General features: G+C 37.3%; 4 protein-coding genes and 1 long non-coding RNA gene across 5 annotated transcripts in view; 4 read left to right on the top strand and 1 right to left on the bottom strand.

Annotated features, from left to right (window-relative positions):
* LOC115918997 overlaps nucleotides 1–12,300 on the bottom strand; it is a 15,242-nt gene extending 2,942 nt beyond the window's left edge. The window contains exons 1-11 of the mRNA XM_030996595.1: nucleotides 12,229–12,300; nucleotides 9,551–9,668; nucleotides 9,167–9,214; nucleotides 8,833–8,911; nucleotides 5,777–5,978; nucleotides 5,328–5,434; nucleotides 4,996–5,114; nucleotides 3,790–3,850; nucleotides 3,220–3,383; nucleotides 1,064–1,228; nucleotides 741–833 (exon numbers count right to left, since the gene is read on the bottom strand). Coding sequence (XP_030852455.1) covers nucleotides 741–833; nucleotides 1,064–1,228; nucleotides 3,220–3,383; nucleotides 3,790–3,850; nucleotides 4,996–5,114; nucleotides 5,328–5,434; nucleotides 5,777–5,978; nucleotides 8,833–8,911; nucleotides 9,167–9,214; nucleotides 9,551–9,634 — 1,122 coding nt within the window. The 5' untranslated portion in view covers nucleotides 9,635–9,668; nucleotides 12,229–12,300. The remainder of the gene's footprint in view (nucleotides 1–740; nucleotides 834–1,063; nucleotides 1,229–3,219; nucleotides 3,384–3,789; nucleotides 3,851–4,995; nucleotides 5,115–5,327; nucleotides 5,435–5,776; nucleotides 5,979–8,832; nucleotides 8,912–9,166; nucleotides 9,215–9,550; nucleotides 9,669–12,228) is intronic.
* A 22,562-nt stretch (nucleotides 12,301–34,862) lies between these two features.
* On the top strand, nucleotides 34,863–37,897 carry LOC115928440. Its single transcript, XR_004066056.1, has 3 exons — nucleotides 34,863–34,967; nucleotides 36,753–36,903; nucleotides 37,693–37,897. It is a non-coding gene; the product is annotated as an uncharacterized LOC115928440 (long non-coding RNA).
* Nucleotides 37,898–37,999: 102 nt separating this feature from the next.
* Nucleotides 38,000–39,938, top strand: LOC115928742 (NADPH oxidase 5-like). Its single transcript, XM_030996594.1, has 4 exons — nucleotides 38,000–38,007; nucleotides 38,439–38,650; nucleotides 39,038–39,234; nucleotides 39,750–39,938. The coding sequence occupies exons 1-4, from the start codon at nucleotides 38,000–38,002 to the stop codon at nucleotides 39,936–39,938; spliced, it is 606 nt and encodes a 201-aa protein (XP_030852454.1).
* A 1,613-nt stretch (nucleotides 39,939–41,551) lies between these two features.
* Nucleotides 41,552–45,197, top strand: LOC115928741. The gene is made up of 4 exons (XM_030996593.1): nucleotides 41,552–41,567; nucleotides 43,431–44,212; nucleotides 44,674–44,880; nucleotides 45,186–45,197. The coding sequence occupies exons 1-4, from the start codon at nucleotides 41,552–41,554 to the stop codon at nucleotides 45,195–45,197; spliced, it is 1,017 nt and encodes a 338-aa protein (XP_030852453.1).
* A 166-nt stretch (nucleotides 45,198–45,363) lies between these two features.
* Nucleotides 45,364–47,092, top strand: LOC115928439 (NADPH oxidase 5-like). Its single transcript, XM_030995597.1, has 2 exons — nucleotides 45,364–45,685; nucleotides 46,216–47,092. The coding sequence occupies exons 1-2, from the start codon at nucleotides 45,377–45,379 to the stop codon at nucleotides 46,345–46,347; spliced, it is 441 nt and encodes a 146-aa protein (XP_030851457.1). The 5' UTR covers nucleotides 45,364–45,376; the 3' UTR covers nucleotides 46,348–47,092.
* The last annotated feature ends 24,997 nt before the right edge of the window (nucleotides 47,093–72,089 follow it).

The following is a 72,089-nucleotide window of genomic DNA, read 5'->3' as shown; positions in this document are numbered from 1 at the left end:
GCATCTCAGATTTATGAAATGCTGTGAGCGTCGAAATCGGCAGCCTAGCATAGCCGCGTAATGTTGGAGCGCCTTGAGGACCTTGCAAGGTCGATACGTGCGCTATATAAGAATCCAATATTATTATTATTATTATTATTATTTAACATTGTTAAACGATGCCTTTTAGAGTGCAACTATTTCTAACGCACCCTATTTATAGACAGAGTTGTTGGAAACGTGGCATATATAGGCCTACACAATAATATATTAAATTTACATAACGGAAAATGCTTACCCCCCCCCCCCCCCCATTACAAATATAATATTAATAATGGTCACTTATTGAACAGTGCTTGAGTCAGTTAGGCCATAGCGCTCCTTACGCTCCAAAATTATTACCAAAGTCATAGTTGAGCAGCCCTCTATGCTGCGCACTAACATACCAGATACCCTAGTTACACCTGGGTGAAGAGTGGCAAATATAGATAAATGTCTTGCCAAAGGACCTCAGTTCCAGGCTGGGATATGAACCCTTTTAATCAAGTGAACACTTCCACGATATTCTTTTCCAAACAAATGGAATAGTGACCAGGATGTTTTTTGTCAATTAAAAATACAGGATTTCCACTAAGTCAACTGTGAGCAAACTGACATGCAGTACACATAAGAACCCCCATGCCCTTGTCACTAAATATTTACACATAAAATATTATGCCAGGTATAAACAAAATATATGTTATCATTGAATATGTACTTACAACAGTCATGGCATCAATAAGCTTTCTCTGTTGAGATGTCTCCTGTTCCAGTCCACGCCTTGCTTCTCTCTCCTGGTCAAGCCGAGTTTCACTCTAAACAGGATGGTTAAAACATCTTATAAACACATTGTCCTGTTTATTTACTTATGCCAAAAATTCACCTTTTTAATATCACTTTGCTTTCCATAGCATATGACTCTTAATGTTGCATTATAATGTTATGTTCAAAATAGGTACATTTTCAATGCTACAATGAAACAAACATCTTCAAACAAAAGTTTTTAGAGAGAAAATGTCAGTACCAGAGGACTTTTCAATCTTACCTGAGTGAGATGCTTAAGAATCTTGGTGAGTGTCTGAACTAAGAAAGCTGTGTAACCACTCAGCTGTGGGAAACCTGATGTGAAAGAATGACTGGCATCTACCGACTCTGCTTCCCCTCTGGTCTTATCAAAGGCACCACAGGCTGTCATCAACTCAGTCAGATACTGTGTGGAAGTCAAGTAGAAACGTGACACAATGCTACATGATGTGTAGGTGTGTACCAGGGGGGTGTTTCACAAAGATCTTAAGTTGAACTTATCTCTAAGTTGGACTTAACAATTATGGAAAGCCGTTATCGTCTATGCAAATATTTTGTAAAAGTTATTGTAAAAGGCATAAAATGTTGATTCAAATCATTCATATTTTCTTTATCAAGGAGATTTTCATGTTCTTGATGTGAAATCTATGAAAAGTCTAAAATACTTTACTCCTTGCTTTTGAATATATTTTATTATAAGGCTTCAAATGGCTCTCCATAATATTTAGGTCCAACTTAGAGTTAAGTTTGACTTCGGATCTTTGTAAAACATATCCCAGGACAGTGAAAGAGCAATAATGGCTTCTTACACTTGTATCTGTCAAGGTATGTTCAAGGTGCTGAGATATTATTACCCTGGCTATAGCTGAGCTGCTACAAAAACTAGCACACAAGCAGATCTGGTACACATTAACACCTGGGTAAAAATTGGCAAAAGTAGATGAATGCCTTGCCAAAGGAATCAATGCAGGGCTTGGATTCAAACCCCATACCATGTCATTCGCAAGTCCATTGACTTATCCATTAGCCCACAACACCTCTACAAAGTGCAGTGCAGTTATCATTCCTGTTCATTGGACGGTTCTTTTTGCTGGAGTTCTACACTAATTCAGAAGACCTCATCTTTTGAGTTGAAACAGGTTCATGCAAGGTGGACTTTGTACCCATGAAAGATATTTTATGACATGTTTAGTAGCAAAGTAAAAATAGCTCAAAGACTCATGTTTGTAAATGAAGTTCGCCAGAAAGGATGAACACAAACACAATATTTTCAAACATGTGATAAATATTTTCTTATTCCATGTCTCATCCACCAGCAGAAGAATGTAAATCTTGATTTATTGAGGGTAGAGAAGAATGGGATATTATTGAAATGAAAAATTAACAAGGGAAATGCTCTCGGCGGTCTCGCCTGCATAATGCAATTCAATATGATAAACCAGAACGTCGATGATGTAGCACTCATCCACATCTCGCAACAACAAATATCGTAAATTTGATGTGGTACACTTTTGAACTGGTCAAAAAATAAAAATTTGATGCCCTTGAAGGTACATTATTTCATTTCATTTGCATAAAGTACCATAAATAATCAATGGAGCAAAATCTCACAATTCTGTGTAGAAGTTTAGTGTTCCAAATTTAGCTCTACCAGATAAGGCAAACCAAATCAAAATCGATCAAGAAATGAGGGAAAAGAAGCAATTTTTATTATTTTTGGAATAAATTTGCATAAATTACAATAATTAATTAATGGAGAACAATTTCAGAATTCTGTGTAGAAGTTTAGTGTACCAAAGTTAGCTCTACGATATAAAGCAAACCAAATCAAAATCGGTCGAGAAATGAAGGAGAAGAAGCCTTTTTTGTGATTTCGAATAAATTTGCATATATTAGCATAGATAATGTAGAAATTTTACATCCCCCTCCTAGCCCTATCATATGAAACAATCAAAATCAGAATCGGTTGAAAAATAACGAAGAAGAAGCATTTTGAAAATCTTGATGATGATGCTACAACATAGTCGAAGTCTGTTGACCTGAAATGACCTTTGACCTTGACTTTGTGATCTGAAATTCTACTCACATGATTGGGGATACTTGATTACCCTATAGTCAAAGTTTCATTGACTAAGAACTTATACTTTAAAAATTATATCAAAAATTCAAAAACTTAACCTTAGATTAAGTTTTGGATGTTGACGCCGCCGTCACGGGAAAAGCGGCGCCTATGTCTCGCTTTTTGCTATGCAGGCGAGACAAAAATTACAGAAATGGGTCTTTTGAACAAATAGGAAAACATTGTGCGCTGCTCAAAAATATTTCATTGTAATTTTTACATGACAAGCTCATGAATAAATAAGTAAATCAATATATATCTACAAGTAAAATAATTACCATTTTTAGGTCATCAGGTTTTGTTTTTTGAGTGATGTCTAGTATCGAACTTTGACCTTCAGCTTTGGACCTTGACCTCATTTTTTTTTTAGCCTTGGCTGTATCGTTGATAGTGTTTCGTTGTGAGGGGGTAAGGGGAGACCTCTCCGGTGTAGCTATTGGGTCTGAAACACAAAAGGATCCCAAGTTATTCTTTATAGAAATGTACAAATCATTTGAATGGAGATGCATGCTATTAATGATAGGCCTGTGCCTCCTCATCACAGGTAGTAAATAAATCTAAATCATTATCAACCAATATATCATGCTACCGGGGTACCCTTGTGACTGATTGCAAGTAAAAACCATGTGATATATATATATATTCAAGAGAGGCACATATAAATATCATCCTGTTTGGTCACTGACAGATGTCTATAATACTGTAATGCACGATAAGCTTTGCAAAGTGCAATTCAATTCAGGTAAAATAATGTTTATTGTCCGTATACAAAAAAATATCAATGTTCAAGTTAACTAGCTACAAAATATTGTTAAAAGCCATAAAATGTTTGGGCTTTTTCTACTCACCCATATTTTCTTTGTTGGATTGATACTTGGACTGAATTCTATCATCCTTTTCATGCTGCTGCTAAGAGTACAAAGAAAGAAAAGAAATCAAAAATTCAAAAGAATTATTCAATTTATTGGAGGAATATAATGTTCGATTTGACTTCTGCCTCAGGAAGTATTTAAACGGAGGTAATGTGTAAATTGTAAATTCTATAAAGAGTAGGTAAGAACCGGAAGCAGTGACACATTTGCACATTCTGTAATGGTAGGAGAGCCCTGAAGGTCATAAATGATTTAAATCCCCCCCCCCCCCACGCAAATGCCAATTACATAAAATATGCACATGTTACACACCAACTAATTTGAAAGCAACACATAAATGTCATAAGGGCATGAAGTCAGCAAGGTCTCAAGGGTTATGCATTGCATGAGTCTATCATTAAGCAAATGCCTACCTATATTGATTCACTCAAACTCAGAACCTAGACAAGGCACCACCCCACTTCACATTATACAAAACAGGTATCATAGTCAAAACTACTAAATATAATAATAGCCCTACTACTTATCAAGGTAGCTGAAAATAGTACAGCACTTACAAAGATAAATTTAAGCACTAAATATATGTTACTATTATTGTCTTAATAGGACATTAACATTACATACATGTACATCAAAATATATAACTGACAATATATAAAAAATGTATGCACATGCAAAACCAAATCTCACATAGAATTCAACTCCACATGAGTCAAAAAGTGAGTTTGGGTGAAAATGCGCAACTCCTCTTCTACTGCCCACTACACCAACCTCTGCCATCGACCCCAGCATAGAGAGAGGATGGCAAGGGAAGGTACAAAGAACAGTAAATAAGGTAGTTAATCTCTGATGACATAAAATCACAATCAACCATTGCTTAGGTGATGCGAGGAACGGTCATCAATTGCTTAGTGATAATGTACTGTATAGTAGCTCCATTTCTTACATTAATATCATGCATCAGTTAGAATTGATTACTGGGACTAAAGCTACCAGATCAATTCCCATGATTTCAGGTTCTTCTTTAAATATCCATTATTCACAGCAAACTCATAGACACAAATCACTGGCAGATAACAGATAATCCTATCTTTCTACAATAAACATCTAGATTTGAAGATCAATGGCCATCACCATTAATACTGTAATCATGTGCCCAAGTTAGACCAAACATCCGTTTACCTGAGCGGCTGCTCTATGAATGTAACTCTGGAATCGATCAACATCTAGCTTACTGTCAAACACAGGTGTCTCTCCATCCTCCTCCTCCTCCTCATCCGTTTCTTCCTCCTCCTCAGAGTCTGTATAAAATAAGGGGTTTAGCACGTAATAATTTTTAATTTTAAAAATGAAGCTAAACACAGTAATCTCTTTGGCATGAAAAACTATTCATACTCAAAATGGTACGTTAATCTTGTAACAAATTAAATAAAAACAAGCTTCCTACTTTTCTAAATCATCCAAAGAACCTGGTAGGAGGGGTTACATATATAACAAGTATTTGAAACACCCACCATTTTCTCTTTGATATTCATTGAGTGCTGATGGATCCATGACAGATTCACTCAAGACATCCAAGTAGCTAGTGTGAGGGCCTTTCTCAGCGATAGGTCCAGCTCGTCTGTATATTCAATAGAAAATAGTTTCATTAATTCATGAAATAGACAATGAATTACCCAATTGATACTATACTGCCCATTATCTGATCTGACTATTAAAAACAACCGATAAGTCACAAAAAAATGGGTGCAAACATGATATTCATTCCTGGACGATTCAGACAGCAATCAACCATTAGACCTAAAAAAAAAAAGATGTTGCATTGCCCTTTAGGTGCCAAAACATGGGTCGGTCAGTCGGAAATCTTTTTTTTTTTAAGACCGTAAATTTTAAGATTTTTGGGTGGGTCGCAAAGGGCAATACATCTTTTTTTTTTAACGCCTTAAGCTATTCAATTTATTACCTTTTCTCGGCATCTCCTCCAGGTGCTCGGGTGATGTGAGGTATAGCCTTCAATCTCTTTGGATCATCGTAGAAAAGATCCTTGACAACAGACATGACTCTATCTGAGTGAGCGAGGGCATCGTTCAGCTGTTTCTCATCGTACAGGATCTCACGCAGCAAGCCTGCCTGGTTACCCTCACTTAGGGATCTCTCTTTCTGAGCTTTAAAAACAACATGAAAAGTAGAAGAAAAACAAATATTGATCAATCTTTCACTGCTGTTACAATGCAAGTACACCTGGTAAGACAACTAATGATCATGTAGTTACAAAAAAGAAGAAGAAACAAAGAAAACAAGGCATAAATGTTAGTTATGTTACTATGAATGCATCTAAAATCATAATCCAAGTTACGTAACAACAATTTCAGGATCATTTAGCCTAATCAAGTCAGTAGAGATATATACGAACTCTAGATTGTCATACTCTCATACTCAGCCTTTATGAAAGGGACTGATCCTTGATCTTCACATTTGCAATCCAGACACCTCTTTACAGGCCACTACTGTTCAACAAGCTACATGTACATGTACCTCAAGGTGTCATTCATCAGATGAAATGTGAATGGGACTCAAGAGTGATATTAGTGTAATGGAACCACAAAATAAGAACGCATGCTAAAGTGTATACATTTCAAGTCATTCTGCTTTTTCAGTCCAGGCAAAATCTCTAACAAAATAGAACAGGCGGTCTATCTTGCCACTCCCTACTAGTACAGGTGTCATGGTCGAGTGGATATGTCACCGGCCTGTCTATCACAAGGTCCGCGGTTTGAGTCCCGGCACGGCACTAATGTGCTTTGGCAAGACATTGATCTACTTGAAATGCTAGAGCACCGTAATGGTAGCTGTGCTAAAGCCAGGGTAATAATCAGGAGCGCCAGGAGTGTCAAGTCTGACAGACATGAGCGCTATACAAGACCCCACTATTATTTTATTATTATCTCATCTTTACAGGCCCTAGTCTACATGTTTCTCCTTCGTGCCTGTAGCATTAACTAAATTAGGTCAAACAATTGTCAAACAATGTCAAACGCATCCGTTCTCACTCTCGCAACGTCACAAATAAATAAACACAGCCAATATCTGCATTTATGTCTTTTAATTCTTGAGCCCTTTGCTCTACGACGATTGCGCACATCAATGATGGTGGAGATGGTTGAACTACAAATGAACAATGTAGTATCAGTTCGTTAATTTAAATGCTAAGTTAATTAATCAAAGAATAATCAGGCAAATTAAGTCGGGTGTAAACACCTCTCCAGTAGTGACATGTAAAAATTTACATGAATAAATTGCTTATAACAAGCATGATCACAAATAGTATAACAGTGTTTATCACTTGACAAGTAATTTAACACAGGAACATGGGATAAAATATCTAATCGCAAAGTACTAGAAAGAACAAAGGAATTATATACATGTAGATATAAATGATAGTGCCTCTCAGCGTCTGCTTCCCGTGTTTCTCTCACAAACTTCTTTAACATAATTCCACTTTCGATATATGCCTAAATACAATGCACTACACAGAAAAGTTATAGATACAACACTTAAAGTTATTAATTGAATTAGAAAAGTTTAAGTATTTAACTCACCAACTGTTTTTCTCTCCAAGCTTAACAATCTTGCAAATATTATTGTCAGACTACCCTAGCTTATGCTCTGTTGGCTCAAAACGTAGTGACCACTCCCTGTTCTGGCTAGTGGTATATATCACAGTGTTACATGTATTGGGACTCATGCCCCTTTCAAGGTCAGCTAATGTCCTTGTAGGTCAAAAGGGTCAGACATTGAGGAATGTGAATTCTGACTGAACATACATGCACATGTACACTGTACATTAATGCCTACACTATAACACGCACAGTATATGAATACTGTTTTGGAGAATATGAGTTTAAAGGGAAATATTGTACATGAGTATGTGGTTAATTTGTAATTTTAATGTTTCTGACACTACAGTGCCAATACACAAGGCGCCCTTTTATCCTTTCTTCTGGCATGTTTATGTTAATCCACACACATACATGTACATGTAAAAGCATGAGTACAGAACACTAGCATCACATATAAAAATAGGTAAAGTAATCCACCACCTTACTACATGCCTGATTGCTATATCAGGCAAGCAGGCATGCTGCAAGTCAGGCAGATATCAAACAAAAGCTACAAAGTCATTTCATTACATGAGATGGTACAAAAATCTAGGGCATTTTCGTAATGTAACCATATTTAATACACAAGTCTATGTGAACTGCTTCAATACAAATTATTTCATTCATCTGATAAGAATAATAGTCTTTCAATAGTCAGAATGCAAACTGCATAGTGTTGCTAGGGAGGGCAAGCCATTCTTTTTGTCCTACCTGGCAACAACTTATGTATTCAGTTCTGATTCTGTCAACCGGTATTGAAATACTATTATTCTTATCAGGTGAATAAAATAATTTGTATCGAGGCACTTCACAAAGACGTATCCATTAAATTTGGATACATTACGAACATAGCCTATTGGGATAAGAGCTGTATTGTAGCAGGCATTATGAACATGACGGACAAAGAAAGAGGACAAAACATACAGTTCCTCATTCTACCCTCAACAATTACTGTGGTAGACAAAGGAACATCCCTTCACTGCTATTATGTAAAAATGTGTAGAACAGGTGTCACATACATATTCACCTGTCCTACTTATTTTACATAATAGCAGTGAAGGGATGTTCCTTTGTCTACCACAGCAATTGTTGAGGGTAGAATGAGGAATTGCATATTTTGTCCTCTTTCTTTGTCTGTCATGTTCATAGTGAGGGTTGTAGCATGATTGTCAGGGGGGGGGGGGGGTAATTACACTGTTATGGCACTGTTATGACTGTACATGTACATGTACAGTAGCTGTGAATCTAAAGATCAGAACTGTACTCGAGGATGTATATATATGCAAAAGATCAGCAGAATTCTGAAATATAACGATAAATATATAAAATGACACTGATTTCTAGTGCAACAAACACATACCTTTCAGCGCAGCCTTTCTCCTTTTCTCTTCCTTGATCACGTCTATATTAGTGGATTGATGGACTGCATGGCGGCGATCCTATGCGAATAATAAACGATTGAAAGAAAGAGGTAATTAAAATTCATGAGAACTCCATGTGACTTTTTCTGTTTGATACTACTTTATACTGAAGCAACACCAGCCATAAGTTGGTCACAAACAGGTAACATCCATGTGCATACATGTACATGTTATGCTTTAAAAAAATTGCAAATGCTGTGCCATATTGAATCACAAAATGATACGATTGCAAGTTACATGTAGCACAACCTTTTATTCTTTAACTAAACTTACCAATTCATCCTTGCTGAGTTTATGGACAGTCAAGTCACTGGTTGTGCTCTGTATAAGAATTAGAATAAAAAGATAATAGCGTACACTGAATTGTATGGAAGTAACAATCTCACAGCATGTGTGGCAATCTGTTAAAAAAAGAAAATGTAACAATTACATGCACACATTTCTCTGCTGCACCTTGAGAAGAGACTGTTTTGTTTTTCAAGAATAATTTTTAGAGCAAAAAAAAGTTTAAAAGCCTAAATCAACTTCTTCAGTACAAGTTCACCAATCTCCATGCACCTACATGTACAAACATCAATTACCTCAAGTGACAAGTTGGAAAAGACTGTCAGACGTAAGTCTGGTTAGCTTGTTGACAGACAAAACAAACTCACTTACATCCCAAGTTGCTTTCTTTTTCTTTGCTCTCTTGGTTCTGCCTGAAAGAGACTGAGATCGTCTAGGCATCCTCACGAATGACATTGTCGTTTCTGGGTCTGTAGTATATACTGCTGATCTACAGGTGAATATAAGATCATACCATAGAATTCTGTCATTGATGGAGTGGAGTAAGAGTTACTCTCATACATACCCCCCCCCCCCCCTCCATAAAAAAACTTAAATATTAATTTCAGATTTGTACGCACGAGTTTGGATAATGTCCTCTCTTCAAATTCAGTGTACATTCTTACCTATCGTAGGTAGACTTCATTAGACCAATTTTGGTAAAGGCGTACTACACTGTTACGTGTTACTACTGACTTTGTAAAACTAGTCACTTTAAAGTGACTCGGTAACATTGTTGAAGGTTGATCAAAAAATTGCGTAATTTTGGTATGAAATGATACTTATTATCTTCCTTCTACTGTACTAACCCTCTAACATGCACAAAATTCTGAAAAATTCTCTAACCACAAAGATATTAATGGTTTTCTAAGAAGGCGACACACTGGTCAACACCCTGTAACAGTGATCAACAGTAAACTCTCCCAACCATTTTTGAATTTTCCCAAACGCTTTTCCATGAAAAAAAGACATAAAACAGGCAATAAAAAATCTGTCAGCACTTTGGCCCGAATTCACAAAGCAAGGTTTGAGCTCAGACCAAGGTTTGAGCTCAAACCTTGCTTTGTGAATTCGGGCCTTAAAGTCTGGAATGGTATATAGAGCCAATTTATTACTTTGTGACCATTTACATTCACCTAAACAAGGGTTGGGCAGTAAATACCAGTGGCGGTAATTACCAGTGGTAAATACCAGTAAATACCGTCCGGTAAATAAGATGCGCGTCCAGTAAATATGTGAAAAACGGGAAATATGATTTTAATTCTCTATTTATTAATAATTTTACTTGTTTTTACTTTTTAGCCTCATAACTAAAAATATTGTTCTGAAATAATTAGCAGCACAATACTCATAGTCTGAGCTCAAACCTTGTTTTGTGAATTCGGGCCTTAAGTCTGGAATGGTATATAGAGCCAATTTATTACTTTGTGACCATTTACATTCACCTAAACAAGGGTTGGGCAGTAAATACCAGTGGCGGTAATTACCAGTGGTAAATACCAGTAAATACCGTCCGGTAAATAAGATGCGCGTCCAGTAAATATGTGAAAAACGGGAAATATGATTTTAATTCTCTATTTATTAATAATTTTACTTGTTTTTACTTTTTAGCCTCATATTGTTCTGAAATAATTAGCAGCACAATACTCATAGTAGGAACACACAAAACAGATTTATAAAATCCTCACTGCATACATGTACACACCCAAACAAATGGCATTTTGTTCATATCAGTGGATATGCCAATTAATAGGTATTCATGAATATGGTAATTAGCAACTGGGAACCAAAACCTTCATACAAGTTACTTTTATTGTAAAGTTTAAGATATTTGAAAAATATCAGTGAAAATTTGAACAAAATCGGGCAAGGAATAAGGAAGTTAGAACTTTTTGAAATGACTAGTCACTAGAGGGCGGTATTCAATTTGATGACATCATCTGTGGACAACTCTCCATGCCTTTTGTACATCAAATTTCATGTTTTTCCTTCTTTCTTGTGATCGAGATAATCTAATCCCCTGAAAGCAAGATATAGAATGCAAAATGATATTCTACTTCACGTGCTATAAAATCCGATAAAGAACACAAATTAGTAGGAAAAAACGAAAGAATTGTGAAGAAAAAAAAATTGTGAAGGCTGGTGTTGAGGCGAGCAATAACGTGCACGCACGCGTGATCGGTATTGTTCTTCTAAACTGACCGTCGGTGTTGGAGCTCGGTTCAGCAGCCTTTCCAAGCTCTTAAGACCACACCAACACCAAACACCGTAGATCTAATCACTCAATGTAAAATGCATCAAGAAATCGTTGCGGAATCCGTTTTTCGCATCGCTAATGCGCCGATCAAAAATATGAAACATCTGCGAAAAATTAGGACGATCCTTATTTTTGAGGAAGCCTCCGTCCGCGTCCGTGTTCGCGAAGACGATCCTCGTTTATGAAGACGATCCTCGTTTATGAAGACGATCCTTATTCTCGGACCAGCACCCCTAACTAGTAGACTGTACTAGACTCTAACTGTTACTAACCTAGATCTAGAGTCTAGTCTAGACAGTCTAGTCTCTAGTCTAGAGTCTACTGATAATCTGAATTAATCATGTGACTGTCTGGCTTCTAAGATCATCAATTATCATATTTCATACTTAATCATGACGAAGCGGCAAGCCCTAACTTAAGGCTACCCCCTACCTACCCTCCCCCCCCCCCCCCCCCCCCCAATCGGGCTCCTCATCCTCAGGCCTTAGCTCAGCTCAGCAGAATTCGAGGCTCCTTCCGCGGGGGTAGATGGGGAGCTCCTCGAACCCCGCTGCTTCACCCGCTCGATGTTTAGAGAACTCATCATGGAACTAGTTGGTGGAGCTCCAACAATGAATCGTGATCTTAGATGTACAATAAACTTTGTGAGTGCATAAAACACTGTAGCTAAAAAAAGAATCACTAAATAAATAATTATACTTCAATCAATACTAACAGTCACTACAAACTTATAAAGTCGGTGTACGTGTTTTACCCCTGTAAGAGTTGTCATTACGGAAGCACGGCAACGACAGTTTTGTTAAACATGGCGCAATTCTACGACGGTAGGGTAGCTTCCAAGAACCAAAAAAAAATGAAAAGAGCTACATACATATCATTTATTTATTTATTTATTTGTATTTATTTATTCGGTTTAAAAACATCAACACGTAAATTTCAGGAACTCATAATGGTTGATTTACAACGAAATTGAATAGTGTGAACAAAATTGAAACAAAAAATATACTTAAGAAAAACATATTGTTTCACACACATGAAAATATGGTTACAATCAAGGGTGTCGATTTGTATCCTCGGTTGTGGGGGGGGGGGGGGGGGGGGGGGGATGATAGGTGCCAAAATATTTTCGGCAATGAATCAAAGCAACCAAGAGGTTGAGGTGTGTGGCAGGTTGCACTCCCTCCCTTCCAAGTTATTAACTTTTTCAAGTCACCCTCAATAAAGATAACATTTTAGAGAATATGGGACCCATGTGAGTCCCACATGGCCTTGCTACCTGGGTTATTATCCTCTCAAGCATATAGGCAGGATTTTAATTTAGGGGGGGGGGGGGCGGTAGTGAGCACCTCCTAGGGGGTGGGTGCAGGGAGGAGGGAAAGTTTCCCCCTTCCCGCACGAAGCGCGAAAGCTTTGACGTTTTATTAAACTATTAAAGAAAGAAGACGATTCGTTGTACCGTTCTCGACCCTTTATCCTCGTTTGATTTCAGTTCCCCCCCCCCCCTCCGCGCGAAGCGCGGAAGCTTTTACGTTTCATTAAATCATTAGAGAAAGAAAACGATTCGTTGTACAGTTCTCGACTCTTAATTCTTGTCTAAATTCAGTTCCTCCCCCTCCTGCGCGAAGCGCGGAAGCTTTGACGTTTTATTAAACAATTAAAGAAAGAAGACGATTCGTTGTACCGTTCTCGACTCTTAATCCTCGACTGAATTCAGTTCCCCCCCCCCTCCCGCGCGAAGCGCGGAAGCTTTTACGTTTCAATAAATCATTAGATAAAGAAGACGATTCGTTGTACTGTTCTCGACTCTTAATCCTTGTCTAAATTCAGTTCCCCCCTCCCCCTCCTGCGCGAAGCGCGGAAGCTTTGACGTTTTATTAAACTATTAAAGAAAGAAGACAATTCGTTGTACTGTTCTCGACTCTTGTTCCTCGTCTGATTTCAGTTCCCCCCTTTTCCGCGCGAAGCGCAGAAGCTTTTACGTTTCATTAAATCATTAAAGATTCGTATTACCGTTCTTGCCTCTGAATGCTCATCTGAATTCAGTCCCCCCCCCCCCCACCTCCCCTCCTGCGCGAGGCTTTGACGTAATATTATTAGAGAAAGAAAACGAAGCGTTGTACCGTTCTCTATACTCTTAATCCTTGTCTGAATATCAAATATGTTCTTTGTCTGCTCCTTTTTCTTCCTACGTCCTCTTCCGATTGGGGGGACCGCCCCCAACCGCCCCCCCCCCTGGCTCCGCGCCTGTGGTCAGATAAACACATCTTGATACCTTGTCCGACCCCGCAAGCTCAGGGGTTTAAGGCAATAAATTACGGTCAGATAAGCATTCAGGGGCCCGCCTTAGGGCCCCTGGTGGGGTCGAGGCGGCGGAGCTGGCCCCATGAGGTCAGGGGTTCTAGGCGTTTAATTAAGGTCAGATGAGCATATTTTTGTGTATACCTTATTATTTTGTGACACTGGCAAGTCACTATTTGGCGTGGGGTCCAGGGGGCGGAGCCCCAAAAAATCAGGGGTTTTAGGTATTTAATTACCGTCAGATGATCATCTAAGGGTCCGCCGTAGGGCCCTAAATGGAATCCAGGGGGCAAAGCCCCGGAAGCTTAGGGGTTTTAGGCATTTAATCACGGTCAGATGAGCATATTTTGATGCCTCATTATTTTGTTAACACTGGCAGTTAACTATTCTTACTTTCTTGCTCTCATTCTATTTCATTTCTCTTTAAAATACTTTTTCAAGAAAAGTGGGGGGGGGGGGGGGGAGGTGCTCGAGGCTCTCGATCCCCGCCGTACCTCGCGCCCTGACATGTAGGAATCTCAAGAATCATATTTTTGCCTGGTTGTAAATTTAGGAATTTGTCATTTTTAACAAACACATACAAACGTATAATTTACCAAAAAGTGAGGAAAAATTTCGGAAATTATGTCATTTCAGCAGTATTTGTAATCCACCGTTGTGGAATTAGAAATAAACCACGTTTGAATATGATTTCCCCCAAGCCCCCCCCCCTATCAGTACGCCAGTATCTCCTCTTTTCCCTTTTTCTTTCCTTTTCTTCCTTCTCTCTTATTTTTTTTTTTTGGGGGGGGGGGGGGGGGAGGGGGTTAACAGCCTGGGAGGCCATTTCGGTCCCCCGATCTCCTTCTTCCCCCTTTTCTTTTCTTCTTCCTCTTCTTTCTTTCCCTTTTTTCTCCTTTTTCCCTTTCTCCCTTCTTTTCCTTTCTTCTCTTTTTTTTTTTTTTTTTTTTTTTTTTGCGGGGGGGGGGGGGGGGGGCAAGGCCCGCTCGTTCCCCCCCTGGATCCGCGCCTGCCTTACAAGACCTGAATACAAAGCATTTCTTCTATGGGAAGAATATGAAAGGGGAAGCAGATGTGAACATTTTACGTAAAACTAATTAATTTTGTTGTGTAAAAATGATAAGATGGATAAGTCGCCATGGTCATGCACATCAGACTCAATCAAGGAATCCATTTTGACGCTCTCGTTCCCGAGGCCAACCCCCCCCCCCCCCCCACTCCGGGGTCGGAATAACCGCATGCATGTTACCAAAATGTCCGGTAAAGGGGTACTTTTCACGAACCAAAGTCCGGCTCGTAGTACAAAAAATTGACTTTACACACCGGACTTAAGGGGTGTTTTCACAAAGAGGGAACACGCATATGCGTACTCTAAATAACACTGAGTCGGGGGGGGGGAGCGGGGCCATCCCCTAGTTCAAGACATACGATCGTCTTATTGTTATAACCTCTCTTTCACCGTCTCTCTCCCTCTCTCTCTATATATATCTATTTGACCCTCTATCTCTCACATTTCTCTCTCTGTCAACAGTTATTTTGTTCAGTAAATGATCTTTCCTGTAAAAATGAAGAAGTTTTGATTTGTTTCATAATAAACTTACCTCCAAAAAGAATTAAAGCTGTTCAACCAAACGAAAGATCTCATTTTAAAAGTTAAGGTCAGACTCATGAAATTTACTTAAACGAATCAGGTTGAACCTGCTTAAACAAATATTGGCGACAGGTTACTTCATACAAAACCATAGGGTGAATCAGGCGCGGATCCAGGATTTCTTAGGGGAGGGGGCCCAACTTTTTTTTTTTTGCTCCCGAAAATTTGAAAATCGCTCCGGCCGAAAATTCGCTCAGTGGGGGGGGGGGGGGGGGGGGGGGGGCTGGGGTACAGAGCACAATTTTTTTTTTGCTCCCGAAAATTTGAAAAACGCGCCGGCCAAAATTCGCTCAGTGGGGGTAAAAAGGTAAAGGTAAAGGTAAAAATCACGTGATTTTACATGATTTTTTTCTCAAGGGGGGGGGGGGGGGCCCGGGCCCCCCGGGCCCCCCCCCTGGATCCGCCACTGGGTGAATCGTAATGAAATCTATTGAAATGAGGGCATAAAATATATCACAAAGCCCGGAAATATTTTACGTCTGTTTATTTGCATTTCTAACCTGGTGGAGGAAGAGCGTACTGAATAGACACCTCTGTCGAATGGTGAGTTACTGTTGCAGAACTTTACGTAATTTTTATATGAAATTTTACATGGAGGAAATCAGCCTGACTAGCCTAAAAACATCATGAAGATTATTTCAATTGTTTAGTGGCAATTTTCTCTTTACATATTAATATATGCATAAATACTGCATTTATCAGATTTCAAGATGTCAATAAAGAGTAATTAAGATGAAAATTATGCCATAATTTTATTTCAAATAAACTGTATTTCCTAGGGGATTCATTTCATTTAATTTCGTCTTTATTTCACAAACCATGATTAAAACAGATATTACATGTATAAATATAGCACATATATATCTAAACTTGGTGGTTGACAGAAAGTACAAAGTTGCATAACATAATAAAGTAATACATAAAAAACATTGGTTGAAATAAATATTGGGTGTAAATGAAATTTGTGTAATTCTACAATAGAAATGGTTTGCGAGGTCCACCTATAAAGGCCTAGTGGCCTGTGGACAAGTGTATTGTAAATACAAAAGAACACAATTGAGACCATTTAGACTGTTTAATGTTTAAAATTTGCTATGGTGGTAAGGATCGAAACCTGGAAATCCTAGGTGGACTTCAATGTGAAAGTACACTAAATATAATATTCACTGATGCACGAAATATGAAGTATAAAAAGTAGCATTTTATGGAAAATTGTATCCAAGATGGTTGTCACTGATTAATTCAAAATGGAATCAGGGTTTGAGGGTTAAAAATATATTCAGACTAGATCTAGCTGACATGTGTTAAAAATACTCGGTAACATTATTGAAGGTTAATAAAAAAAAACTGCGTAATTTTTGTAAGAAATGTTATTTATTATATTTCTTCTACTGTACTAACCCTCTAACATGCCAACGGTCCTGAAAAAATTCTCAAACCACAAAGATGTTTATGGTTTTCTTTGAAGGCGTCACTGTGCAACACCCTCTTACAGTAAATTCTCCCTACCATGTTTCCATGAAAATAAGGCATAAGACAGGCTTTTAGAAATCTTTCAACACTTAAATGTCTGGAATGGTGAATAGAGCCAATTCATTGCTTTAATTATGATGATTTACATTCACTTAAAATGTAATTACATTGTAATAATATAGTTAGAATAATTAAGGAATGATCAGAACAGTTTTTACCAATTGTTATCATTAATAATGGTCTGTTCTTACTCAAACTTTTACATTATCTTTAATTGTATATCTAGCATGAAGTCACTACCTTAGCAACATTTACTTTCATCTGAACAATGTTACCAAGTCCCTTTAAAGTAGGCAGGAAACCTGGAAGATTAACCCAAGTTAGTGTCAAAAATGGCCGCCAAATTTTAATGATTCATCAGTGGAAGTGAGCAACTATGTTTTTCTATTTTGTTACAATGGGGATATATTTATTAGGTGTATGTGTGTTTTAGCAGTAGTAATATCAAATTGTAGGTGTTATTAAAACATTTGAAAACAATACAGCACTTCTGTCATTTAATATCCTGTAAAATACAGCATTAAAGCAGTATAATATTATGGTAATATTTTGTCTAAATTCATTTTTATTATGCACTGTCTATGAACACGAAAATGTAGCAACAATTTTCCTGTACAACTCTGTCCGGTAACAGGACCTGATTTTCATTACGAATTTTCCACTAACGTTTTTTGGAAATATGGGATACCATTGACCCAAAACTTCTTAAAGTAAATCGTACAATTCGACTTAAGTAGAACAGTGTACAATCGATTGCTGGAAAGCCGGCACGACTCAAACATTATTCAATTTTGTTTCAGACTCGGACAATCTACTCCTTAAATTTACAGTATTGACACTCGTGTATTGAAGAAAATGAGGCTTGTTTTAGGTCCATATCTGATCTAAGGGTGGATTGTTGGAAATTATCTGTCTCTCCCCCACGTTTTGTTTATCCGTACTTTTAAAAATGTTGATCTTATTCAATATCAAAGCAATACGAATAATTCTACAGCGACCCGGAAATTCTTGAATTTTGAAAATTTTTGAAAAATTATACAGGATTAGAGTAGCCTTATATTCGATACCGCACCTTAAGTGACCGTCATTTTGCAATTTAGGATGGCTGCCGGAACCTGGAATTAGGAAACCTCTGTGCTAGTGATGTCATGTTTTTGTGTCAATACCTATGCTTTACGGGTCGACAAATCCATTCAGACTATCATTATGTATAATGGTGGTCAGGAAACCTGAAAATCCATGATGGTGTTTAAAAAAAAAGCCAATAAATTATATAAACATATTTGGGTCGTCCTAGAGATTTCCTGGGCCTCAAATTACCCCCTCTCTATTACGTTAGAGAATTCTACAGACCTCACCCTGCGATATTCCTAGGGCATCAGCAATATCGGGGTTTTGTGTCCATCATGTCGGAGGGCAAACACTCTCTGGCGTATTGCCAGTGGCGTCAGATAGCCTAGGGAACTTCTGTGTCAAACTTGAGAATTGAAAATTATACAGCCAATTCTTAAAACGTGGACCTCTTGCATACATACTCTAAGGCAGGCGCGCCAGAAGCAGTTTGGGATTAGGGGGGGGGGGGGGCAAACATGCCAGGGGGCTCACCTCCCAGGGGCAGTGGCGTAATAAGGAATTTTGGGAAGACTTGATGTCGACTGTGCATTTCGTTTATTTTCTGAGGCTGATATTTTCATTCAATTTATGGATCAAATAATTGATAATTACAAAGCAAAGTCCATGCAAGGTTTGATTTGGTTTGATTTTTCATGTTTATGTACATATACATCATCATCATACATAGACCCTCAATCGTAATTACTTAGTAAATGAATCGTCATAAGCTATCCAAAACTTACTGAAAAAAAATCAATGAATTAGAATTACAAGAAGATATTGCGGAGTGGGGGAGAAAGAGAGAGAGAGAGATAAAGATGAAGAGGAGGAGGGGGGGGGGGGGGGGGGGGGGTGAGGGCCTAGGATAAGAAGAAATACTGATCGGAGAAGGGGGTACTATGCATAACGATTGTTTTGTAAAGATATACGAAACACCTATTTGTAAATTTGTAACAATATTGTGTGAAGTATAAAACACATCTCTTTAAAGTTGATTGCTTTGTACAAACACTTTCGTGTAGGTTTGTGTGGATGTAGTATTTGTATGTGGGGTGTGTGTGTGTGTGTGTGTTTGTGTGTATGGTGACTGAATCATATTTCATTTAATTTGTTACATGTGAGTGCAGGGGCGTACGCAGGATTTTTTCAAGGGGGGGGGGTTTAAAATATTTTGCTCCCGAAAATTTGAAAATCGCGCCGGCCGAAAAGTCCCTCAAGGGGGGGGGGGGGGGGGGGTAAGCGGACACTTTTTTTGGGGGGGGGGGGGGGGGGAGGTAAAAAAAAAATCGCAACGACTCAGCCGGCCGAAAAGTCGCTCAGTGGGGGGGGGGGGGTAAGCGGACACTTTTTTTTTTTTTTTTTGGAGGCCAAAAAAAATCGCAACGACTCAGCCGGCCGAAAAAAAAAATCGCAACGACTCAGCCGGCCGAAAAGTCGCTCAGTGGGGGGGGGGGGGGGGGGGGGGGGGGGGGGGGGGGGGGGGGGGGGTAAGCGGACACTTTTTTTTTTTTTTTGGTCTCAAAATTTCAAAATTTGACATTTTTTTTCGTTGGGGGGGGGGTAAGGTCACCTTATTTAGGTTAGCCGTGGGTATAATTTTTATAAAAAGCCAAAGGGGGGGGGGGGGGGTTTCGGTTTTTTTAGGGGGGGTTTACATACATTAAAATACCAAACGGGGGGGGGGGGGTTTGAACCCCCAACCCCCCTCCCCCTGCGTACGCCCATGTGTGAGTGCCCTATTTAGGCAATTCGCTCTGTTGTGGCCCTGACCATTTGCTTTGTATTCTTTTTGCATTTTATTTTTCTTTTGTATGTTTTGATTTTTACATGTATATTTGTTTTGTTCTGTCGTGTTTTTTTTTATTCATTCAATACATGTACATCACACGACTTACTTCAAATTGCAATGTTTATAGAGTACATGCAGGCGCGTACGCAGGATTTTTCAAGGGGGGGGGTTTTAACATTTATAAATCGGTCCGAAAATTTCGGGGGGGGTAAGAGGACACATTTTTTTTTTTTTTTGGTCCCAAAAAAATCGCAACGACTCAGCCGACCGCTGAATAAGCGGGGGGGGGGGGGGGGGGGGGGGGGGGGGGGGGGGGGGGGGGGGGGGGGGGGGTTAAGAGGACATTTTTTTTTTTTTTTTTGGTCTCGAAATTTGGAAATTTGACATTTTGCTCCGTTGGGGGGGGGGTAAGGTCACCTTTTTTAGGTCGGCCATGGGAATAATTTTTTTTTTTTTTTTTTTTTTTTTAATAATTAAAAAAAAAAAAAAAAAAAAAAAAAAAAATCCAAAAGGGGGGGGGGGGGGGGGGGGGGGGGGGGGGGGGGGGGGGGGTTTTAGGTTATTTTTAGGGGGGTTTACACACACAAAATTTCCAAAGGGGGGGGGGGTTTAACCCCCCAAACCCCCCCCCCCTGCGTACGCGCCTGAGTACATGTATCCAATACATGCACATCATACAACTTATTTCAAATTACAATGCATAAGAGAACATGCATTCAATACACGCACATCATACAACTTATTTCAAATTGCAATACATAACATATAGAGTACACAATATCCACAACTCAATTATTTTGAATAAATAAATCTTATCGTAATAAACCCTTTCCCGGTGTACGGCCCCATTGTTTCGAAAGTTATTTTATTGTTCATTCAATGCACAAGAAATGATAACAGAATGAAAACAGATACATACATTTTCAAAATATTACAAGATATTGGAGTTACATTACTTTAACATAAATGAAATATACAATAATAAATCGCAACTTTTCTATTTTTCATCTCAAACTATTACAAATGCATAACAAAGCATATATACGTATAGTAACTCACTATCACAGAAACATATCATAATTATATACAGTAAACTGTTGTAATTTATTACTCATTTATAACAATATAATTTGTTGCGCACGATATGAACAATATCTCCAACAAAAAAAGAGCCAGACTCATAAAATTCACTGAAACGAATCAGGTTAAACCTGCTTAAATCAATATTGGCGACAGATAACTTCATACAAAACCATAGGGTGAATCGTAATGAAATCTAATAAAAATGAGGGCATAAAATATCTCACAAAGTCCGGAAATATTTTACGTCTGTTTATTTACATTTCTAACCCGGAAGAGGAAGAGTGTACTGAATAGACACCTCTGTCGAATGGTGAGTTACTGTTACAGAAATTTACGTAATTTTTATATGAATTTTTACATGGAAGAAATCTTCCTGACTAGCCTAAAAATCATTATGAAAGTTATTTCAATTGGTTAGTGACAATTTTCTTTTTACATGTTGCTATATGCATAAATACTGCATTTATCAGATTTCAAGATGTATCAATAAAGAGTAAATAAGATGCAAATTATGTCCATAACTTTATTTCAAATAAACTGTATTTCATAGGGGATTCATTTCATTTTCGTCTTTATTTCACAAACCATGATTAAAACAGATATTACATGTATACATATAGCACATATATATATATATATATATATATCTAAACTTGGGGGTTCACAAAAAGTACAAAGTTGCATAGCATAATAAAGTAATACATAAAAAAACATTGGTTAAAATGAATATTGGAAGTAAATGAAATTGTGTTCTACAATAAAAATGGTTTTCGAGGCCCACCTAAAAAGGCCTAGTGGCATGTGGGCAAGTGTATTGTAAATACAAAAGAACACAATTGAGATTGGCGCATTAACATCAAGAAAAAAAAGAAAAGTTTCCAAGGTCGACAAATCCATTTAGACTGTTTAAAATTTGCTATGGTGGTAAGGATCGAAACCTGGATATCCTAGGTGGCTTCCAATTTAAAATTACGCTAAATATAATATTCATTGATGCACGAAATATGAAGTATAAAATGTAGCATTTTATGGAAAATTGTATCCAAGATGGCTGTCATTGATTAATTCAAAATGGCTGCCAACACCTAATTTTGGCCAGGAATCAGGGTTTGAGGGTTAAAAATATATTCCGACTACATCTAACTGATATGTGTTAAAGTGACCCGGTAACATTGTTGAAGGTTAATAAAAAAAACTGCGTAATTTGTGTAAGGAATGTTACTCATTATATTTCTTCTACCGTACTAACCCTCTAAAATGCCAACAGTTCCGAACAAATTCTCAAACCACAAAGATATTTATGGTTTTCTTTGAAGGCGTCACTGTGCCAGGCGCGGATCCAGGGGGAGGGGGCAAGCGGGCCTTGGCCCTCCCCCCCCCCCGCAAAAAAAAAAAAAAAAAAAAAAAAAGAGAGAGAGAAGGAACGAAGGGAAAGGGAAAGAGGAGAGAAAGGGAAAAAAGAAGAGGAAGAAGAAAAGAAATGAGGGAAGAAGTAGATCGGGGGGAGGGCAAAAGGACTTGCCTCCCAGGCTGTTGCCCCCCCCCCCTCCCATCAAAAAATAAAAGAGAAGGAAGGAAAGGGAAAGAAAAATGGAAAAGAGGAGATACAGGGAAGGAAAAAAAAGAGGAAGAAGAAAAGAAAAAAAGGGGATATCAGTTGCAATTTTCCCGCCAACAACTTGTGGATCGGGGGGGGGGGGTGGGCAAAAGGAAGGAAGAGAACTTAGGAAAAAAACTGAATTTAGACAAAGATTAAGAGTCGATAACGGTACAACAAATCGTCTTCTTTCTCTAATAATTTATTGAAATGTCAAAGCTTCCGCGTTTCGCGGAGGAGGGAGGGGGAAACTCGCCCCTCCCTGCACCCACCCACCCCCAATTACGTCACTGCTGGTCACCATTACGAACCAATATTTGGCCTCCCCCCTAAGAAATCCTGGATCTGCGCCTAATGTATATACAACGGCAACAGTTTCAATATAAAATGTAAGTTCTTCTGGTCTGGAAACAATTATTTGCCCATTGTTGTGTATTGTATTACATTTTCACTGACAATGAATTCCCATTGTAATGCAATTTTCAAATTTCCCAGGCTATTTAGGAGAACAGAAGATTGATATTGTTAAGTTGTACGATAACATCACTCAGTTTGATTTGATTGGAAATATATATCATTAAAAACATTAAAAAAATGATCATATAGCACGAAAGCACGAAAAAAGGTCATGCTAGACTTCAAGAGTTTTTTGCATTATCGATAAATTTGGACAGCTTATAAATCTCAATTTGTTGGAAGCATGTGATATTCATCAAGTTCACCAACTTTTGACTCTCGGGATGCCGAAATTGTGATTCAAATCATCAATTTAGCGATCATTATGTTTGGACGTCTGTCTTAGTTTGGTCATACGGAATGTAGCCTTTCCCCCAACGGGCCAGCTCCGGCGATTTTGCAGTTCATGTAAGCTTATACGTACATATACTCCTATATAGTCAGCATACAACAATAATGTACTATTGTTCACACTCGAGTACGTTCACACTTGATTGCGTTCCGTCTTGATTGCGTTCCGGATTTAACAAGGTGCTATTGTTCAGAATTGATTGTATACCGTATTCTACAGAGTTTTCGTTGTGTGCATGATCACGATGTCTAAGTCGCAACATTCCTCTATTTCTACGAGGCAAACGAGGCAGTCTCATTCAGCTGAAACCCCTCAAGTGAATGTCTCTTTCAAAGATATCATACAACATGAGGATTTTTTAGATGCGGTGAAAAAAGCTGTAAAGGAAGCTGTAGGAGACGGATTGAAAGATATAAAAAAAGAACTTGAAAAAGTTTCGCATCAACTAGATTTGTATGAATCGCGAATCGTCACTCTTGAAATAGAAAAGGATTTGAATTCATCAAAATTGGTTGCTATGGAGAAGAAATTATCAGAGCAGAGTGAAGAGATTCGAAACCTACAAAACAAAGCCCAGGAAGCCGAGCAATATTCAAGACGAAACTCAATTCGTATTTTTGGCTGCCCTGAAGCAGAAGGGGAAAGCACAGATAGCATCATACTTGGTATTGCTAAAGATAAACTAGGAGTGGACATCAGTAGTAACGATCTTGATAGAAGTCATCGGACGGGCCCAATGGAGAGACCAAAACGGAACTCATCACAACATGTGAAAGGATCATCGTCGTTGATTTCGTCCGAATCATTGCCGATAAATTCTCAGTCTCGTCATCGCCCGATCCTCGTCAAGTTTGCAACGTACCGCGCTCGCCAGGCCGTGTTGAGAGCAAGACGGAAACTGAAAAATTCTGGAATCTCAATAGCGGAAGATCTTACTTTTTCGAACTACAAGATATTGAGGGCAGCCAGGGAAGCAAATAAAGCCACTGCAGCTTGGTCACAAGACGGACGAATCTTCGTAGCCATACCAGCAAGTAATGGAAAAACCGCTAAAAAGCTAATCACGTCTGTCGAAGATTTGAAAAAATTGTAAAATGATGATTTGATGTACATCTCTAACATCTAACGATGTTAGCTAGTGATATATTTTATACGTCATCCTGGGAGGTGTATCGATTTAACGAACAACAAGCTCGCATTTTGTTTATATTTGTTATTTTAATGTATAACTTTAATGTTTGTGTTATTTTGTTGTTGTTTGCTTTGAATATTTAGCTTTAGCTTTTCAAGCTAGATTTTAAGCAGGATTGTAATGTTAAGAAAGTTTCCATGTGGGTTGTGTAGAAAGTCTGTAAAATCAAACCAAAAGGGCCTTTTATGTACACAATGTAAAAGTTGGATCCACATATCATGTGCTAGGGTACCTGTACAATTATATGATGATGACACGGAAGTGTTCTTGGATTGGGAATGTCCACAGTGTATGATGCAGCATTTACCTTTTAATGGAGAAAGTGCCAATTTGATCAATGTGCAATATAATTCAAAGAAAAAATTAGATGCCGACGACACGGTTATGTATTATTCCCACAAAGATGTAGATGTGATTCAATCAGTGTTAAACGAAGAGCTAGGACATCTACAATCTTGGATGAATGCAAATAGACTCTCTGTGAACTCCAGTAAAACAGTATGCATGCTTTTAGGGACAAAGTTTATGCTTTCTAAGCATGATATTCTCAATTTAGAGATAAATGCCACTAAGCTAATTCAAGTAAAATGTTTCAAATATCTTGGAGTAAATGTAGATTGTGAACTTAAGTGGAATATTCATATAGAGCAATTGAACAAAAAAATTGGGAAAATGATTGGTTTCTTGAGGAGATTGAGGTATTTTATTAATGAGTCAAATCTGAAACTAATTTATACATCTGTAATTATGCCTCACTTTGACTATGCAGATACTGTTTGGCAAACTGCAAATAATAATCATTTTGATCAACTTCAGAAACTTCAGAATCGAGCAGGAAGAATTATTCTTCAGGTTAAACCTGGTGAACATATATCTATTCAGCAGATTCACGATACCTTGGATTGGGAAACCCTAAAATCTCGACGTCGGAGACATATGTGTTCGTTACTGTTTAAAACATTTCATGAGCTAGCACCTAAATATATGACTGATAAATTTGTATTTAACGAAAAGTGTTACGGGCTAAGATATAATGACAATTTAATGCTTCCGAAACCAAGAACCAATCAGTGTAAACGTACATTCTTATATCGGGGATCCGTGTTATACAATGAACTACCTATTAAGCTCCGTCAGTTAGGCACACTAAATTTGTTTAATAAACATGTTCAAAAATACTTCAATTATTTTGATATTTAAATTTCGCAATCCCATTGGCTTTTGCCATAAACATAACCAATTTAATAACAGACTAAATTAGATAATGTGTAGAGTATTTTAAAACGAATTAATTAAGTTAATTGTTAGCAGGGTGGGTGATAAGGGTGGGGTCGTATGTTATTACATTAGGGATGGTAGGGGATATTTGAATAGATTTTAATACTTTTTGTTAGTGTTTTTGTTTAATTTAATTTAATTTGATTTAGTTAAGTTAAGTACAAGTACAATGTTGTTGTTGTTTTTTAAATATTTTTAATTACGACTTACTATTTTGTTATATCATTGCTTATTATAGTATCATTATATATATTTATTGGACTCCATGGAAGAACAGAGCCATTAGGTTAATGGCTCTGAAATGGACTATCCAACCGTTTTATCATTCTATCATTGTTATATAAGTCTTTGATTTTGTTATATTGTGTTATTGTTTTTTATGATGATTTTCGGAAATAAAACAAACAACAAAAACAGAGGAAAGGCTATACAGTATCAAACCAACCTACACCATTAAACTTTAAGCTCACTCACACATGATTTATTGCGACACTTTCAAGGCTACTTATTATTTCAAGTTCATGTATATACAAAGGGCAACAGCTTCAATATTAAACGTAATTAAATCATTGGTCTGGAAAATGTTAATGCCCATTTTTGTATATTATACAACATTTTCCATAACGATGAATATACATTGTATAATGCAATTTTCCGGGAAAACCATACTTGTCATTACTGTTATATTTGATATATGATACTAAAGCAAATAGTTTGGCTTATCGATGAGATAAATCAATGTGAAGTACGTGGCAAATAATGAAATCATTACGTGCTATTTCTAACCGGACTAGACATTTGAAATATATAAAAAATGTATACACTATTGACAGCAAGCAAGTTTTTTAAACAGTCTTCCATATAAATATAAATTTAACAAATGTGAATAATCATTATGAAAACACCACTCTCGTTAGGTTGACACATCAATATGTATTGAGCACACATGTAACAATGTGATAATATTTTTTCTTGGGGGGGGGGGGGGCGGGAGGAGGGCAATCCAAAAAGGGACTGATATCTGAACATTAATATTGATAGGTCGCTTCACAAAAGGGCATACATAGTCCTTTTTTGTGGATAGTTTTTGAGCAAAACAGAAAATAGGTGGAGCCAACGTTCACAGGTCACATCGCACCCATGGAGGTTTTGGCCCGAATTTACAAAGGAGGTTTGTCGACAAATCTAGGTTTATGTGCTTCATATGACGCGTTTCGATGCGTTTCAGACCAAGGTTTAGACAAACCTTTGTCTGAAACGCGTCATATAATTATGACGCACATAAACATAGGTTTGTCTACAAACATTTTTGAAGGTTAATACAAAAAATACTGCGTAATTTGTGTAAGGAATGTTACTCATTATATTTCTTCTACTGTACTAACCCTCTAAAATGCCAACAGTTCCGAACAAATTCTCAAAGATATTTATGGTTTTCTTTTAAGGCGTCACTGTGCAACAACCTCTTACAGTAAATTCTCCCAACCATTTTTCCATGAAAATAAGACATAAGACAGGCTTTTAAAAATCTTTCAACACTTAAATGTCTGGAATGGTGTATAGAGCCAATTCATTGCTTTAATTATGATGATTTACATTCACTTAAAATGTAATTACGTTGTAATAATATAGTTAGAATAATTAAGGAATTGATCAGAACAGTTTTTACCAATTGTTATCATTAATAATGGTCTATCTTACTCAAACTTTCAAATTATCTTTAATTTTATATCTAGCATTGAAGTCACTACCTTAGCAACATTTACTTTCATCTGAACAATGTTACCAAGTCCCTTTAAAGTAGGCAGGAAACCTGGAAGATTAACCCAAGTTAGTGTCAAAAATGGCCGCCAAATTTTAATGATTCATCAGTGGAAGTGAGCAACTATGTTTTTCTATTTTGTTACAATGGGGATATATATGTTACGTGTACGTCTGTTTTAGCAGTAGTAATATCAAATTGTAGGTCATTTATTAAAACATTTGACAACAATACAGCACTTCTGTCATTTAATATCCTGTAAAATACAGCATTAAAGCATTATAATATTATGGTAATATTTTGTCTAAATTCATTTTATTATGCACTGTCTATGAACATGAAAATGTCGCAACAATTTTCCTGTACAACTCTGTCCGGTAACAGGACCTGATTTTCATTACGAGTTTTCCACTAACGTTTTATGGGAAAATGGGATGCCATTGACCCAAAAATTCTAAAAGTAAATCGTACAATTCAACTTAAGTATAACAATGTACGATCGATCGCTGGAAAGCCGGCACGACTGAAACATTATTCAATTTTGTTTCAGACTCGGACAACCTACTCCTTAAATTTATATTGAAGAAAATGAGGCTTGTTTTAGGTCTATATCTGATCTAAGGGGGAATTGTTGGAAATTATCTGTCTCTCCCCCACATTTTGTTTATCCGTACTTTTTAAAATGTTGATCTTATTCAATATCAAAGCAATACGAATAATTCGACGGAGACCCGGAAATTCTTGAAATTTGAAAAATTTTGAAAAATTATAAAGGATTAGAGTAGCCTTATATTCGATTCCGTACCTTAAGTGACCGCCATTTTGCAATTTAGGATGGCTGCCGGAACCTGGAATAAGGAAACATCTATGCTAGTGATGTTACGTTTTTGTTTCAATACCTATGCTTTACGGGTCGACAAATCCATGCAGACTGTCATTATGTAAAATGGTGGTCATGAAACCTGAAAATCCATGATGGTGTTTTAAAAAAAAAGCCAATAAATTATATAAACATATTCGGGTCGTCCTGGAGATTTACTGGGACTCAAATTACCCCTGTCTATTACGTTAGAGAATTCTACAGACCTCACCCTGTTATATTCTTAGGACATCAGCAATATCGGGGTTTTGGTGTCCATCATGTCGGAAGGCAAACACTCTCTGGCGTACTGCCAGTGGCGTCAGATAGCCTAGGGAGCTTCTGTGTCAAACTTGAGAATTGAAAATTATACAGCCAATTCTTAAAACGTGGACCTCTTGCATACAGACTCTAAGGCCAAGGAGGAAGAGGACAGCCCTTGTTTTTTATTTTTATTATTATTATTATTTTTTTTCTTCTGTTGTTGGGTTTGAAAGCTGTCCAATCTGAAATAGATAAATATCTTGCCTTTTATAGCGCCAAACTAAAGGCTAACGTTTTTTCCGACTTTATGGGCAACAGTGTAGCTTACATTCCAATCATTACTCGGAAGCTTGCAAGTAATGTTTGTAACGTTTTTTGAAAGTGTTCAGAGAAGGTAAATTCTTCATGTACAGGGCGTGTCACAAAAAGTGTACCCAACTTTGATAGCTCCCAATTGAAAAGTCTTAACCAATTTGACTTTAGAATTGCTTTCATGATGAAGAATAACTTATTTTCTGTCCATGAAAGCAAATCCCTCCTGCCGCGAGTGGTACCACCAAGTAGATTTCGGACTAAAATTTCATTTTCTGCTGCACTTTAATGAGACTGTGGCATCAAAACATTGATTTACGTCATCATCGTCATGTTGAGGAATTTTGAGAAGACTTGATGTCGACTGTGCATTTCGTTTATGTTCTGAGGCTGATTTATTCGTTCTATTTATGGATCAAATAATTGATAATTACAAAAAAAAAGTCCATGCAAGACTTGATTTGATTTTTCATATACATGTACATATACATCATCATCGTACATAGACCCTCAATCGTAATTACCTAGTAAATGAATCGTCATAAACTATTCAAAGCTTACTGAAAAATTCAATGAATTAAGATTACAAGAAAATATTGCGGAGTGGGGGAGAAAGAGAGAGAGAGAGATTAAGATGAAGAGTGGAGGGAGGGGGGGGGGGGGGGCATAGGATAAAGAAGAAATACTGATCGAAGAAGAAGGGGGTACTCTACATAACGATTGTTTGGTAAAGATATAAAAATTCAAGCATTCTGACAATAGAAAACACCTATTTGTAAATTTGTAACAATATTGTGTGAAGTATAAAACACATCTTTTTAAAGTTGATTGCTTTGTACAAACACTTTCGTGTAGGTTTGTGTGTATGCAGTATTTTTATGTGGTGTGTGTGTGTTTGTGGGTATGGTGACTGAATTAATTTGTTTCATGTGAGGGACCTATTCATAAGCAATTCGCTCTTTTGTGGCCCTGACCATTTGCTTTGTATTCTTTTGCATTTTCTTTTTCTTTTGTATGTTTTGATATTAACATGTATATTTGTTTTGTAGTAGTCTTTAATGTATTCATTCAATACATGTACATCATACAACTTATTTCAAATTACAATGTACATACAGTACATGTGTCCATTATGCACATCATACAACTTATTTCAAATTACAATACATAACATAACGAGTACATGCATTCAATACACGCACATTATACATCTCAAACTATTACCAATACTTAACAAAGCATATATACGTATATTTATTCACTATCACAGAAACATATAATAACTATATACAGTAAACTGTTGTAATTTATTACTCATTTAAAACAATTTAATATTTTGTGCACGGAATGAATAATATCTCCAACAAAAAAAAGAGCCGAGTCACGCACAGGCCGACACACACACGCTATATAATGGTTCAATAAATTCAATCGAATTCGATCGTGAATCGTAGGCCATCATAGGGAATTTTAGATTTGCACGTCGATAGCTTTGACTGCAACGTGTGACGTCATTTTAAGGCACTGCGCATGCGTCACGTCGTCTCAGTCGGCGATCGAGAATGCGTCAACCTTGATTTTCCTAAATCTAATACGGTACTAGTATGCCGTGTGCGCCCGCGTGCACTCTTAAGCCCCAGTCCCATATAAAGCCGGACCAGCACGGACGAGCACGGACCACTCCGGACCATCCCGGACCATGGTCTGGGGTGATCCGGGATGGTCCGGGATGTTTTGTTCAAAAAAGTGTGATGCTTTTAAAGCTACAGTCCCATATACGTCCCGGACCGTCCCGGACCATCCCGGACCCCATCCGGGGTGATCCGGGATTCGGTCCGTGTTGACACCGTGTTGGCACCGGGGTGGTCCTGGATGGTCCTGGATGGTCCTGGATGGTCCTGGATGGTCCTGGGCGGTCAATAACTCACTCCCGGACTGCCACGGATCAACACGGACCGCCCCGGCGCCACTACGGATGACCCCGGACCCAGCACGGTGGCTACACGGATCACCCGGATCAAACTATTGTCCCGGACCGTCCCGGACCACCCCGGCAGTTTTTGACCGTCAAAAACATCCGGGGTCGACTCCCGGACCGCCCAGGACCATCCAGGACCATCCAGGACCATCCAGGACCACCCCGGTGCCAACACGGTGTCAACACGGACCGAATCCCGGATCACCCCGGATGGGATCCGGGATGGTCCGGGACGGTCCGGGACGTATATGGGACTGTAGCTTTACACTATGAATATGACGGACAAAGAAAGAAGACAAAATATACAGTTCCTCAGGTAGACAAAGGAACATCCCTTCTCTGCTATCATGTAAAAATGTGTAGAACAGGTGTCACATGCATATTCACCTGTTCTACATATTTTTACATAATAGCAGTGGAGGGATGTTCTTTTGTCTACCACAGCAATTGTTAAGGGTAGATGAGGAACTGTATATTTTGTCCTCTTTCTTTGTCCGTCATATTCATAGTGTTATTTATGCATGCATGTATATCATCGAGTGAGTCTAAGATTTCTAATTGCAGTCACCATGGGCAGTTGAGTACGTTGACACGCATGATCAGTCGGCGTTCGTTGTGTTCTCATCCACTCAATCTAAAAGTCCCTACTGATGGCTATGACAAACATGACGAAGGGATTGTTGGGGGATGGGGCCGGGGGCGGGGGTGGCTCTCTTGCACTTCAGTTTTTATGTACTGAAGAGACTACCTTGTATAAAGAAAACAGAATTAATTATGAACCAATGGGACTAAATGGTTTCTATGTATGCATACAAATTATAATCGAACCCGCAGGCAAAACCATTGGATAATCACAATAGTGTCTGCATGCATACAATTCCTTTGTGTACTAGAAGTAAAGGTTGTTCACGGCAAATTCCTGATAAAGCCGCCCGCCGGCGTTTATCTCGCAGCGACTTCTTAGGTCACATTTAAACGGCGACGAGTTCACTATTAGGGGGTGGCTCTCTTGCACTTCAGTTTTTATGTACTGAAGAGACTACCTTGTATAAAGAAAACAGAATTAATTATGAACCAATGGGACTAAATGGTTTCTATGTATGCATACAAATTATAATCGAACCCGCAGGCAAAACCATTGGATAATCACAATAGTGTCTGCATGCATACAATTCCTTTGTGTACTAGAAGTAAAGGTTGTTCACGGCAAATTCCTGATAAAGCCGCCCGCCGGCGTTTATCTCGCAGCGACTTCTTAGGTCACATTTAAACGGCGACGAGTTCACTATTAGTTCAGGGCATTTTTTGGCCTTACTTGAAGTAAAAGGAGGCACTTTTCCTATGTAAAAACGAGCATGGGTCCTCAGTGAAAAGGTTTGGGGGCACTGTGTTTCCCAACCGGCTCTGGTGCCTGTGCACGCTACAAACTTGTGTGACTTGTATGATATTCGTAGCTGTCCTGATGAAAGTTGCACAAACGAGCGGATTTTATACTGGGGGGCCGAACGTTAACACCCTACGATGATCGGCCAATTACCCTAGGAGGTCCAGCGGACATTGGCGGATGTCTGACTGATGACCGCCCGATGTCCGCCCAATGTGTACATATCGGCCGGCGTCCCGCCGATCACCGCGGAGTAATCGGTGGGACATCGGAAGGGTGTCGGCAATACACCGTCCGATGTTTACTCCAAAAATTGACTGCATTTCTGCCGATTGCCCGCCGCTTATCTTAGGGTTACCCAGCGATTCCTCCATAGTCATCGATATCAAATCCGTCGCCTTATTTCTCCCCGATCTCTACAAATCGCTCGATGCCCAAAGATCGGGTACATCGCCCGACGTCCGGGTTAAATGTGACCTAGGCAGCCCCGAGTTGGATAAAAATCAAACGTCCATTTTAAGGATGTTTAGTTGAATGGTCCCGTTGATCATTTCATACGTTCTGCTTTGATAAAACTATACATCAATTCGAAGAATGCAATCGGTTTAAACTATACGTCTATTCGATGGCTGTATAGTTGTATAGTTATACGAATTATGGCATGTATAGCCTGTCATATGGCCCGAAAAGGATGTGCGTGTGTTTAAGGGTTAGGGATCGACTGAAATCGATTTTGATATTTAACGAAGCCCATGTATTCGACACCTGATAAGCATTTAAATTTTGTGCCAGCAATATTTATGATATTGCAAAGATAGACAACGTTCCTTCAAGCGTAAAATCTTGACAATAACCACATCAGCGCTACCTGATTTCCTTGTATCAGCAGTGACTGTGGCTATAATATTTTTTTGGGTTAAAGGTAATACAAAGTTTTGGTATGGGGTCATGAATTTGGTTTAAATGAACATATTGGAAGCATATGCGATCCTACAGTATTCAGTGATCTTCGTCGCGGTCAAAATCGAGTCTTAAGTTATGCAATTATAAATAATAATCAATTTACGTTGTATAGCTCCCTCTCAAGGTCAAGATATTAATTAAGCTATAAAACAATGTTTCTTGACTAATTTCGTCCGATTAGCTATTCCCGTTCGCCAATTATATACCACAACTACATATTCTGAGATTGCCATGGTCGCAGCTACCGGCATAGTACGGCCGTATGAGCTATTTGAAATTTATCAAAATTTACCGGGAGCACCGGTAAATCTTTATATTCAATTTTTCTCGAAAGCAGAAGTTTTTTAGGGGTTAACATTTCTAGTGCTTTAAAAAAAAAAAAAAGGGGCATCCAAATATATCAAAATTGTAAAGAATCACTATCCACCCATTTTTCAAAACTTTGTAATACCTTTAAGTTCACGCACAAAGAGAAGAAAAGGGTCAATTACAGCAAAAGTACGGTTTCAAGTAAACAAGATTGATCGTCAGTTGATGAGTGTATGGATATGCGACCTGGTATGCATTTCATTGTCATGACCGTGTCAAGATATGAACAAATAAACAGATAACAATCGTACAATGGGAAGTCTCCTGTAAACCCCAAAACGGAACAAAACAGGTATAAGCCATAGATATATCCAAATAAATCAATAAACTAACATTTTGAGACTGAGAAGCTTAACTTGAATGTTATGCCAGTGTTAGTGACAGCTTCCTGACAAACACAATCATACATGCCATGATGCAGGCCTAAATCTTATTCAGCTATCTATTTCTCGCGCTCACAAAATATGCATTCAAACTCGCGTTTATATATTCTGATTTTTTCTTTCTTACAGAAACATATTGGGGTTCGGTGTGTAACGAGCCACTTGGTGACAACACGTATTCTGAATCGCACAGTATCAGCCGATACGCTATGACAGGAAGGTAGGTGTACAACTATTATTTTTAAAAGCCTAATAAACCTACTGCCCGTTACAAGATACATCCATAAAACGAAACTCATATAGACCTCTTAGCAAATTAGCAAAAGAAAATTTCCCACCACGAAAAACCTTTACAGTCACTTAGGCTTTAAGGTTAAGTTATCATTGATACCATACATGTTTTTTATGTATAAGTTCATCAATATCAAGCGGTATATATGTATATTTTTTTTTTTATATACAACACTACTTGAAATGCCTGCTACTCTAGTCTCCAAAGATTCAACTACTTTTAACTACCAATCACACGTCTAATGAACCCGGATAGAGAGAGAGAGATAGAGAGAGAGAGAGAGATAGAGAGAGAGAGAGAGAGAGAGAGAGAGAGATAGAGAGGGGGGGGGGGGCATTAATATTGTAGATAGATTCTTGCTTAAGATCGTACTAAGCAATGTTCTCATCATGTTTCAACCTCTTTATTAATAGTACATGAGAAACTACTTCTATTCCATAAAGATTATTTTATCTGCATATCTTTTTTAGGCAAGGAAAAGATGGGAAATGGCTGGTGAGGTTGGAGAAGCACCTCCACGAAGTTGCAGGAGACGATAACCTCATTGATTTGGACGAGTTCATAAATGCACTGAATGTGAAGGAGGTATGTAACATGACTTCTACCATACCCATCAATTTGTTTTAATTTGTGACGCAGCTATCAACCACTTTGGACATAATGGCCCGAATTCACAAAGGAGGTTTGTCGACAAACTTTGGTTTTCGTACGTCATAATTATGACGCGTTTTACGCGTTTTTTACAAACCTGGTTTGTAAAGAACAAAAGGAGGTTTGGCGAAACAAAAGGAGGTTTGAGCTCAAACCTTGGTCTGAGCTCAAACCTTGCTTTGTGAATTCGGGCCAATATGTTTGATTAGTATTGATTTATGCAGACACAACCCCCCCCCCTCAACACTCGCATACACATATGCATATAAGAATGTATATACATCTTCATACATTAATCATAACTCATCAATGAAATGTTATTGTTCATGGATGGATCATCGAGGGGATATGTCACCGGACTGTGGATCACAAGGTCCGCGGTTCAAGTCCCGCCGCGGCACTAATGTCCTTTGGCAAGACATTGATCTACATTTGCCACTCTCCACCCAGGTGTTAAATGGGTACCCGGTAGGATGCGAAAAATAATGTGGTTGGATTAGCAAGTGGCGCTTGTAAAATGGCGACTAGCTGGAATGCTCCCCAGGGAGTGGAAAATGTGCATACATTGTGTTGCGGGTAAGCCTGAATTCGATGACCGGGGTAATAATATGTTTCGCGCCTAGAAACAAAGTATTAGGCGCATTATAAATGTGAGCTATTATTATTATTATTATTAAACGTTGTTACAGACGTCCAACAATATAAAAGTCATACATTATCAGTATTCAAAATCTTAAATGATGCAAATTTATGTTGAAAGGGAAAGAGAGAGAGAGAGAGAGAGGGAGAGAGAGAGATGTTAATGGTGACATTCATTATGATAATTATTATAGTGATTGATTAGATTTCTTTGCACTAGGGGAAATAGAACTGATGCAAAAGCAGTTGATGTTCATAAAAGCTGAAGAGAAGGTTACAAAACAATAGAGGTGGATAAGATAGAAGCATAATATGTGCTAAATTAATAGTTTAGAGGGAGAATCGATACGCTTTCAACATAACAATGTGAGGAGTTTCCGTTTCAGATTCAGTTTATTATATTATAATTCACATTAATTTCACATTTTGTAATGGATGCACTAAAAAAATAGTACAATTAAATATAAAATCTATTGAGTGAATACCTCATACAAATTTGTTTGAAAGCATTAAATTAAAAGAAAGAACGTAAATAATAATAATAATAATAGATTAATATAGCGCAGCTTTTATACAAAATATATTCAGCTGCGCTGGTTAAGAGCTCCTTTTTACTAAATTCTACAAAATAAGATCACTCAGTTGAACAAATAAGTTTTTAAATTGGATTTAAAAACATTGAGAGATGGAGTGCTTCTTATTTCTATTGGCAAGCTATTCCATAATTTGGGGGCGGCAATAGCAAAAGCACGGTCCCCAAGAGTTACTTTAGTTTTGCCATGGGGAATCTGAAGCAGTAATTTATCTGTGGAACTGCGCAGGCTACGACTGTGTGATTGGACTTTGAGTTGAAGTAATTCTTTGATGTAATTAGGGGCTTGACCGCTCAATGATTTATAGACGATTAACAATATTTTGAACGTAAAAGAAGAGTGAAATATTGAGGTAACTATGATGAAAGCTATGCTTGTGAGTTACAGGCCCTACAGAGGAGCCTGCATTAATAAGCAGAGCTTGTATATGATTAGTATTGAAGTGTATTTATAATTTGAATCTGATTAATTTGTCTTGCCTATTTAGTCCTTCTTTGCTGAGCGGTTCTTTGAGCTCAATGACAAGGATCAGTCAGGGAGTATCAGCTTGGAGGAACTGATAGTTGCTCTGCGGCTTCTTGTCAATGGAACAGAACAACAGAAGCTTCACTTTCTCTTCCAGGTTTATGACGTAGATGGTAAGGTTGGAAAATAATCTTGTAATCACAAAATCAAGATAAAGACATGGGTCGGTCCGTCGGTTTTTTTTTTGTTTTTTTTGTCGTCCTCTTTGGGCCGATATTTTTCAGCTTTGAATGTTTCTTGTTTTTTCCCCCCGCCGTCCTTTGGCTGATATTTCTCAATTTGTAATGCTTTAATACATGTGTTTCAGAGTCATCATTCCATTCCTATCTTTTTCACCTCATAATAATCCATGGTTTGCAATGTTGGGTTGAGACAACACTCTGTGCTTTCCTGCTGACGAAGTTGGTTTTCAACTACCTGTAAAACTTGCTAGCAATGTGAAGTTTGTTTAGAATAATTTGATTTTATGCATTTATATCCTAAGTCAAACAAAATATGTATTTTTGTATTCATTAATACAAAAAATTAAAAAAAAAAACGGTTTAATTTTTTTATTTGTTTTAAATGCCGACCGTAGATTTTCAGACTTTTGGGTCGGTCGCAAAAGGCAATAAAACAAGTTTTTATTTTAGGCCTAATGGTAATGGCAGCAAAGTTTTGTAATAAAAGTGAAGAAGAGTAAACCCTTCTTGGCCTCCAATGTACAATGTAGAGTACAAACGAACACCCCGCATAAATAATAATTAAAAAACACAACGAAATAAGCTTTTCAAATGACAAAGCGGCCGAATCATGTTTGAATTAATTGTGGTAATTTCTTTATTATATATAATATACAACAAATGATTTCACAACAACAAAACTACGTCTTTGACATTTCCGTTCAATCCTTATCCTAACAGGTAGCGGATTTATCGACGTTGATGAGCTCAGGACGGTACTCCGATCTTGCACAGATGAATGTGCATTGACCCTGCCCGAGGAAACATTGACGGAGCTTACTGAAATCCTTTTCGCTGATGCTGATGTCGATGGCGATGGTGAGGTCAGCTTTGAAGAGCTTTCTGAGCAGCTACAGCGGTACCCTGGCATCACATCTAATCTTAGCTTCTGGTAGGATATAAAAAGAGATCAATGAACTTGCTAAATGTTCTAAAATACTATCTACAATACACAACCCTTTAATAAATTGTTCAAATTCAAATAAAAATGCAAATGTGTGTCCAGTGCATGGAAATGTTCGCTTTTCCCGAGATAACCATCCATCAGCCTAGTCATGAATGTTTCTGAGCCCTATCCTTTTTAGGGAGGGAAGTTCCACTTTGAGCATCTTAGAATAATAACTGCCAAAGTTCTAGATGTGCTTCATGAATACCTTTTGTTTGACCTCCTGAAAAAAAATACTTCCACCTGCGTACCATAGAATGTACCGTTGGTGCATAAATGAATAATGTTACATAACTTTCATGAGCGCATATCCAGTATTCATCTCTGTGGGTTTTACCATTTTGGTACAAATGACCTTTATCTGCCCATGCGCAGATTGTATCTATGAACTGGCTTATTCTTTTCATGACTTGATTTCTTATTAAATAGTTACAATGAGTTTACAGAAGCATGATTAATCAAACTGATTGTCTTTTATCAGTGCGGCTGAGTGGCTGAACCCTAAAAAGAAGAAACCTAAAAGTCAATCACGTTGTAGCTATCATGCACTCCGCAATAACTTCTCCGTCATCATCTTCTGGATCGTCTTCGTCATCATCAACGTTGGGCTGGCAGCATGGGGTGCGTACGAAGGCTATCGTAGCGTCAATGATGAGAGGCATCCAGCGGCAATAATCATCGCCAGAAGTGCAGGTATCTGATTTATTAGTTATCTCTTCTGTACTAGTCTTTCTCGCGCTCCTCGTTCTCTCCATATCCTTAAGGCTTGTTCAGATACGGCGCGGTAAAAAAAAAAAAAGCCGCCGCGGTTCTTTTATGTGTAAATGAATTGCAACTAAGCGAAACAAGGAGTTCCGCGTATTTGGGGAGCAATCTGTATACTATAAAATACAGAAATATGAAATGCATTTAGGCCGTCATTAAAAAAACAAAAAACAAACAATGACGCGGTTTTTCCGAGTCATTTTTGAACGAGTCTTTATTTATCTCACTTGACTTGCTGCACTGGAAATACTGCCTGATTACCATGTTGTAAACGAAGCAATACTTATCTATAATTTTGCTAACATCACACTACAGGTCGCTGTCTTAGTTTCGAATGTTGTTTTGTCCTGGTCCTGATGCTTCGGAAGCTGCTGACGATATTACGTAATACGTTCCTGATGTCGGTACTCCCTCTCGATCAGCATGTCATAATCCACAAGATTGTTGCCATCTTCATCATCATCTTGTCTGTTATCCATACAGCCGGTCATATTGCAAATATCGGTGAGACAGTCACGAATTCCTTTATAAATAAAGCAAACTTTTTATAGTAGAAATTGAATGAAGAAAACTGAAATAAACTTTCATTATCTTGCCGTATTGTTTTATTGTTTAATGTTCTCACATTGTATGATAATTGTTACAACATTGATTTGCAAGTTGAATTTGTTTCTATCTTGTAAACTGAATTTAATTCAGCCTTAAGGCAATATGTTGATAAACCATAAACCAACTCATGATTTTTGACATTATTGTGTCTCATTGTCTGAAAACTTGGTAGGGGCAGCCTGTGTTAGAATTAGAATTAGTGTTGACGTAGGGTTACGGTAAGGGTTTTATGATACCACTGAACCAATGGGACCGATTGGACGTAGATCAGAGCCAATATACTAAACGATCTTGTTCAAAAATAAGATGGGAAAACAAAAACGATAACCTGCTTTATAAAGAGTTGCTCGTGAATACCCTCCTTGTAATTTTAAAGTATAATGTTTTTTTTCCTTCATAAATAGGATTGATCTACCAGGTAGAGAATGTAAATGGCACAACAGCTGCATGGATTCGTAATGTCCTGGTCCGACCTTTTCCCGGTCTTGGCCTTGTTGAAGGTTCTTGTATCATCACTGGTATTTTGATCATCATCGTACTCATCATTATGACGATCTGCTCATTACCCTTTATCAGGAGGAACGGATACTTCAAAGTGAGCTTTTAATCTTCTTTTAGCTCAACCTTTTATTCCTTAGACAATAAATTGATTTTGATTGTCTCTAGTCAAAGTCAGTTCTATGTATTTGCCAATAATTGTCACCAATCAATGTGACGTTTCTGATTTCCGTTTTGAAATTCCTTAGTTCTTACATTGACTTCAAATAGCTGCCAGAATACAAATAGCAACGCTTGATAAGAAAACACAATACGCCGCCAATGTTTTAAATTTATTTGCTGTCCATTATTCTAAATTCAGAGTTCTGACTACTGAAATACATTAGCTATATAATATTCAAGTCGGCTATACCCGCAAAAAGGTCGTTACTACCACTGACAGTTCGTAGCTCATATGGCCTCCATGTGGGCATTTATTAAATAACTAATCCATATTCAACCTTTGTTAACCAATGAAGAAATAATGAGTAATTGACCCTCGGGTCTTTTTTTCGTTTTTGTTTTGTTTCCTAGGTGTTTTACTGGACACATCAGTTGTGTATTGTTTTCTGGTGCTTGATTATCATACATTCTAAATACTTCTGGATATGGTTTATCGCACCAGGCATAATCTACCTTGCAGAACGCCTTCTACGTTTTGGATTCTTCAGACGAGCACGATTTGGTAAAGTCTACATTCAGAAAGGATACGTGTTACCTGCTAATGTAAGTATATCTCATGAATTGCTAACAACCCAGCCATATTGTGGCAAATGGCAATATTACAGAAAATTTGCAATATTACGGAAAATTAAGTTTCCTGAAGTCGAGCATTTTGTGAGGTCATGTAGCAACCGAGCGAGAATTTGTTGTTTACTTCTTGTAGTTTGAAACTTTCAATTTAAGGCACTTTGATCATATAGGCAATTATCACTCCTTCAATCTCTCCATTGATGATAGGCAGGGTTCAATCGTCATTTAGATATTTTCCCACCGTTTTCGGGAGACAACTCCGAGAAACTGACGATTATCCACCTTTTAAGAAGTGAAAACTTGCATTAATGAGTACCTCAGAACCTAAACGTGTTATATCATTGATGGCACCAATAGACTTATTACGGAAGAAAATAACAGCTGTATTAAAAAAAACAAGATATCGATGCAATATTTTTCTTTCCTCCTTTTCTTTCCTTTTTTCCTTTCTCTTTTTCCTTCTTTCTTTATTTCTTTTTCTTCATTCGTTTCTCATTTTCCTTTCAATTTTTTTTCTTGGTCATGAAACTTGAAGTTGAGGGGGTAGTAGCCCCCAAGCACCTCCACCAGTACGCCTGTGGTCAGGGGCAGCGATCCAGGGTGGGGGCGGGGGATACGTCCCCCCCCTGAAAATTTGAAAAAGTGCACAAAATAATTTTTTAGCAAATACTGACTAAAGACTGCAACACACTTTTAGGCTATGGAGGGCCCAAGAGTGCAGCGTTTAGACTAATAAAAATGCAAAATCATCTCGCTCGGTCGCTAACCTCCCTCGCATAATATCCTTTAAAATATACAAGTAAATATTGTAGAAAATCTGTATTCTGTCGGTATCACGTAAGCACTGTTTACACTGTATGTCTACAAGATTAAGAGTTATAGAAATGGATCAGTGCTATATAAATGAATATTCCGCTTGCTCTTTTCAGTATGGAGTCACTACAACGTAAATCTTTATATTTGCCAGGCTGATATTTGCCATTTCAACTCCCATAGCGATATAAATATGTATATGACAGAGGTCTAGAGTGGGAAATATAAATCCCATCCATGCCCTAGCTCCCTACTTACTAAAATCTTCCTACTAAATTGATATTCGGACTGCATACTACTTACCTGCAAAGTAAAAGTGAAGTGTGAAAAAGGGGATATTGCTTGGTTTTATACCCTAGTTTGCTAGAGAATGTTATTTTTTTTAAGACAACAAAACTTCAAAAACCAGTAAGGAGATTGTCACTGCCGTCACCTTCGCCTCTCTCATTGACTATGCTCCCTCGTCCCTCGCATTAGCGTACTGATGGTGGGCTTAGGGGCAGTTGCCCCCCCATAAATTCAAACGTGGTTTATTTCTCATTCGATACCAGTGATATACAAATGTTGCTGAGTGAAATTACATGATTTTCCTGGATTTTTTCTCACTTTTGTAAATTATACTTTCGTAATGCGTTTATTGGAAAATGACAAATCCCCTAATTTACAGTCAGGCTAAAACTATGCTTATTAAGAAGCCTATATTTTAGGGCCCGGCTCAGGGGGCTCGAGCCGCCCCCGACCCCCTCACTTTTTAGAAAAAGTATGTTGAAGATAAATAGAAAGAAAGAATAGTGACCTGCCAGTGTGACAAAATGAGGGATGATAAAAATACGCTCATCTGACCGTTATTAAATACCTAAAACCCCTGAGCTTGCGGGCCTCCCTCCCCTGGATACTCATCAGACCGTCATTAAATATCTAAAACCCCTCAGCTTCCAGGAGCTCTGCTCCCTGGACCCAACCAAGGGCTCTTAGGCGGGCCCCTGGTTGTTCATCTGTTCGTATTTTAATACCTTTAAATAACCTGAGCTTCCTGGGGCTCCACCCCTTGACTCCCGCTGGGGCTTTGTCCCTGGACCCCACGCAAATGTATGTTCCACTCGCTACGCTCTATTTGATCATTAATACTTTACCCCCCCCCCCCCACTGTAAAAGACGTTCCGCGGGGCAATCATGTAACATTATAAGAGTGGTGGTGATGCAGATTTTTGTTTCTTTCTGCCCCCCCCCCCCTCCTCCCTAATCGTTTTTGCTCATTACGCCACTGGTCCCTCGCATTTCGTCCCCCGGTCATGAAAAGAAATCGCCGCCCCTGCCTGTGCTACAACTCATTGTGTCTCAGGGATTCAAGAAGAATTTGAGATTGATACTTGATTCTTGCCGTCAGGTAGAGAAAGAAAACAATAGTATACTTAATTTAAAGATTCATAGATTTAGATATATAGATTTAAAGACTTTTAAATTCAAACGGTCTCGTTTCCTGACGATTTCTTTACAGGTTGTACATCTTGTTATCCAGCGTCCCGCTAATTTCAGGTTCCACGCAGGAGAATATATCCATGTTAATATTCCATCCATATCATTTCATGAGTGGCATCCTTTCACCATTAGCAGCGCACCAGAACAACAAGGTACGGTTTTTCATCTTCTCTCTCTCACTCAATTTTGTCTCTCTTATATATGTCTTTAATTCCTTTCTTGTTTTTCTTTTTTGCCTGGGGAGGATACACAGTTGGTACATTGCAATGGTAGAGCCACCGAATGATCTATATTGCATTTAGTGGTATTAAAGGGTTTGTGCCAAATCCATTGGACCATTTTAGCTATTTTGTATTCTTCTGTCATACCTTTTTTCTTCTTCTAATATTTAACCGTGAAGACATTGTCTATTTTACATACGAATTTCTTGCGTACTTGTGTTGTTTCAAACAACTGAACGAAGCTTGGCGTATAGGCAAATCTAACATTTCCATATATGGCATTGTTTATATCGCAGATTTCTTGACTCTTCATATAAGATGTGTGGGACACTGGACAAAGCGACTCTACAATGTCGTCAGAGAACGTCAGCTCGCTCTTCTTGAAGACGAACCAGGCTTTGGCGAGATCGACAAAGAACACGACTCACCTTTAGAGGTCATCGTTGAAGTTAGTTCTACCAAGAGTACATCAGCCGTGGAGTCTAACAGCCAGCAGAGCACCACCTCGGATATACCAATTGATAATAACGGACGTAGATCTTCAAAAACATACAACAAAAGAAGGAGAACCGCAAGAGGTGCAACCAACTTAGGCTTCGTGCCAGAATTACCGAACGGTGACAAAGATGGAACCAAGACCGTAACAGAGGGCAAACCATATAACACTGGTCAGAACGATGATGAATCACTTGCACAGAAAGTGAATCCAACACAATTAAGTCTTCCACGTAAAGCTGATCACCCATCTGCTTCCCAAGGTGATTGCCAACCGATGCCTCACAAAGAGCTGGGCGAAATATCTATGACTTTAGCGGTCAATGGCAACAGTTTCAAAATGAAATCGTTGAACTCTCGCCAAAGCATTGATGTACAGGAGGCACCTCGAGGGAATACCACCAAAAGACAATCACTGAGGGTTAGACTGTCTCTAGCTGGTCGGCAAAGGAGAAGCGTCTGTGGAAAGCCAAACGGCGATGTTAACAGGAAGATGAGTTTAGTGACGTTAAGAAGGAACGGTGCCCGACATTCGTTGGATCTGTCAAAGGATTTAGGCGGTACACCTCACACTGGATTGGAAGTAAGTGCAGGCCTACCAACAAAATAATTCACTGTTAAAATTGAAGAATCATCAATGATAAATTTTGAAACATGGTTAAACTAGTAAATGGTAAATGCTTGTTTAAGACCGATGTTCACTGTAGATCGATGAGAATGTGGACAACGATGGGTGATGTTATCATGAACGTCAACTGATATTTGCAAAAGGCATTCAACCTTGCTTGATTATTTTAAAATACAATCATTCCACTTCCGCTTTTACCGTAAGACATCAACAACAAAAACAGATCAAGGGTGAAAAGATATTCAAGGGCATCAAGTCACACAAGATGGAGTTCTTATACAAATTAATTATGATAACTATCACAAAATTAGAAAGTACCTTGAAGCTTCGTCTCAACACTCAATGCCACTTTAAATATGTAACAAATACGTAAGAATGGCAAAATCATGATTTATTTATCACCATGTTCCCCTCAGGTTATATTAGATGGTCCGTATGGGGCACCTGCGCAGCATATCATGGAGGCTGAACATGCCGTACTCATCGGGGCAGGAATAGGCATCACACCGTTTGCCTCTATCCTACAGAGCATACATGAGAGATATAAGGCGGCCAAGAAGCAGTGTCCAAACTGCAACCATACTTGGGTGACCGATACATCATCTATCCTGAAAACCAAGAAGGTAGAAAAACAACACAATTTACATTCATTTTTTTATATGAGATTATTTAACACTACAAAGTGTAAACAACAGACGGGATCTAAATATGACAGCGAAGGGGGAGGTGTAACATGATTGACATTCATAATCATAATAGGTTTGGCGTACTATCAAATTATTGTTAATGCTTTCTTTAAACTATGTTCACTTAACATATGTAATCTGATTGAGGAAGGGTTGATATGGGTATATATTATTTATTAATATTCTAAAAGACTTTGGAAACTCATCTCGATAATATATATTTCGCTTTCTTTATTCTTCAGTGTCAAGTCTGACCAAACAGGATAGAAATAAACTGATAGGGAATAAAGTAGAGAAACGATACATAAAGAGGAAAGTTCAGTCATGTTGTGATGACAACGTTAATGGCGAGGATGGTTACTATAGTTATGCTAATAAACATACTCATTAATATGTAAGGTATATTCATCTAAGGGACAATCGAGATGATGGAATGATTATCTTCCACTTCCTTCTTAATTCCTTTTTTTTCAAAGGTGGACTTTTTTGGATCAATCGTGATCAACATTCCTTCGAGTGGTTTATCAGCCTCATCAGCGCCATCGAGTTGGAACAGGCTGAGATACCTGCAGCAGATCGCTTTCTCGACATCCATCTCTACATGACATCAGCTCTCTTACCCATAGACATGAAGGCCATCGGACTCCACGTCGCTCTCGATCTCATTCACAAGAAGAAAAATCGAGATACGATCACGGGCTTGAAGACGAGGACCCAGGCTGGAAGGCCGGATTGGGACGAGGTAGGCCATGTTTTCCACATGATCTTGCAGTCATGTAGATCTGTCCCTTTCTGTCGTCCTCCTTTCACATTTTCCTGATAAATTAAAACAATGTTTATTTCTCTCTCTCCTCCCACCCACATTCTCTCTTTATATTTTGGTCTCCGCCCCTGCTCTATTTTTCCTATCTGGGCACCATCCTCTTAAAAAAAAAAAAAAAAAAAAAAAAAAAAAAAAAAAATTGTCTTTATTTGCTCTTAATTCAATTATCCTTCTTTTAAGGTTCCATATCAGCATGTAATCTCGAATTCAATATCACTGGTTTAGTTCGGCTCCCCTTTTCTGTTTCTTTACCGGCACGAGGTGGCAATATTGTAATGATTGTAATACTGTTAAAATAATGTTTGGTCTTAATCAGGAACATAATGGAACACAACTTTGCTGGTCATGTTTTTATTTTGTATAAATAAATAAATGGAAGTTTGAGTATAACCGGGAAACATACATAATGAATGTCTTTCGCTCCTTTCTCATTTACGTAATCACATTAGGTTTTCCAAAACCTGAAACAGCAGCACAAAGGCAAGATCACTGTGTTCTTCTGTGGCTCTCCTGCTCTAGGAAAGATCCTCTCAACCAAATGCTTACAGTACCACATGGAATTCAGAAAGGAGAACTTCTAAGACCATGAAGACATCATGTTTTCAAGAATTGACCAAACACAAAGTAATCTAACTTTTTAAAGATTTGAAACGGAAAGTGCAGCAGTTACTAAAATCCGCACACCGCGTGTCCCATTCGGCACAATACTTTCATTCATTCATTTTATTCAAAGGTGAACATATCTCCATATGACAATAGACTAATGATTATCTATGTTTATCACTGAGATTAGTGCAATCACTTCATATGAAAATGTCGAAAAATAACACTTTTTTCTTCTTGTGTTATGGTCATATGGTTGTGCCTTGTGAAAGCCAATATTAACTTCAGTCAAACTTCATATTGTATTTTGGAGTATATTTTGAAATTAAGAGAATCAACAACTGCTGTACAACACTGATATAGATGAGAGATAGTGAGAGTAGTTACCTACATAAAGAGGGGGAGAAGAACGGGCAAGATAATGGATATTGGAACATATACGTTTACATTATTCGGGTGTTATCTAAGTAATGTATATATCGTTATTTTACAAAATTTCCCCAAAATGTAATACAATATAATAAGTATGGAAATATAAGAGTATTGTACATGGAAACCATAAATGGTAAAAGACGGTGCCTTATCTTATACAGAATACCAGTGCATCTCGATACTTTACCGATTGCATAATTTATACGGGCATCCCACTTAATCCAAGGAAATTATCAGAAATCGCTTTCGTTAGTGAAGTAGAATTTACATGTTTGTATAGGGCTATTGTGTCCAGTTAATTTAATAAATATTTGATATTTTTATTATTGAATATAAAGTATACTTCTTATTAATTATTAGTATATTGGCTTTAAACCGTTTGGTAAGTTAAAAATTAGCATTCTGCATACATTGTAAATACGAACAAATTGATTACCATATACTTGATAATCAAGTAAACGTTACAACCATTTGAGCATTTCTAGTGGAACGCCCCGGACACCATGAAATTTCGGTTTATGTAAGAGTATATTATGAATATATTATGATGTAAGAGTATATTATGAATATATTATGATGAAAGAGTATATTATGATGTAAGAGTATATTATGCTGTAAGAGTATATTATGATGAAACAGTATATTATGATGTAAGAGTATATTATGATGTAAGAGTATATTATGATGTAAGAGTATATTATGCTGTAAGAGTATATTATGATGAAACAGTATATTATGATGTAAGAGTATATTATGATGTAAGAGTATATTATGCTGTAAGAGTATATTATGATGAAACAGTATATTATGATGAAAGAGTATATTATGCTGTAAGAGTATATTATGATGTAAGAGTATATTATGATGTAAGAGTTTATTATAATGTAAGAGTATATTATGATGTAAGAGTATATTATGATGTAAGAGTATATTACGATGCAAGAGTTTATTACGATGTAAGAGTTTATTATGATGTAAGAGTATATTATGATGTAAGAGTATATTATGATGTAAGAGTATATTATGATGTAAGAGTATATTATGATGTAAGAGTATATTATGATGTAAGAGTATATTATGATGTAAGAGTATATTATGATGTAAGAGTTTATTATGATGTAAGAGTATATTATGATGTAAGAGTATATTATGATGTAAGAGTATATTATGATGTAAGAGTATATTATGATGTAAGAGTATATTATGCTGTAAGAGTATATTATGATGTAAGAGTATATTATGATGTAAGAGTATATTATGATGTAAGAGTATATTATGATGTAAGAGTATATTATGCTGTAAGAGTATATTATGATGAAACAGTATATTATGATGTAAGAGTATATTATGATGTAAGAGTATATTATGATGTAAGAGTATATTATGATGTAAGAGTATATTATGAATATATTATGATGTAAGAGTATATTATGATGAAAGAGTATATTATGATGTAAGAGTATATTATGATGTAAGAGTATATTATGATGTAAGAGTATATTATGATGTAAGAGTTTATTATGATGTAAGAGTATATTATGATGTAAGAGTATATTATGATGTAAGAGTATATTATGATGTAAGAGTATATTATGATGTAAGAGTATATTATGATGTAAGAGTATATTATGATGTAAGAGTATATTATGATGTAAGAGTTTATTATGATGTAAGAGTTTATTACGATGTAAGAGTATATTATGATGTAAGAGTATATTATGATGTAAGAGTATATTATGATGTAAGAGTATATTATGATGTAAGAGTTTATTATGATGTAAGAGTATATTATGAATATATTATGATGAAAGAGTATATTATGATGTAAGAGTTTATTATGATGTAAGAGTATATTATGATGTAAGAGTTTATTATAATGTAAGAGTATATTATGATGTAAGAGTATATTATGAATATATTATGATGAAAGAGTATATTATGATGTAAGAGTTTATTATGATGTAAGAGTATATTATGATGTAAGAGTTTATTATAATGTAAGAGTATATTATGATGTAAGAGTATATTATGATGTAAGAGTATATTACGATGCAAGAGTTTATTACGATGTAAGAGTTTATTATGATGTAAGAGTATATTGTGATGTAAGAGTATATTATGATGTAAGAGTATATTATAATGTAAGAGTTTATTATGATGAAAGAGTATATTATGATGTAAGAGTATATTATGATGTAAGAGTATATTATGAATATATTATGATGTAAGAGATTATTATGATGTAAGAGTATATTATGAATATATTATGATGAAAGAGTATATTATGATGTAAGAGTATATTATGATGTAAGAGTATATTATGATGTAAGAGTATATTATGAATATATTATGATGAAAGAGTATATTATGATGTAAGAGTATATTATGATGTAAGAGTATATTATGATGTAAGAGTATATTATGAATATATTATGATGAAAGAGTATATTATGATGTAAGAGTTTATTATGATGTAAGAGTATATTATGATGTAAGAGTTTATTATAATGTAAGAGTATATTATGATGTAAGAGTATATTATGATGTAAGAGTATATTACGATGCAAGAGTTTATTACGATGTAAGAGTTTATTATGATGTAAGAGTATATTGTGATGTAAGAGTATATTATGATGTAAGAGTATATTATAATGTAAGAGTTTATTATGATGAAAGAGTATATTATGATGTAAGAGTATATTATGATGTAAGAGTATATTATGAATATATTATGATGTAAGAGATTATTATGATGTAAGAGTATATTATGAATATATTATGATGAAAGATTATATTATGATGAAAGAGTATATTATGATGAAAGAGTATATTATGATGAAAGAGTATATTATGATGTAAGAGTACATTAAGATGTAAGAGTATATTATGATCCACAATATCGAAAGCCTCGGACAGGTTTTGAAATATTCCTATCCCTTATGTATTTGAACTAATAGAAGAAACAACATTACCCTGTGAATTCATCAACGAAGGAACAGTTGAGTGATCGGAACAAAAACTATAATGACTATTTGTGATAATATTCTGTGGATATGTAAATAGAAACTGATTCTGTATATACTTTTTAGGTAATTGCTTTAGGGCTGTAGTACTGAGGCAGGCCTATAGTTTTCAACTAGGTGAGGGTCATTTTTATAATCAAGGGTGATTTCGGCTGTTTTTAATTTTTCAGCAACTATACATGTTATTAAAGGCAGTTTAAAAATGTACGTTAAGGAATTAACAATGGAATATATTATTCTTTCAGAATTACGGAGCCGATTTGCTATTGTGTAGTGATTTACATATTTCTATAAGTGCAGTTATATGATCGAGATCTTTTAAATAATCTGTAAAGTTTAGGTACAATTATCTTGTTGCAGGGAAGTGATGGCTTTATAGTTACAAGAGTTTATGTTTTGAATTCATCCGTAATTTGATGTGTATCATCAATTTCACGAAAAAATATTTAAGATGACTTCGTTGGGACCTGCTTATAAATAGTTCATCACAGACCATGCACTACTTGGAGGTCAGACTTTAGCATGCGATTATTTGCATATGATTTAATTATATTATTTTAAAAATATTTTAAGGACAATATATCGGTGCATCTTGGGTACGTCACCTGTTTTGTATATACATGTACAGTATGTACACTCGGGTACCTATTCAGTAGTTGGGAGTGCTAAACAGGAATACATGTCTTGCCAAAGGAGGGTAGTACCGGGCTGGGGTTCGAACCATCAAGCTTGTGACTGTTAGTCAAGTGAATTAACCACTATACAACGACACCTTCACATTGTTTAATTTTCAACTGCTTGAACTACTTTTCATACGTCTAATCAACAGAACGAAAAAGGCTGGAAGTTGGATTGATTTTCTTCGTTTTAAAACGTAGTGTTAATTCATTGCTTCTCAGATTCATGCAACATAATCTCATAAAGTGAAACAAGTTTACCTTCTTTCCTTTTATCATGTGACCAATTTTAAGTATGTTTTATTCTACCAAAGTTTGAAAAACTTGTACACATTTTTCACTTTTACTAGAGTGTTTATGCTTGTATTCATAAGGTTTATCGATTATAGAAATGCTTGATCAATGCGCTAGACTCTAGAGATTGACGATGGTTTCGTCGTAACAATTAAAGATAGATTACACTTAAAGAACTATGTTTATGACACTCATAATTTTTGCAATTAACTTATTTGAACAGAAAGTGCTGGCTAGCAGCCTAGTGCATGTTTTGCTTATACACTGATGCATCTTCGACAGTAGTCCAGGATCTGGCCTATTTAATTTTGATCTCCACAAGCTACCTCTCCCTACTTACTTGCTACCAGCCGATGATGGCGTGATCATTAAATTAGGACGCCCGGCGAAAAAATAGGCTGGGCTGGTGGCGTCTTATTATGAGTTTGTTCATAGGAGTCCACTGGGCCGGCACCAGTTGGCGCCAGTTTGCGCCAATGCAATCTACTGTGGCGCCTAGTGTCGCCAATAAAGTGCCTAGTGGCGTGTAGTGGCTCAAACTGCCTCCCAACTGGCTCGTGGTGGCCCGTAACGGCACCAAATTTGAATGTGGCGGCAAGAAAATTTCAAAATGTTTGAAATTTTCGTCGCGCCACTTGCATCGAGCAATCAGCGCCAAGTATCCGCCAAGTGGCACCAAATGGCGCGAACATATCGCCCTTTGGCGCAAACAATCCGCCTATTGGAATCCACTGGAATGTAATAGCTCGCGCCAAGTTGCGCCAATGAGATTTCGCGCCACATGCCGCCACTTGGCGCCAAGGGGCACCTTGTTTGCGCCACTACTCGAGCCAAACGGCACCCGATTGGTGACTACTTCGCGCCAAATGCCACCTGATTGCCCGCCATTCGGCGCCACTTGCCGCCTATAAAAGCAGGGCGGCATCGCAGGACTTTCTCACAGTGATGGCGGCAGTTCTCCAAGCTCCAGGGATGAGGTTGTGCTGGGCATCCTCCTGGTCCAACATGCGGACGTCCAGTGCCTGATAGCGCTTCCTGGTGAGGTTGTGCAGCATGACGGCAGCTTCAATGAGCAGGCGGACTGTGTCTGGTTCCTGTCTCATCTGGCCAAGGAAGCACTGGAACCGCAGAGCCAGAATACCAAAGGCATTTTCAACCACACGCCTTGCCCTGGACAGCCTGTTGTTGAAGATCTTCTGCTGTTGGTCCATGTTACGACGGCCATAGGGCTTCATCATGTACGTCCTCATGGCGAAGGCATCGTCTCCCACGAAGAAGTACGGCATAGGGTGCTCTTCATCATCATCATGGGGAAGAGGAGCTGGATCTGGGATGCCTAAAGTGCCAGCTTCAATGCACTCCTTCAGTTCACTGTTGTTGTAGATCTGGGCATCAGACTGATGGCCAACCCCACCCACATCGATCCACAGGAACTGGTACTTTGAATCTACCAGAGCCATCAGGACAACCGAGAAGAACTGCTTGTAGTTGAAGTAAAGGCTGCCTGATTTGTTGGGCTTCTGGAGACGGATGTGCTTTCCATCATAGGCTCCCAGACAGTGAGGAAGATTCCATCTGGCTTCAAAATCACCTGTAACCTCAAGCCAGCCTTCATTGGGTGTGGGGAGGGAGATGACTTCTGCAGCATACTCATCCACTATCGCTCTGGCTACATCAGGGACAAACTTCTGGATGGTTTCCTTGCCCACTCGGAAGTTGTAAGACAGCTCGGCATAGGTGGCCCCAGTGGCGAGATGGCGCAGGAAGACGGATAACTTGAGACCAGGGGAATGGCCTTCCTGATGTGGGTGTCCTTCTTCTGCAAGTGGGGTGTAAGCCTGACCAACAGGTCATCAAACATCTTTGGGGACACCCTGGTGTAGTTCTTGAACTTCCTCCTGTCATTCTCACTCAGCTCTTCCATCAAAGTGTGGTACTGTCCACGTTCGGCCCTCAACTGTGGGTGGAGCATGGGTCTAAACCACCAGTTGTGCTTCCTTTTCTTCTTAGGAGGCTCTTCTTTTTCAGGATTGGCCAGCATAAGTTGATAGGCAGTGGCCACCTCAGCATCTCTCATCATCTTCTGATGGAGCAGCATCATCACTCCAACATTATCAAAAGCCTCAGACATATCAAAATTGTAAATATTTAGTAGAGATGTTGTTCATACAGCAGCTGAGGAGGGTCTGAACCAGGTAGCCAATGGCCGGTATTTATTTAGTCGGCAAGTAGCGCCAAGCGGCGGCAAGTTCAAACCAATTTGGCGACCTTTGGCACAAACTAATCACCAAGTGGCGCAAAGTAGCCGTCTATTGGCGCAAATGGCGCCAACAGGGTGAATTTTGGAATCAAATGGCCGTGTAATGGCGCAAACTGGCGCAACATTTTGGAGCAAGCCGGGTGGCATTTGGCGCACGCCATATGGCACCCAGTTTATTCCACTTGGCGACACATGCCGAGCGGACATTAATTCGGCGCCACAGCGAGCCACTACGCGCCAATCACATAATCTTTGGCGCGAACTGGCACCAACTGGCGCCGGCCCAGTGGACTCCTAGCATAACGCCATCTTCGACGGCTTGACTCGAATCAAGTGTGTAGGGAATTATAAAGGACCGGGCAGATTCTGGTTTGTTGATAATGCCATCTTCTACGGCTGGACTCGAATCAAGTGGGTAGGGAATTATAAAGGACCGGGTAGATTCTGGTTTGTTGATAACGCCATCTTCGACGGCTTGAATCGAATCAAGTGTGTAGGAAATTATAAAGGACCGGGCAGATTCTGGTTTGTTGATAACGCCATCTTCGACGGCTTGAATCGAATCAAGTGTGTAGGGAATTATATAGGACCGGGCAGATCCTGGACTACTCCGACAGTAGTCATTTTTCAATAATACTATTTGAATGTTTATATAATATCACTGTAACAAAGTAACATTTTATAATTGAACTATTTATGTGTGTGTGTAACATTGATTGTTTAATTAAGTAAAAATGTACAAATGTAAGTTATTTGCCGTCACCTATTTATTGAGAACAAAAATCCCTTCATGATACAAAATCACTTTTATTTGCTATATTACTTTGCCAACATATAACAAATGGTATGATACATTTCATGACTTGCGTAAACCAAATATGGAAAATGGCCTTTCACTCTATTGTCAAAGAAGTGGTTGTGTAAAAAATAAAACATTCCAACTAAACACCACACGATAACGAATCACAATCTATAATTCTTATCGTAGGCCTTTTATTAGAAATGAGCTCATAACTGGAATAATAACTTTATCTAATTATTGGTTTTATCTCTCACCTTTATATGTGGATTGCAACCTTTGTCCATCTGTTCTAGTTCTGATCTACCCCATGCACTCTTTATTGGCACATTACCAAGTTTCAAAATTTGGCTCCAAAATGATCTTGTCTCCCTATCGTTGTACATTGTTTGGTATGTTCCGGAGTAAAATCTGACTGACCTTCAAGCATACACACATTGTTATTATATTAATTATTCTGAAATGAAATTTACAATATATTTTGTGCATCTCTTTTAATGAATGATATATTTGAACATCTCCTGGCATATCAATTTAAATACACATAATTATGTAATTAACGATGTGTCGCATTTAATGGAACTAGCTATTATTTGCTTGCTGTAAAAGGTTGTTCTGAGAAAGGCTTTTACCAGCTACGCAAAAATTTCTACCCCTCCTTCCTCTCCCCTAAAATATCACAATGATCACCGAAAACAAATAAATTTGTATTTGATTACGAGGCGTCATTTCGATCGCGTTGCCATAGTACATTTGCACGATGTCTATCTTACGCGGGAAACGCTTTTTAGGAAATAAAATAAATTGAAATTATAGCTACACTGCCTATTATTTCCTCTAATCCATTTCAGTTCTTACACTTTCGCTCTCACTCTCGCTCTCACTCTCGCTCTCGCTCTCGTCTCCCCCTCCTTCTCTCTCGCTCATCCCCCTCCCCCTCTCTCTCTCTACATGTATTTTACCATTTCAATACCTTCACTAAATGAGGAGATAGTTGCAATGGCCGGGGAGCTAATACCTTGGGAGAGTTTGAATGTTTAGGAGGAGAATGAGTTCTGGTAAAGATGAGAAATTATTTGTGAGGTGTCTAATTTTTGTGTATGTCAGTTTAAAAAAAGATATCGTAATAGAAATATCCCCTACACATTGCTCTACAAAATGTAATACCTCCATATCCAAAATATGACCAGAAAAAGCTGATAGAATGAACCTCACTATCGTGCTAAATGTGTACACTCCTTTTTGTGGGCAGTGCATGTGTACTTCAGCAAAAAATTGGGGTTTGATGATCCCAAAACATCATAGTATATCTTGATTATTATGTGCAAAATAATCAATCTGGCTCAATCGCATCAAGTTTCTTGTATAATGTTATCCAACGATCTTTACTTAACTTTATCTTAAAACGTAACAAGTTCAAATAGAAGTGTTCGCAAAGTAGACTACACGAACCTTGACCTAGATTGAGATATAGATGATGTAATGTGTAAACAAATTGCGACAGCATATTATTAGGTACATATGATCAGGGGGCGTTTTGTTATCGGTTTCCAAAGAAGTGCTTGGATAAATCAAATATCAAAGGTAACTGTCAGGTCATAAAATATGACCATCAGTATCATAAGGTATTTATTTAAAGTTAATTTTTTTAACTCAAGTATTCATTTTATCTGTTTACTTTTGTCCCTTGAGTTATACGTGGATTGCAATCTCCGGTCACCTGTTTCTTCATTGGCATCTAACCAATTTTTTTTAATGGCTCTAAACTAAACTGTTCCTTGATTTCTTATTTCTCCACTGGTAGTCAATTAAAACATAATTTTATACAAACTTAGATATTCCTGGACACATTGGTGCCATTCAATCAATTTGCCGTCACCTCGCCTGTCGACTAATAATTGTCTAACTGAGGGAAACAAATTTTTATCATGAAATTAGTGCAAGGTACTTTAATGTCAAATTGCTTGTACTACTTGATAAAATTCAATTCGGTCCCCAACGCGACCTTGCTAGAGATTGATAGTTTATAAGCACATGTAACGCCACTCTTCACAAATCTAAAGAAGACCAAATCTGAACACATCACATAAGGAAAATGAATATAGGGAAAGATAAACAATTTATAAAACTAGGAAATCAATAGATTATCCATGAATTACAATGTATCTGTCAGGGATTGACAATGAAAACAAGGAGTGGTTCAAACATTAGATCGTTCACTCTTTCAAAATCACTATAAATTAAATGAAAGAAGCATCCGTCAACATACTGATACCCCACGCACAAAACCCCAAGAAAATGAAAATACATAAATCCTCATGGCTCGGATGGCCAACCCCACCCCCCCCCCATGGAACTGGATACGCCACTACACGAGACATTTCATAGCGCCTTTTATCTTAATATTCGGACATTATGAATCAAAGGAAAGTCTCCATCCATAGTATGTATTCAAAGATACTTTTGACAAATAAGTAAAGAGTTAGATACGGGACTAATCCACAAAGCCCGCAAGAAAGCTTTTTTTAAACTTTGATTTTAGCAATTCAATTTTCTCTTGGAAAGCAGAAATTTCTAAGTAAGGTAGTTTATTCGTACTTTCTTATAATGCGATCAATAAAAAGTGAGATATTGTTAATGATGAATTCATTGTTCAGGCAAAAACCAGTGAGCTCTTGCTGGGCCTATATTTACAATTTAAGAGAGAATAGGGACCATATACAATGTAATGAAATTGTATATGTCAGCAGTGTATAATGACTCTCATCAATGGGTTCAACACATCATGTATGTTTTAATAATTCAGTCAGTAAAATGATTTTCACAAGTTTCCTGTTGGGCTGTTATGAATAGCTTCTAGGTTTCTGTGGCCCCTCAGGTGCCCCAAATGATGTATTGGAGATCGACTTGCCAATTGTTTTAGGAGGACACACTTCCAAATGTCTTTATATCATCTCACTATAGTTTGATGCCTTTGAGTCACTAGTGTTATATTTGGGACCATGAGATCAGATTTCGGGTACCTTAGACATATTCCACCATCAAAGTCTCATACCATAATGTGTCGTTGTATTGTGCTACTGAAGTTTAGATTGATTATACGCTCATAACCTCAAAAATAGTTTAAAGCAGTTATCTTGACTGCCACGAATAACTGATTCTTAAGGCCGATTTGGAATAAACTACGGGGCCCTGTGGTTCTAACCTTTGCTACATTTGTATTGTATTATTCATAAAGGGTTTTTAACATTTACAGCCAAAATGTTTGTTCTAATATGCATAAAAAGAATGGTGGGCCTAAACACAATATTCAGATTGTCAGTAAATGTAACCGACGAGTTTCGCGTGCCCCCTTAACCTCCGATAAATGCCCCTTTAAAATCTGATTGGTGCCCATTTTCTTTCAACTAATGCACATTTTCCTTTATTATAAGTGCCCCTTTTTCATTCACATAAGTGTCCCTATTCATATCTGGTCATTGCCCCCTTTCGGATGCGATAAGTGCCTCTTTTCACCTCGGATAATTTACCTTATAACAATGAAACGTGCCCCTTTTCCTTTCTAATAAGGGACCTATCCCCTTTTCACCCCCTATTAACGCCCATATAAAAATCTGATTGGGGCCCCTTTCGTCGACAAATACCCATTTCCTATTCTCATGGCTGACTATTTTCATCTCTTTTCAGTGCTGTTTTTTGAGGGTGTAAGAAGTGCCCCATTTTCACCTCTGATAATTACTTGTTGTACTTTGACACATGCTCCTTTTCTTTTCTGATAAGTGTCCCCTTTTCCTCCCGTCATTAAACGGGGGTCTATTCGCTATTCATAAGGACCGCTATTCATAAGGTCTGCTATTCATAAGGACCGTTATTCATAACGTGTAAATTCCCGTACTTCCTGGTCCGCTATTCATAATGGCAAAAGAGGGTCGCTATTCATAAAGAAATAAGGTTCGTTAATCATAAGGACCGCTATTCATAACGTGAGATGAGGGTCGCTATTCATAATTCATACTAAGGGTCATTAATCAGAAGGACCGCTATTCATAATATGAAATCAGGGTCACTATTCATAATACGAAATAAGGTTCATTACTTATAAGGGTCGCTATTCATAACACGGGAAGAAGGTCGCTATTCATAATACGAAATGAGGGTCGCTATTCATAATAAGAAATGAGGGTCGCTATTCATAATAGGAGAAGAGGGTCGCTATTCATAATAGGAGAAGAGGGTCGCTATTCATAATACAAAATGAGGGTCGCTATTCATAATAAGAAATGAGGGTCGCTATTCATAATAGGAGAAGAGGGTCGCTATTCATAATACAAAATGAGGGTCGCTATTCATAATAAGAAATGAGAGTCGCTATTCATAATAGGAGAAGAGGGTCGCTATTCATAATAGGAGAAGAGGGTCGCTATTCATAATAGGAGAAGAGGGTCGCTATTCATAATACGAAATGAGGTTCGCTATTCATAATATGAGAAGAGGGTCGCTATTCATAAAGAAATAAGGTTCGTTAATCATAAGGACCGCTATTCATAACGTGAGATGAGGGTCGCTATTCATAATTCATACTAAGGATCATTAATCATAAGGACCGCTATTCATAATATGAAATCAGGGTCACTATTCATAATACGACGAGAGGGTCGCTATTCATAATACGAAATAAGGTTCATTACTTATAAGGGTCGCTATTCATAACACGGGAAGAGGGTCGCTATTCATAATACAAAATGAGGGTCGCTATTCATAATAAGAAATGAGGGTCGCTATTCATAATAGGAGAAAAGGGTCGCTATTCATAATACAAAATGAGGGTCGCTATTCATAATAAGAAATGAGGGTCGCTATTCATAATAGGAGAAGAGGGTCGCTATTCATAATAGGAGAAGAGGGTCGCTATTCATAATACGAAATGAGGGTCGCTATTCATAATACAAAATGAGGGTCGCTATTTATAATAAGAAATGAGGGTCGCTATTCATAATAGGAGAAGAGGGTCGCTATTCATAATAGGAGAAGAAGGTCGCTATTCATAATAGGAGAAGAGGGTCGCTATTCATAATACGAAATGAGGGTCGCTATTCATAATAAGAAATGAGGGTCGCTTTTCATAATAGGAGGAGAGGGTCGCTATTCATAATACGACATGAGGGTCGCTATTCATAATAGGAGAAGAGGGTCGCTATTCATAATAGGAGAAGAGGGTCGCTATTCATAATAGGAGAAGAGGGTCGCTATTCATAATAGGAGCATAGGGTGGCTATTCATAATAGGAGAAGAGGGTCGCCATTCATAATACGAAATGAGGTTCGCTGTTCATAATAGGAGAAGAGGGTCGCTATTCATAATAGGAGAAGAGGGTCGCTATTCATAATAAGAGAAGAGGGTCCCTATTCATAATAGGAGAAGAGGGTCGCTATTCATAATTCGAAATGAGGTTCGCTATTCATAATAGGAGAAGAGGGTCGCTATTCATAATAGGAGAAGAGGGTCGCTATTCATAATAAGAGAAGAGGGTCGCTATTCATAATAGGAGAAGAGGGTCGCCATTCATAATAAGAAATGAGGGTCGCTATTCATTATAGGAGGAGAGGGTCGCTATTCATAATAGGAGAAGAGGGTCGCCATTCATAATAAGAAATGAGGGTCGCTATTCATTATAGGAGGAGAGGGTCGCTATTCATAATAGGAGAAGAGGGTCGCTATTCATAATAGGAGTAAGGGGTCGCTATTCATAATACGAAATGAGGTTCGCATTTCATAATAGGAGAAGAGGGTCGCTACTCATAATAGGAGAAGAGGGTCGGTATTCATAATACGACATGAGGGTCGATATTCATAAAAAGAAATGAGGTTAGCTATTCATAATAGAAGTATAGGATCGCTATTCTTAATAGTTGCCCCCCCCCCGTGGCTACGTTCCTGGTCCTGTAGGGGGGGGGGTCATATAACCCTGAATAGTTGTCTCTTTTTAAAGTAGATATATTTTATCTGTTATCTTTGATAATTATATAGAGCTCATGTGGTGAGGAAAAATAAAAGTAAAACATAACACACAATCATGTAGTCCTATCGTAAATTGTCCTCCTTGTTGGAAATCTTGCCCCACCACCCTGATATATTAAGTACGCCAAGCAGGCCCATTATCCATTTTAGCTTGCTATTTAAGAAACTAGTAATTGTTTATACAACAATATTTTTTTTGTAGAAAGTAATTTGTATTAGGACTTATGGACCTACCAACTATTGAGCGGGATTGGACCTGACCATAAGCCTAGTATCTACCTACCAAGCCCCCTCCCCCCCCCATCATTGATTATGAATAATGACCCTTATGAATAATGATCCTTATGAATAGCGACCCTCATTTTCCATTATGAATAGCGACCCTCATTTCGTATTATGAATAGCGACCCTCATTTCGTATTATGAATAGCGACCCTCTTTCTGTGTTATGAATACCGACCCTTTTTTAATATTATGAACAGGGACCCTTATGAATAGCGACGCTCACGTCGTATTATGAATAGCGACCCTTTTTTCCTATTATGAATACCGACCCTCTTCTTTGATTATGAATAGCGGTCCTTCTGAATAATGACCCTTATGAATAATGACCCTTTTTTCCAATTATGAAAAGCGGACCTTATGAATAGCGGTCCTTATGAATAGTAGACCTTATGAATAGCGGACCTTATGAATAGCGGTCCTTATGAATAGCGACATTGACCCATTAAACGCGCCCCAAAATTTCTCCCAAAGCTTGCTCGCTCCGCTCTCATGCATCTATAGGTGATATACTTACTTATCAAAGGTCTTTTTAGTCTTCCGTTATGAGAATGTGCTTATAACCCCATCAGGATTGGGTTTTTTCCTCTTTATAAGATGTAATTTTTCGCACTGCGATATCACAAATATAAAAAAATTTCCTTGCTCGCTTCGCTCGCTCCCAATTTTTTTCTTCACACCATCACATCCAACTGCAAAGCATGATGCTTAAGCAATATCTTGTATGGTGTATAAAGTGAAACAAATATTGAAATAATCCCTGATAATGTAAGCACAATGTAGGGTAATGTAGGACCAATGTCTAAAAGATTGTATATTTTCGCTTTGAGATTTCCCTTTGTAGGTGCCCTTGTTCAGAAAGTGCCCTTTTTTCTTGGTGCCCCCCCCCCCCCACTTTGGAAGTCGCTCGGCCGCCCCTGCTTTTATAATGTTATCTAATGATCAATAACTAACTGTATCTTAACTTGTACAATTCAAATAGAGGTGTTCGCAAAGTAGACTATACGAGCCTTGTCCAAGATTCAGATATTGATGAGAAAATATTATTCTGATGAAGTTCTTTATTGATTATTAACTACAGGAAAATGCTTTAAATGATTTTGTATTTCTAAATTTCAATATTGCCCGAATCCGCTTTTCATTAAGCATGCACAATTAACACATGAAAAGGGAGAAAATTTCATGTATGCTAAACATATCCATACCAGAAAGCACAAAATTGGACATATTCAGGCGCAGCTGGATTATGTTGTCGTTCACTGGGTCATGGCCGTGAGGACGGGGATGTTAAAAATGTTTATAGGTCTACGCACTTTTCAATGCATGTGTAAACCAATTGCGACGGCATATTATTGGGGAACAATGACCAGGGAGCGTCTTTTTATCAGTTTTCACATAAGTGTTTGGAGAAATCAGATATCAGCGGTAATTATTAGGTCATAAAATATGACCATCAGTATCATAATTACGGTATTTATTTGAAGTTAATGATAACCCAAGTATTCACTTTATCTGGTTACTTTTGTCCCTTGAGTTATACGTGGATTGCAATCTCCGGTCACTTGTTTCTGTATTGGCATCTAACCAAGTTTTTTTAATGGCTCTAACCTGTAGGCCTACTGTGATTTCTTATTTCTCTGCTGGTAGTCAATTAAAACATAATTTTGAATAAACTTTGATACTCCTGGACACACTGGTGCCATTCAATCAATATGTCGTCAGCTCCCCTGTCGACAAATGTCTAACTGAGGAAAACATCTTTTATCATGAAATTAGTGCAGGATACTTAAATGTCAAATTGCTTGTACTACTTGATAAAATTCAATTCGGTCCCCCACGCGACCTTGCTAGACAATGATAGTTCAGCACACGTGACGCCACTCTTCACAAATCTAAAGAAGGCCAAATCTGAACACATCACCTTACGAAAATCAACATGGAGAAAGATAAACAATTTTGGAAATTAATAGATTAACCATGAATTACGGTGCACAAGTCAAGGATAGTTATGAATAGCTTCGAGGTTTCCCTTCAGGCGCCCCAAATTATGTAAAAGAGATTGCCTTGCCAATTTCTTTATTAGAACACACTTCCAAATGTCTTTAGAAAGAAAATATATCATCTCACTATATAGTTTGATGCTTTTGAGTCACTTGTGTTATATTTGCGACCATCAAATTATATTTCGGGTACGTTAGACATATTCCCCATCAAAGCCTCATACCCACTAAATGTCGTTGTATTTTTCTACTGAAACTGAGATTTACTATGCGCTTTAAAGCAGTCATCGTGGTTCTAAACTTTACTTCATTTTTATTTATTGTTCATATAGGGATTTTAACATTTACAGCCAAAATATTTGTTCTGAAATGCATGAAAAGAATGGTGGGCCCCTGAAACAAAATATTTCATTTTGACAGTAAATGTAACCGACGAGATTTGAGGCGAGCTCCCCTCGAATCTCTTCGGTTCGATTCATTGTAAATTTGCCAGCCCTTGGAGCGCCTTTGGCTTCAAAGTCGGCCTTTGCATTCTGAACATCTTTTCATTTTTGTTTGTCTTGTCTTGTTAAGGTGTTTACCGGGTAATCGAACAAAATCTCGAATTATGCAGTTTCTTTTACATTATGGAAATTTGTACGTAATTGTTTCTGTTATTGTAATTTGTCTTCACATTCATGATTATCAACCACGTCCTGCACATGCCATTTTGTGATATCGTTTTATTTAATGTTTGGAAATAAAAAAAAGAAAAAAAAACAAGAGAGGAAATGAAGGAAGGAACGTGTACTTGACTTTCAATCCATTTTACCTTAGTTTTATTGTATAATACAGTACGTTTAACAAAACACTGTACCCGACTTTGGTAGCTCCTGATTAAAAAGTCATAAGGAATATGATTTTAAAATTGGTGTCCTGACAAAGAGTAACTTATTTTCTGTCAAATGATACCCTATTCATAATATTTCTGCTTGCGGATGATAAGCACCAGGGTCTTTAAAAGTGTTGTCAAAGTCGCCTTGTATCAAGTTTGGGCTTAAGGCTTAAGGAATGTGGGTCTGGTCAGATGTAAGTGCTTCTTTGGTATTAAATCATTTTACAAGCAAAATCATGCATCGTGCTTCATCAATAACATGATGCATCGCATCAAGGCTTTCATCGAACTTTATTTCCAATTCACAGGATAACCTTTAGTTATTTTGAACAGCCGAACAAATATTCGTCTCATGCCTATCTAAGTTCTCTCTGCTCACTTGTCAGCTGCGCCATTTCACACGGGTAAGGAACATAAGGTGTTTTTCTCGAATAACGAATGAAAACTCAAAGGTTACTACACCAAAATATATGATGATAAATATTTAAGAAATTGACGACAGACTTTCATGATAAAAGATAACATTCCAAATAAACTTTATCCATTTTGAATCGCTCAATAAGGAGGGTTAGCTTAAACACAGGATGCGACTGAAATCAATATTGTACTACTCATACCAAAGAGAATATCATAAATGTTGTGTGTATAAGCTTTTCGTTGTCTTTGGGTTGATATCAACAACATTTCCTTTCAACTGCCTAATAGTCGTTGTAAATAAATGAGCCATTGTTTTTGGAATGGGACAAACCAGACATAATAGCTTTTGACCAACATTCATTGCTTCAGCCCAAACTTGGTACAAGTGGATTTTGACAATGCTTTTTGAAAAGCCTGCTGTTCAATCATTCTTGGCAGCACAATTCTTTAAATGATATCATTAGACAGGATATTAATTATCCCTTACATTGAAATATGATTTAAGGTCACATAATTTATAACTTTTTGATTAACGCTACTAAAATTAGGTACAGTTTCTTGTATACGCACTGTAGTGCAAATAGTTGAAGGTGACTTGCCGTAATGATTTTTAACATTATATAATCAAGTTTTTAACATAATCATTTTCTAGAATATCAACCCCATTTTAACAAGAGTTTCAAGGGTGGTCAATCTGTTTGTTCATTATTTTAATGCACAAGAATGACTGACTTCGACTTATGTATTGTATCTCTTCATTTTTCTTATCGAATGACGAATTCGAATGATGAAAGCGATTGCAGAATGACGAAATTGATCCATTCAATTGTACGTTGGCAGCAAGCTAGCTTGGCAATATTTGATACTTCTTTTGTGACATTAGTAGATTCAACATTTTTAAATAGATTGAAAAAAAATTGGAAATGCATGAACAAATACGAATTTGAAAACAAAGTTTTCGAAAGAAACAGAACGAAAATGTGAAGATGAATGGAAAGCAAAGTTGTTTAAATGGAGGGAATTCCTTCATTACAAGGGGGGGGGGGAATGCTCAGGAGATTCGTAAAAAGGAAAGAGACAAACATTAACGACCCAAATTAATCTTGGTAGCTTGTTTACTTTAATCTTCGCGTTAACGCGCCCTTTATTGACAAAGAAGATATTGATATTGACATAACTTACTTTGGGGCTTGGAGGGAACTCTGAACTGTTTTATCTAATCATTTGACCGCCATCAAGCACTTGTGATAAGCACTCATGAAAGGTCTGTCCGAATGCGATGCACTTGGCAGCAATTATTTATAATATTGGACAGTCATTTGTACAGAATGCTCTGGTTTTGTTGTCAATTCTTATTCGACCAACTGCGCTAACACTTTTTACTCTGCAAACATTAACGAGACCTGGATATTGCAAACGAAGGTTTTGAAAAAGTAACGGTTAATTAAGGCGTTGTATTTCAGACAAGTATCTGCGTTGGGGACAAGTGTTAGCTGTGGTTATAGTATTTAAGCAGGGGCGTATAATAGTTGGTTATTACATTATTCCATGCATATGAAGGAAAGATTGAATTCCTCCATAGGGCCGTAGAAGATGGCAACATTGAGAACGTAGAAATATTATTGATGGCTATAGATTATTTCCTCTAATCTTTTTCAGTTCTTACACACACGCACTCTCTCTCTCTCTCTCTTTCTCTACATGATTTGTCAATTTATCATGTGACCAAATTTCACGTTTTATTCTTCCAAAGTTTGATGAACTTGTTTAAATTTTCCATTTACACTAGAGTGTTTATGTTACTAATTTATAAGGTTTATCGATTATTTGAAATGCTTGATTTATGTTCTAAGAGTAACGATTGTTTAGTCGTAACGATTAAAGTTGAATTACACTTATAATACTATATATATATATATGACACTCATAATTTTTGTAAGGAACGTATTTAAACAGACAGTGCTGGCTAGCAGCCTAGTGCATTTTTGCTAATACACAGATGCATCTCCGACAGTAGTCATTTTTCAATAATACTATTTGAATGTTTATATAATATCACTGTAACAAAGTAACATTTTTATAATTGAACTATTTATGTGTGTGTGTAACATTGATTGTTTAATTAAGTAAAAATGTACAAATGTAAGTTATTTGCCGTCACCTATTTATTGAGAACAAAAATCCCTTCATGATACAAAATCACTTTTATTTGCTATATTACTTTGCCAACATATAACAAATGGTATAATACATTTCATGACTTGCGTAAACCAAGTATGAAAAATGGCCTTTCACTCTATTGCCAAAGAAGTGGTTGTGTAAAAATAAAATATTCCAACTACATGCCACACGATAACGACTCACCATCCATTATTCTTATCGTAGGCCTTTTATTAGAAATGAGCTCATAATTCGAATAATCACTTTATCTAATTATTGGTTTTATTTCTCACCTTAATATGTGGATTGCAACCTTTGTCCATCTGTTCTATTTCTGATCTACCCCTATGCACTCTTTATTGGCACATTACCAAGTTTCAAAATTTGGCTCCAAAATGATCTTGTCTCCCTATCGTTGTACATTGTTTGGTATGTTCCGGAGTAAAATCTGACTGACCTTCAAGCATACACACATTGTTATTATATTAATTATTCTGAAATGAAATGTACAATATATTTTGTGTATCTCTTTTAATGAATGATATATTTGAATATCTCCTGGCATATCAATTTAAATACAAATACTTATGTAATTAACGATGTGTCTCATCTAATGGAACTAGCTATTATTTGCTTGCTGTAAAAGGTTGTTCATTCTGAGAAAGGCTTTTACCAGCTACGCAAAAATTCCCACCCCTCCTTCCTCTCACCTAATCCGCCTTTGAATAAGCACAGAAAATACATGAAAGTGAAAAATACATGCACGCTAAACATGTCCATACCAGAAAGCAAAACATGGGACATATTCAGGCGCAGCTGGATTATGCTGACGTTCACTGGTTTACGGTGAAGACGAGGATATTGAAAATAGATATACCCACTTTTCAACGTGTAAACAAATTGTGACGGCATATTATTTGGGTACAGATGATTATGGAGAGTCTTTTTATCAGTTTTCACATGAGTGTGTGGAGAAATCAGATATTAAAGGTAAATTATTAGGTCATAAAATATGACCATCAGTATCATAATTACGGTATTTATTTGAAGTTAATTATAACCCAAGTATTCACTTTATCTGTTTACTTTTGTCCCTTGAGTTTTACGTGGATTGCAATCTCCAGTCACTTGTCTTTTTATTGGCATCTAACCAAGTTTTAAAAAATGGTTCTAAAGTGTTCTTTGATTTTTTATTTCTCTTCTGGTAGTCAATAACAGCATAATCTTGAATAAACGTAGATATTCCAAGACACATTGGTGCCATTCTATCAATTTGACGTCTCCTCCCTTGTTGACAAATTTCTAACTTAGGAAAACAGCTTTTATCATGAAATTAGTGCAAGGTACTTAAATGTCAAATTGCTTGTACTACTAAATACAATTCAATTCGGTCCCCCACGCGACCTTGCTAGACAACGACAGTTAAGCACACGTGACGCCACTCTTCACAAATCTAAAGAAGGCCAATCTGAACACATCACCTAACGAAAATCATCATGGAGAAAGATAAACAATTCATGAATTTAGGAAATCAATAGATTATCCATAAATTACAATGCATCTGTCAGGGATTGACAATGAAAACAAGGAGTGGTTCAAATATCAGATCGTTCACTCTTTCAAAATCACTATAAATTAAATAAAAGAAGCATCCATCAACATACTTCATATATGTTTTAATAATTCAGTCAGTAAAATAAATGGTTTTCACAAGTTTCATGTTGGGCTGTATGAATAGCTTCTAGGTTTCCGTGGCCCCTCAGGTGCCCCAAATGATGTATTGGAGATCGACTTGCCAATTGTTTTAGGAGGACACACTTCCAAATGTCTTTATATCATCTCACTATCGTTTGATGCCTTTGAGTCACTAGTGTTATATTTGGGACCATGAGATCAGATTTCGGGTACCTTAGACATATTCCACCATCAAAGTCTCATACCATAATGTGTCGTTGTATTTTGCTACTGAAGTTGAGATTAAATATACGCTCATAACTTCAAAAATAGTTTAAAGCAGTTATCTTGCCTGCCACGAATAACTGATTCTTAAGGCCGATTTGGAATAAATTACGGGGCCCTGTGGTTCTAACCTTTGCTACATTTGTATTGTATTATTCATAGAGGGTTTTTAACATTTACAGCTAAAATGTTTGTTCTGAAATGCATAAAAAGAATGGTGGGCCCCTAAAACATAATAATTCAGATTGTCAGTAAATGTAATCGACGAGTTTCGAGTGCCTCCTTAACCTCCGATAAATGCCCCTTTAAAATCTGATTGGTGCCCATTTTCTTTCAACTAATGCACATTTTCCTTTATTATAAGTGCCCCTTTTTCATTCACATAAGTGTCCCTATTCATATCTGGTCATTGCCCCCTTTCGGATGCGATAAGTGCCTCTTTTCACCTCGGATAATTTACCTTATAACAATGAAACGTGCCCCTTTTCCTTTCTAATAAGGGACCTATCTTGGGGCCCCTTTTCCGTCGACAAATGCCCATTTCCTATTCTCATGGCTGACTATTTTCATCTCTTTTGAGTGCTGTTTTTTGAGGGTGTAAGAAGTGCCCCATTTTCACCTCTGATAATTACTTGTTGTACTTTGACACATGCTCCTTTTCTTTTCTGATAAGTGTCCCCTTTTCCTCCCGTCATTAAACGCGCCCCAAAATTTCTCCCAAAGCTTGCTCGCTCCGCTCTCATGCATCTATAGGTGATATACTTACTTATCAAAGGTCTTTTTAGTCTTCCGTTATGAGAATGTGCTTATAACCCCATCAGGATTGGGTTTTTTCCTCTTTATAAGATGTAATTTTTCGCACTGCGATATCACAAATATTAAAAAATTTCCTAGCTCGCTTCGCTCGCTCGCAATTTTTTTCTTCACACCATCACATCCAACTGCAAAGCATGATGCTTAAGCAATATCTTGTATGGTGTATAAAGTGAAACAAATATTGAAATAATCCCTGATAATGTAAGCACAATGTAGGGTAATGTAGGACCAATGTCTAAAAGATTGTATATTTTCGCTTTGAGATTTCCCTTTGTAGGTGCCCTTGTTCAGAAAGTGCCCTTTTTTCTTGGTGCCCCCCCCCCACTTTGGAAGTCGCTCGGCCGCCCCTGCTTTTATAATGTTATCTAATGATCAATAACTAACTGTATCTTAACTTGTACAATTCAAATAGAGGTGTTCGCAAAGTAGACTATACGAGCCTTGTCCAAGATTCAGATATTGATGAGAAAATATTATTCTGTTGAAGTTCTTTATTGATTATTAACTACAGGAAAATAAATGATTTTGTATTTCTAAATTTCAATATTGCCCGAATCCGCTTTTCATTAAGCATGCACAATTAACACATGAAAAGGGAGAAAATTTCATGTATGCTAAACATATCCATACCAGAAAGCACAAAATGGGACATATTCAGGCGCAGCTGGATTATGTTGTCGTTCACTGGGTCATGGCCGTGAGGACGGGGATGTTAAAAATGTTTATAGGTCTACGCACTTTTCAATGCATGTGTAAACCAATTGCGACGGCATATTATTGGGGAACAATGACCAGGGAGCGTCTTTTTATCAGTTTTCACATAAGTGTTTGGAGAAATCAGATATCAGCGGTAATTATTAGGTCATAAAATATGACCATCAGTATCATAATTACGGTATTTATTTGAAGTTAATGATAACCCAAGTATTCACTTTATCTGGTTACTTTTGTCCCTTGAGTTATACGTGGATTGCAATCTCCGGTCACTTGTTTCTGTATTGGCATCTAACCAAGTTTTTTTAATGGCTCTAACCTGTAGGCCTACTGTGATTTCTTATTTCTCTGCTGGTAGTCAATTAAAACATAATTTTGAATAAACTTTGATACTCCTGGACACACTGGTGCCATTCAATCAATATGTCGTCAGCTCCCCTGTCGACAAATGTCTAACTGAGGAAAACATCTTTTATCATGAAATTAGTGCAGGATACTTAAATGTCAAATTGCTTGTATTACATATCTACACGCGACCTTGCTAGACAATGATAGTTAAGCACACGTGACGCCACTCTTCACAAATCTAAAGAAGGCCAAATCTGAACACATCACCTTACGAAAATCAACATGGAGAAAGATAAACAATTTTGGAAATTAATAGATTAACCATGAATTACGGTGCACAAGTCAAGGATATTTATGAATAGCTTCGAGGTTTTCCTTCAGGCGCCCCAAATTATGTAAAAGAGATTGCCTTGCCAATTTCTTTATTAGAACACACTTCCAAATGTCTTTAGAAAGAAAATATATCATCTCACTATATAGTTTGATGCTTTTGAGTCACTTGTGTTATATTTGCGACCATCAAATTATATTTCGGGTACGTTAGACATATTCCCCATCAAAGCCTCATACCCACTAAATGTCGTTGTATTTTTCTACTGAAACTGAGATTTACTATGCGCTTTAAAGCAGTCATCGTGGTTCTAAACTTTACTTCATTTTTATTTATTGTTCAAATAGGGATTTTAACATTAACAGCCAAAATATTTGTTCTGAAATGCATGAAAAGAATGGTGGGCCCCTGAAACAAAATATTTCATTTTGACAGTAAATGTAACCGACGAGATTTGAGGCGAGCTCCCCTCGAATCTCTTCGGTTCGATTCATTGTAAATTTGCCAGCCCTTGGAACGCCTTTGGCTTCAAAGTCGGCCTTTGCATTCTGAACATCTTTTCATTTTTGTTTGTCTTGTCTTGTTAAGGTGTTTACCGGGTAATCGAACAAAATATCGAATTATGCAGTTTCTTGTACATTATGGAAATTTGTACGTAATTGTTTCTGTTATTGTAATTTGTCTTCACATTCATGATTATCAACCACGTCCTGCACATGCCATTGTGTGAAATCGTTTTATTTAATGTTTGGAAATGAAAAAAAGAAAAGAAAACAAGAGAGGAAATGAAGGAAGGAACGTGTACTTGACTTTCAATCCATTTTACCTTAGTTTTATTGTATAATACAGTACGTTTAACAAAACACTGTACCCGACTTTGGTAGCTCCTGATTAAAAAGTCATAAGGAATATGATTTTAAAATTGGTGTCCTGACAAAGAGTAACTTATTTTCTGTCAAATGATACCCTATTCATAATATTTCTGCTTGCGGATGATAAGCACCAGGGTCTTTAAAAGTGTTGTCAAAGTCGCCTTGTATCAAGTTTGGGCTTAAGGCTTAAGGAATGTGGGTCTGGTCAGATGTAAGTGCTTCTTTGGTATTAAATCATTTTACAAGCAAAATCATGCATCGTGCTTCATCAATAACATGATGCATCGCATCAAGGCTTTCATCGAACTTTATTTCCAATTCACAGGATAACCTTTAGTTATTTTGAACAGCCGAACAAATATTCGTCTCATGCCTATCTAAGTTCTCTCTGCTCACTTGTCAGCTGCGCCATTTCACACGGGTAAGGAACATAAGGTGTTTTTCTCGAATAACGAATGAAAACTCAAAGGTTACTACACCCAAATGCAGGAAAGCACACATATGATGATAAATATTTAAGAAATTGACGACAGACTTTCATGATAAAAGATAACATTCCAAATAAACTTTATCCATTTTGAATCGCTCAATAAGGAGGGTTAGCTTAAACACAGGATGCGACTGAAATCAATATTGTACTACTCATACCAAAGAGAATATCATAAATGTTGTGTGTATAAGCTTTTCGTTGTCTTTGGGTTGATATCAACAACATTTCCTTTCAACTGCCTAATAGTCGTTGTAAATAAATGAGCCATTGTTTTTGGAATGGGATAAACCAGACATAATAGCTTTTGACCAACATTCATTGCTTCAGCCCAAACTTGGTACAAGTGGATTTTGACAATGCTTTTTGAAAAGCCTGCTGTTCAATCATTCTTGGCAGCACAATTCTTTAAATGCTATCATTAGACAGGATATTAATTGTCCCTTACATTGAAATAGGATTTAAGGTCACATAATTTATAACTTTTTGATTAACGCTACTAAAATTAGGTACAGTTTCTTGTATACGCACTGTAGTGCAAATAGTTGAAGGTGACTTGCCGTAATGATTTTTAACATTATATAATCAAGTTTTTAACATAATCATTTTCTAGAATATCAACCCCATTTTAACAAGAGTTTCAAGGGTGGTCAATCTGTTTGTTCATTATTTTAATGCACAAGAATGACTGACTTCGACTTATGTATTGTATCTCTTCATTTTTCTTATCGAATGACGAATTCGAATGATGAAAGCGATTGCAGAATGACGAAATTGATCCATTCAATTGTACGTTGGCAGGAAGCTAGCTTGGCAATATTTGATACTTCTTTTGTGACATTAGTAGATTTAACATTTTGAAATAAATTGAAAAAAAATTGGAAATGCATGAACAAATACGAATTTGAAAACAAAGTTTTCGAAAGAAACAGAACGAAAATGTGAAGGTGAATGGAA

The sequence above is a fragment of the Strongylocentrotus purpuratus genome, unplaced genomic scaffold, assembly GCF_000002235.5.
Source record: "Strongylocentrotus purpuratus isolate Spur 01 unplaced genomic scaffold, Spur_5.0 spur5_scaffold_3, whole genome shotgun sequence".
In the NCBI taxonomy this organism is placed as follows: domain Eukaryota; kingdom Metazoa; phylum Echinodermata; class Echinoidea; order Camarodonta; family Strongylocentrotidae; genus Strongylocentrotus; species Strongylocentrotus purpuratus.
Note: the sequence above shows the minus strand (reverse complement) of the source record. Positions and strands in the feature narration are given on the sequence as shown.

What these genes read in the sequence shown, in the direction of transcription:
- LOC115928742 (XM_030996594.1), top strand. An exon ending in AATCATCGCCAGAAGTGCAG is followed by an intron (nt 38,651 to 39,037) that starts GTATCTGATTTA and finishes ATCACACTACAG; the next exon opens with GTCGCTGTCTTAGTTTCGAA. An exon ending in TTGCAAATATCGGTGAGACA is followed by an intron (nt 39,235 to 39,749) that starts GTCACGAATTCC and finishes TTGATCTACCAG; the next exon opens with GTAGAGAATGTAAATGGCAC.
- LOC115928741 (XM_030996593.1), top strand. An exon ending in CACCTCACACTGGATTGGAA is followed by an intron (nt 44,213 to 44,673) that starts GTAAGTGCAGGC and finishes TGTTCCCCTCAG; the next exon opens with GTTATATTAGATGGTCCGTA.
- LOC115928439 (XM_030995597.1), top strand. Translation starts at nt 45,377, where the DNA reads ATGATTATCTTCCACTTCCTTCTTAATTCCTTTTTTTTCAAAGGTGGA. An exon ending in GAAGGCCGGATTGGGACGAG is followed by an intron (nt 45,686 to 46,215) that starts GTAGGCCATGTT and finishes TAATCACATTAG; the next exon opens with GTTTTCCAAAACCTGAAACA.